The sequence below is a fragment of the Brachycentrus maculatus genome, unplaced genomic scaffold, assembly GCF_059751285.1.
Source record: "Brachycentrus maculatus isolate JH-2025_06_01 unplaced genomic scaffold, ASM5975128v1 h1tg000364l, whole genome shotgun sequence".
Classification (NCBI taxonomy): Eukaryota; Metazoa; Arthropoda; class Insecta; order Trichoptera; family Brachycentridae; genus Brachycentrus; species Brachycentrus maculatus.
Window position 1 is genome coordinate 218,729 of NW_028281113.1, and position 72,089 is coordinate 290,817.

At 30.9% G+C, this 72,089-nt stretch overlaps 1 protein-coding gene across 1 annotated transcript; it reads right to left on the reverse strand.

Annotated features, from left to right (window-relative positions):
• Nucleotides 1-14,143: 14,143 nt before the first annotated feature.
• rk (G-protein coupled receptor rickets) lies at nucleotides 14,144-44,432 on the reverse strand. Its single transcript, XM_088269816.1, has 13 exons — nucleotides 44,367-44,432; nucleotides 39,043-39,114; nucleotides 34,663-34,731; nucleotides 33,552-33,695; nucleotides 32,755-32,895; nucleotides 30,683-30,748; nucleotides 29,778-29,921; nucleotides 27,638-27,709; nucleotides 26,042-26,168; nucleotides 24,788-24,968; nucleotides 19,480-19,653; nucleotides 17,002-17,196; nucleotides 14,144-15,887 (listed from the first exon to the last, which is right to left on the reverse strand). Exons 1-13 carry the CDS (start codon nucleotides 44,414-44,416, stop codon nucleotides 14,254-14,256), a joined length of 3,069 nt encoding a protein of 1,022 aa, XP_088125942.1. The 5' UTR covers nucleotides 44,417-44,432; the 3' UTR covers nucleotides 14,144-14,253.
• Nucleotides 44,433-72,089: the final 27,657 nt, after the last annotated feature.

Sequence of the window (72,089 nt, forward strand, 5' to 3'; positions counted from 1 at the left end):
TTATAAAGGGGTAAAATAATGAAACTTAAGTCATCTCTCTTTATAGGGGTTCCTCTTATATCCACGTTTGACTGTACTTTTAATGCTGAATACAAATTGAGATTTTTTTGCAAATATTTATAAAATTATTACATTTAAGTTTTATGTTCTTATTTCTATGTAATCTATATTGTTTAGTACTTATATTATCTAACCGCCGCCTCTGTAGTGTAATGGTCAGCACGCTCGGCTACCGTACTGGAGGTCCCGGGTTCGATTCCCAGGAGGGTCAAATAAATATAAACGATTTTTTTCACTCTAATATTTATTCAATATTACTCTAGACTGGTACCTGAAGCGGGGGGCTAATCACCTTTCCTTCATGTGTTGATGTTTAAGATTGCGTCACTGCGTTTATATGATGCAGTGCCGTATGCACCATTAAGGTGCGGATAAGGGTTTGAGGCGAAGTGAAGTGAAGTATGTTATCTAATAAAATTTAAAATCAGGGAATGCTTTTATACCTTGAAAAAAAAAAAAACCCCTTATCCGCACCCCAATGGTGCATAGGGCACTGCGTCATATAAACGCAGTGTTATCTTGATCGTTTACACATGAAGGAAAGGTGATCAGCCCTCCGCTTCAGGTACCAGTCCAGAGTAATATTGAATAAATATGACAGTGATTAAATCACTTATATTTATTTTACCCCCCCTGGGAATCGAACCCGGGACCTCCAGAACGGTAGCCCAGCGTGCTGACCATTACACTACGGAGGCGGACAAAACCTATACCTTTCCTAAGCAATATTTTTAATAACCAAGAGTAAAACGTACAACACTGACTTAGATTGCAAAGCTGCTTAAACCGAGTCTATAAGGAATTCTAAGGATGTAGCAGTTTTGTACCTTAGCCATAAATATGTATTATACGCATATGTTATTTTAACCAGATCAATATTTTCTTTATCATGGTATTTAATTGTATGTAAACCAAAAAAATATTAAAGTTAATATGTTTTAAGAAAAGAAGAAATGCTTTGTTATTTCCAAATGTGTTTGCAGGTGGATCAATTAATTTTAGCTCCAACACCGAAAGAAGAGGAAGAAACGTGTTTCACCAAATATTTTGACCTGAATCCTTAAATTAAGGCTCAGCATTCGTTACAGTGGCAACTTAATTTTTTTTAAATCCAGGTAACATTTTACGTAATTGATTTTTTTCTTAAATACCATTTTTGTATTGAAAAAAATTGTTTTTCTTCAAAATAATTATATGTTTTGAAAAGAAAAGAGTTATGGAAAAGTTAGGAGTTAAATAAAAATTTAAAAAAATTCTATGTATATTCTATAAATTTAAAAATATCCAATATACATTCTTTAAAAAAATCAAGCGTGAAGGGACATGTGACCACTCCGGTGGAATTAATGTGACTTAACGAATGCTGGGCCTTAAAGAATCCTTAAAAAAAGGAAAAGAAAAGAATAAACATAGTAAGACAACAATATTCCATTTATTTAAAATACATCCATCGGTTCAAACGCTCGTCATCAAAGTATAAATATTACCTTTTCCCGTGTATCATTTTTGGTCTATGTGGTGGCTTATATGATCTCGGCTACCACTGTGACCAAAAATGTCACATGGGTTATCGTTGCATAATAATAAAAATGATAAATAATAATAAATTTTACTGTTAAATATTAAAATTAAAATCTAATTATCACACTTTATAAATTGCTTAGCCTAATCCAAAATTACTATTTACAGACAAATCATTCATTTAAAATAATTTACAATTAATGAACACTTATGAATATTTTTAAATATTATTATATAATAAACATTAATATTATTTTACATTCCGGCAGAATCTCCAAAAAATTGAGTCTTGCAAAATTGTATACTTTTGTATTTAAACAGATTTTTTTAACAAGCAAATATTCTGTATTTTAAAATTGCAATAAATTCAATAATTATTCTTTTAATATAGTCATAGGCCATATGCAGGCACGATACTAAAACAAAGCCGTGAGTTATCAAATACTTTAATATGTCATTATGTTCCTGTATCAAGTTTTGTAATATTGCTAAATAATTTGTTTGTAGTTCTTTGTAAAACTAATTTTATGATAGGAATTAGTCAAATTGTATTTTAACTAACACAAATACAATTTCTTTTTTAATAAATGCCAAAAACACAAAGGAAAGATGCAGTAATACTTTGCTCAGCACGAGGGAAGCATTCCAATGAGAATGAATGAGATCATCTTTACGCATTCTTTTATCATATTAAACATACTACAATATTTCATGAGATTATCAAATTTATTAGTATTCTTTTAGATTGTATGCAGTTTTAAATAATACCGATAAACTGCATCCAATTTCAGGAAATTCCTATACTATCTTATCGTGTAATACTGAATGAATATGGAGGGGAAGATCTTACTGTGCATCATTCAAACAATGTTATATATTGACAGCATGATAATAATTGGCTACAAAAGATGGCTGCAATATGTATATATTTATGTTTACAAATGTCTAGTAAATGTGTTTCATACATAATTAACATATTAAAGTATTTGATATTATTCGACCGATGTGTCTGCAGCACCTTAGGACAAATATTGTGTAAACTATAGGATTTGAGGTTATTTGAGAATATACATTTTCAAAACCAAGGGGTGAGGAATATTGCCATCTGTGGGCTAGTTTGGAAAGCTAAAAATGTTTATATGCTGCAGTATGTGTTTTCTTTTAACAGATTACTGCGAGTAGAAAATTTCCTTTCTTTGAACATATTTTAATTATATTTATGAAATTAAGACCATTTTAGGCATTTTTAAACAGGGATTTAATAAGAAAATATCACTTTTCACTCCCTGAATGATAAAAACAAGTCAAAAAGATTTTAAAAATAGATCGCCGTCGATCTGTCGGGGCCGTCCCCTACGTAAAGTACTCTATCTGAAAATCTGTTACTTTACAGGAGAGAGCTAAGAAGATTTATTCAACGTATTTTTTTTTATTAATTACCGGTTTTATCTGAAATTCTTAACTAGTATTATACATTCAAAAACACGATAAAATAATGTATAAAATCGTTTAAAAACTTTATCCTATGTCAAAATTAAGTAGTTAGCGTTTTAGGAATTCAGTTCATTTTGAAAATGCAATGTAGATAGAGTCTTATACGCCTGAAAACTAGACGTAATTTATTTTACATATTTGTTTTGTTTGTTTGTATTTGTAGATAATGGTCAGTTGACATACACCAAATATCTCGAAATTGACAAAAATGTAGTTAGAGCACTTTACGTAGGGCACGTCAAGATGTTGTAGTGAAAACTAGACTATGGCTAAGAGGATTAGACAGACATTAAAAACGTTTGAATTGCGATGTGCGGGAAGGATTGAAAGAGTGACAAAAGAAGAGGTTTTATAAAAAGGGTGAAATAAAAAAAGAACCTAATTAGAAATAAGAACCTAATTAGAAGATGATAGGATATATCTTGCGGCGTGGGGATCTTACCACTGCCAACACTCTCAATGAGGAAATAAAAGGAAGGAAGATGATTACAAAGAAGGAATTATATGAAACAGTTAAAAGAGAAAGCAGACATCCTGGACAACCTAACCTGAACTAAGAGCGGTGAAAGGTGCTGCACAGACAAGAGCCTAACTTTCGTAATACATATTATGATAAAATATTTATGAAGAAGCATAATGGTGGAGACTGACCACCATTTAGTCGTAACGTAACACGTAACGATGCCAGCATTCAGGCAGTCAGTACAGCGAGCCGAGCGCTCCAACCATAGTTTCGGATGCTTGCTGATGCTCACTGCGAGCGATGTTACGACGAAATGCCGACTGACCGGAGTCAGTCTCCACCTTAAGTAGATCGATTGTTCTAGATTTTCAATTAATAACAATTTTATAATATTTTGCAAGAAAATGTATGTTTTTTTAATAGCGACTTTCAATAAAATAAAATAATAAACATTAAACTTTAGTAAGAAATTTTCGAAAGCGTTTTAAAATGAAATTTTCCAACCGTTTTATTGGATAATTTATTGTCATGACACTGACACTATGAAATGTCGTAAGTGAATAATTTTTTCACAAAATATCTACATACATATTTACAACAGCAAAATTGGCCAGCACAAAACAATATTTTTGATAATATAACCGATAAGATAATATAATTTGTGATGCTGCTGCTGGTCACAAGTCTAATTGGGCCATATTCATTTTTATTACGTTTAAAAGATTCATATTTGAGATGACAGTTTTGTAAGTATGGCTAGATGGACATTTTAGTTTTAATTTTTCTTATATTTAATTGCACTCTACCTAAAAGGTAGATATAGAATATAATGGATTTACAAGTTACAGATATATATATAATTAATATTTTTATTTTATGTAATAACAATAAAAATAATAAATACAGAAAAACTCTTAATTTTAAATAAAGGGGACCAAAATTTTAAGATATTTCAAATATAAATAAGCAAATTCTGAAGACTGAAAACTGTTTCCTACATAATTAGTATTTTTTATTAACAAAATAATAAAAAAGGGAATGAATTTATCATTTTAAACAATACAAAAAACTTTTTACTCTTTTTTAAATTGTCTTCAAATTTTGATCCATTTGCTTTATTTTTTTCAAATTAATGATTTTTTCAAGGGTTTTCTGAGAAAATATGTGGGGGTGACCAGTATCACAAAATACAAATTATGGCAAAATTTGAAGTAGAATTGATTAAATGCATAAGTTTTTACTGTAATATGTCTTTGTAAATACAATAGGCGGTTCAATAAATAAGTTTCTCTTGAGATAGTGATAGATACCTTATGCGGCTGTGAAACATGGCACCTTACAAGGGCTCAGAGCAGCCGTGTACTAAGCTTTGAGAATAGGTGTTTGCGGAGAATTTTAGGCGTGCGGTGGTTTGACTTTGTGAGGAATGAAGAGATAAGGCGTAGGACGCAGCAAATCTTGGTCACAACTGTCGTCAAGCAAAGGCGATTCAGTTGGCTTGGCCATATACTCCGCACGTCTCCCGAGAGCCTTAATCAAGCTTGCCTCTTTTACAAGGCATCAGGATCGCGCCGCCCAGGACGACCACTGCTGACAATTCGTCGGCAGTTCTCGTCAGAACTTCGGGACGCGGATCTGACTTGGGAGGATGCAAGGGAGCTGGCAGCCGACAGAAAAGCCTGGAGACAGTTTGTGGACTCCATATGCTCCACCTAGGAAGCGGATATGGTTTATTAGAGATAGTGAAATCGTTTTATAAAAAAAGGGGCTCATACAAAAATAGTCATAACTGAAAAAATCAAAACAATTTTTATAAAAAAAATCGCTTTACATATTTGTGTGGTGATAACGAAAGGTGTAAATATCTCAGATGCTATACACAATCATGGAAAATATTAAATGTCCATATCTTGTGATAGCTTTGAGAGTTAGCTAAAAATAGTTGAGCCAGAAATCACGGGAAAAAGGCTGCTAAAATTTATAATGTCAAGGGCTGACACCAATTTTCAAACAAACAAAAAATCTGGTTTTCAATAAAGACATACATATTTTATACTTATAATAATTATAAAATACTTATCCAAGATTTGATTTTAATGTAGAGAAGAGAGTAACACTGGAAATGTGAAAATCCTAATTTTAATAATGAATTATTTTGTTTACGAGATTCTTACACATTCTGATACAAAATATTTACAAAAATATCTCATAATATGAATATATAAAAGTATTAACAAAGCTACAATAAAGACACATTGAAATACATACTTTGCTTTTGTAAAACAAATAACCGCACATTAAAAATGGGTAAAAAAATCATGTAAGCAGTGTAACCACTGCTTACTTGATTTTTGCATATTATCAGCTTGCATGTTAAGCTGCCATACTGGAGTTCCAAAGAGGGATCAAAATAAAAATTAGTTATTTTTCAGTTTAATATTTGTTTCATAAGATCATACGGGACTAGTACCTGAACACAGAAGTGATCACCTCACTCCCAAGCAGTTAGTTATCAAGATGATACCGCGTCGATATAATGCACTCTTGGATGCAGGTAAGGGTTAGAAGAAAAAATAGTGTTTTTAGTAGGATACTAAAATTTTAACTTTTTGAAACTGAGTATGACTTGAATATGAAAAACTGCTTAGCAAGCGTGTTTCAATATTGATTTATCTTTGTGAAAATTTTTCAGATGATAATAAAATATTTAATATTCAGATTAATAACACATAATAAATATGAAAAAGTGTGTGCATGAAAGTTAAATATAGTTTTCCATGAACAAGAAAGACTGTTTTTTTTTTGGGTTATCTGTTTTACAAAAGTAAAAATTGTAATATTTTGTATGCTGTAAATTGATTTAATTGGACTTGAAAAATATTATTTTAGATTTGTATGAAAATAATACAAATGAAGGCAATGATGACAAACATAGTCTTGTCCAAACTTCGCATATTTCAATATCATGGTATTTGGAATTTAAAACAATTCAAACCTCAAACAATATATAAGCTGCATGATATAACCATAGATATCAACATAATTTAGATGTGGAATAGATATCATTCCATATTGTCAATCTTCTATGTATGTAATGGTCAATTCTATGGATTTTGTTGATACACAAGTCCTCATCAATATAAAAACGATTCTGGGGTGGTAGGCAGATGTTAGATGTCAGTGATGCATTCCATATAAAACATGAAACTACAAATATTTTCATTTTAAAGTATGCTACAACTGAAGCATTTGTATAAAGTATTCAGGTGTTGAATGTACCAGTTAGCATTGAATTTTCGATTTCCTTTGATCTCCAGGGTAGTCAAAATATATGAATGTGATTTCTCACTTCAATTCTTATTAAATATTACCGTGGACAAATATCTGAGGCGCAGAACTGATACCTTGCCTTCATGTACTTAACGATCAATATGATGCTACGTCAATACGATGCAGTGCCCTATGTAATGGTACGGATAAATGTTAGAAGTTACATGTGGAATGATAGAAGATGTGAAGTTTGAACATTTTTATATTTGTCTACGTCCTCATTTGTTTTAAGACACATTTTAAATGACTTTGTGATAATCTAGCAGTTGCAATCTATTTTTTATATATATAAAATATTAAATATAAAATGAGTATAAATATTTTGTATGTAAAATTTGTAGCTGTACAGGAACATCACTTTGAATGCTTTATTTTATCAGCTTTGAGGTAAAACACAGAAAGTAATGTAGTTTTTGACTTATAAGTCAATACTGAGATCATACAAATATATATTTCACTCCATACAACAAAATCTCAGACATTCACACACAATGATGCGTGGTATTGTCATTGTTAAGACAATAAGGAATGAAGTTTACTTATTATAAATGTGGAGAAACATTTATATAAGTACCTACTTCAGTAGAGAAAAACAAACTGACAGTCATAAATGCAGTATTTTATCACTAAGCGCCGTTTCTTTTACTATAGTATTGGTTTACGCCACATACAATTTTTTAGACTTTTTTTCTAAATATAAAACAATTGTTAATTTTTCTTCATTCTATTGTATTTTTGATTTAATAATAAAAAAAATCATTGAAACAAACCTCTAAAAATGTATTTTTGTGCCATATCGAACAAAAGATATCAATATGTATGTCACTTTAATTTGATCCATATTACTATATGGACCAAAACAGAATTTGCAATTTTATAAAATATGTCATGCACGATTTCTTCCACATACTTTTAGAATAATGTTCTTAAGCCCTTTGACTGGAATATCGTAGATATGAAACAAACCAATATATAATTTTTGGAACAGTTCCAAATGGGGTGGACGTCATGTTTAAAAGTGTTTACCTTCAACCAGAAAAAAATCTCGTTCTTAAAAATATTAACAGTATAAACTTGGTGTGTTTTACCTCAAGCACTCAATATATAATGGTTATATAAAAATTTATACAAATATGTATTTATAAATTTACTTTTTTAGTATATGTAGACCTCTTATGCACTCGTAAATTTTATGGTGAGCAATCAAACAGTTAAAAATAATGTGATAATGTTTATTAATACATTCAATGCACATTAATAATTAAATTGCTTCAAATAAGATACCAGTGCGAAGGAGGCCGTATAAATTGTGTATAATATATAATATTTCTACTATTAATGACATATTTTTTCTTAAATTCAGGGTTGATTGAATGCCTTGATGTTTCAATCTCTATTCAGGGAGTATGAAAAAGTATACAGCTTGCAAAAATATTGTGTTTCTGTCACGTACCACATCACAGTTGTGTGATTTACTTTGAGTTTTTGTAATTTATTTTTGTGCTCGATGAAGTAATGTTTTACAATTATTCATGATTTTTTAGGTGCATAAGTATGGTAGTATAGTGAAAGAGTAAGCCTCTAAAATTTTGAGTAGTACTCCCTGTCTTACAATTAACATTTAATGCCCATATTAAATTAATTATTCAGTATAATGGCTTTATACATATCGCTCACTCCTTTCAAGAACGTCATAAATCAAAAAACTTGATTTTTCAGGAGAACGATTTTTAAGTTTAAAAATATAATGCAATGTATTAAAAATAAATATCAAGCCACTTATTAAACTTTTTACTGTGCAACAGATCTTTTGAGATGAAACCTGAAGGTTTTTTCTCCATTTGAAAAATATTTATTTTATTTTAAAAAAATAATTAAACAATACATTTTCTTCAAAATGCAAAAACAACACTTTCTGTCCTGTAGCGGGTAAATATTATGTTTAAAATATACCGCTTTTGCTGGGATATAGTACATTTTCTGAGTATTCCGAAAACATGCACAACTAAAATTGACAAATTTTGATTTATGACGTTCTTGAAAGGAGTGAGCGATATGCCTGTTCATGTGCGTATGTAGCACCGTCTGACTCCAACATGGTATAAAGAATAAACTAAAAAAATGCATTATTTTCTGAGTATTACAAAATAAAGATCCTGAAAGATATATATTGCATAATAACACCTCATTGCACATTCACAAATTCATCTCAAAGATGACCTCCATAATGAAGTCAAAATATCAGATATAAGGAAGGTCTTTGATGTGTGGCATGTGGCACTGTCTGGCTCACATAACTGCAAGAAGAACTAATGTTCTATATGTAAGAGAGGCTTTTGTAAATATATTTCTTTAGTACTTTGAATATGCTGTTGGAAGAGAAGGAGTCAACTGGGAGAAATGAATAATTTGTATTAAAAGTTAGGTCGGGGTCCAATAAGTAAGGACCAAGTCTGAAATGTTACTAGAGTCTTCATGCTGCACTTAACAATGCCCAAAAGGGTTTATGCTTTGACTAAGGCAGAGGAATTTAAAAAAAAAACAAGTCATTAATAGTACCTAAATATAGACCATGAAAATCTACAACCATTACCATTCTCCTACAATAAATATTTTCAAAATTCCATTCCTTTATACGACACAACACAACTTATCCGTTTCAGACTTAATTGACAAATCATTCCCTAATTTTTTCATATAAATCTATAGATATTACATATATGTTATATAGCAATATAAAAAGACTATAAATAGCAATATAAAAATAAGTAGGTACTTTTAACATATTTATAAAGTACCTACTTATTGTTCATTATTTCTGTATTAGTTGATGAAAGTTACTTTAAACATACGGTACATAGTAAGACTTACTAATAATTTTGTATTTTAACAATACTTTTACAAAATTATTTTTAAGAAATGCAATTTTGACATAATTAAAGAGGAATGTTTTTAAATAAAAACTATTTCTTAAGCTATTACAGAATTCATAATATTTTGAGTGTGTCCATATTTTTGGTCACAAATGCTGGATTTCCTCCAATTAGGAGTTATTTATATCAAGATTTTTGTGACAAAGATTTCTACTGTGATGTCACTGACCTTATGATTAACAATATTATTAAGGAAACTTGTATTGTATGTCACCTATGAAGTTCATTCTGGAATAAAAAGTTGAGTGTTGCCATTTGTGACATACTCCTTCATTCCAAGCTTCCAAAATTTGAAAAATGTGGTTGTCTATCATGGGTATGGTGACTAAAGTTACACAGTGTATAAAGTGACCATTTGAACCAGCCAATGATCGTAAGCTCTATAAATATTTAGTTCTTTATCTTACGGAGATACATCAACAAAAATCTTGATATAATCGAATTCATTATTTATTTTAATATAATAAATTAGCAGGACATATTGTAGAAAGTGTAACAAATGTATAGTTTTGGCAATTTAAACATAAAAAAGTGAGGAACAGAAAATGATATACCTGCATTGATACATCAGGTATATAGTAATGGATACATCAAAAGTTGATTCCATATTAACAACGTAGTGTAGATAACTTCAACATTACTTCTGGACTTTTATATTATGTTTTGATAACTTTTTTTTCTTTTTTCATTCACCCAGACCTTCCCCAGTTACGTCATCTTCATCTGTATCCCTTCAAATATCCAAGAATATGTTGTTTATCTCTGTAGTGTAGTTGCTAGCGCGTTTGGCTATCGTATTTGACCTCTCTGATTTGATTCCCAGAGATAAAAAAGATATTTGTGATTTTTCACGCAGAACTCAGTTAATATACTCACCGTTTATAGAATTAGCCAATTAATTAACGCACTTTTCTAGAATCCTTTTTTTTTACAATTATTTGAGAATATTGACATGAAATTAAAAGGTAACATTTACTGGTAGGTATATAGAAAAGAAACTTTAAAAAAAACCTTCAATAACTTCTGTAAAAATGTATAAAACATAATAAAAATAATGCATAGTATAATTTCATACACTTTTGATTTAAAATGTGAAAATATTTATTATTTATATTACAATTTATAGGAATATATTATAATACTAACTATTAATCATTGATCAATAAAATACAATTTACCTTCTTTGTAATTTTTCCTTATTTTTATACATTTCATATTCACTATTCAATAAAAAAGATTTGATTCCGTATAGATGAATTGAAATGTTTAATTGGTTGAACACTTAATTTGCATAAATGATGATATTGGCAACAAGCAATACCCATATCTGATTTTGATAGCTCTTTGACAAAGACTTCCATAGAATTAGTCATAACGTAGAAGGGGAATATGTTGTCTGTCAATATTCTATATTGCAAAGATTTCTATGGATTTTGCTACAAGTTAATTTTTATATTGTTTGATGATAAGGTTAGGTTAGGTTAGGCTTCCAAAATCACTAGCATCAAGTAGCTACAATATCTGACCAACTGTATTTGCTTTTATTGCATTTCAATATCCAAAATTTTCAGCGTCTTCATTTAAAAATGGCTTCCTCAACTGTGTGAAATTTCAGCAAAATTTATACAAATGCTATTTTTGTGTCTTCATATTTTTACAGCTGTTGTTTTTTCTCTAAAACGGTAATAATTTATCCTGTTTTAATTATTTTTGAAGCGATAATTATGTCAATTTAATCCAAATCCTTAAGCCCTCATCAGAACCCAAATGGTGCATGGAGCAACAAATTAATCAATGTGTTGTCAATTAGATCAGTATTATATAAAAGCAAGGTTATCAATGCTTTGCCATGTTTTTGATGGGATACTAATAATTTGTAAAGTAAATTACTGCTTGGATAAGTAAATGGGAGAGGAATAGAAAGTAATATAGGAAAGGAAAATGAGGATAGCAGCAATGTCTAAAGGACTCGGAGTTGCATACCCACATCCGTGCCAGCATGTGTAAGTTGTACACTGCTACATGTGCTAATCTTTAAGCACACAATAAATAATCTTGCCTTCATGTAATTATTGATAATGTTAATTTTTAGTATGTTCAATGCAATACCCTATGCATCATTATTATAATAGTGAGTATGGAGAAAGATAAGAAGAAGAAGATTTTTATGTAACGCAGGGCATTTTAAGAACATTCAAGAACATTTTTTTCAAAAAAATGACAGTTTTTCTTACATTCCTTGATTGCTGTGAAAAAAAAACAAATGAAAAAAACTGCATTACAATGTGAACTAAGAATTTTATCGCACCAAATTATTCTACTTAAAATATTAATCCTTTTATTGTCTTACAATGGACGGAAAATTAGACATCTTAAAAACGAAATAATACGGTACATAATGATGGCATCAACTAGGAAAAAGGAAATAATATTTATTTACGATTTGACAGACCAGCTGTATTCTTTTAAACACTAAACATTTCTTAATTTACTCCATATGTTAGGTGTTAGGCATGAATTTAAACATCTATCAATAATGTTGAATCTTCAGGAATGAAATTTAAAGAATGATTTTGATTTTTCTATTTGATACAAAGTAATATGTTACAAGATAGAGTGGAAGGTAAACACAGTATATGAAGGAGTATATCTTGTATTAAAAACTTGCAAGAGTGGTTCCACTATAGTTCATACTAAGTCACCTTTGAAAGCTGCTGCAAACTAAGTAAAAATTTCCATAAACTTTATAAAATAAAAAAAAACTTTGTTTAAAACACTTTTTATTGTTTTCAATCTCAACCAGTTTCGTCAAGAACCTTGTCATCCTCAGGGTTTATGTACTGATTCTAAAATATTGAAATACTCATAGTTAGGTTATAGTGAGGATGACAAGGTTCTTGTCGAAACCGGTTGGAAAAAGTATACCAATAAAAAGTGGTTAAAACAAAGTTGTTTTATTTTATAAAGTTTATAAAATGTGCCACAAAGTATCTGCGAAAAACATTCAAGAAAAAAATTCCATGTTTACCAACCTAATGAAAGGACAGGCACAATAATAAAAATATATCATCATAAAATTCTCTTTTATAAAAGAAAATTCATTATGACAATATGAAATATGCTGAGAAAATAACTGTCTGCTTCGGGATTTGACATTGGGATCGTTGGTGTTATCAGATACACTCAGACCTCGCTTTGCGTCATTACTGAATTAAGACTCATTTTCATTTGTCGTTGCTTTTTCGAATTTTGTTTTTTTTTAATGATTATTCCGAGAATCATTTTTAAATTTTCTAAATGGTAATTTCCCGTTTTGTAAATAAAATTTTTGTTTCAATTTCGAGGAATCTTTTGGAACCTATCAACGACGCAAAGTGAGGTCTTAGTGTACTCTATTCACTAAACTAAATAGGTCTCCATCTATTTGTGAGATGTATTTAGGATCTTTAGCACCCTCTATGATTGCCCGTACAAACCTTTTAAATACAAATATTATAGTTAAAATACAGAAATTTGACACAATGAATTTACTTTCAACAATATTTTTTGAGTAAATGTAGATATTTTGGACAAATTAAATATTTAAAAAATAGTTCGTCTGAACTAAAATAATTCTGCATAATATTTAGAGTGTGCCAAAATCTTTGTTCACAAATCTAGGTTTGTCTACTTAGGAGTAATTGTCATATTGATTTCTCGAAAATGATGAAGAGGAATATGGAAGTCTGGATATTTACAGGGTTTATGATCTGTCATGAATGACCCCTTCATTAAATCGAAGGATAAATGCATATTCTGAAATTAAAAATTAAACAGAAGAAATGATTCGCGTAATTATCTACAAGCATCAGATGGTAACTGGCGAGTTCAGTATTTATCTTTTGTAATGCAAATCAGTGGAAACATGCGAGCAGTGTTTGGGTTGGCGCGATATGACATATGCGCCGTTCATCAATACTGCTTGTTCAAAAGCAAAAAGTTATTTATAATTGTGTAATTTCAATAACTCCTTTTAGCATTTTCCCGAGGTTCAACATTATTCTTTAGATGTTTAAATTTAACATTTAACATACTGATTCCTTATAAACTAATAATTAAATATTGATAGTAACAAGCAAAATTAATGTGCAACCACTACTCATTGCAATTTGATGTAATTCATGATGGACTAACTACATATTTTTACAATTTTGTGTAACAAAAAGCAATTTGACACAGCGTCATTAATCTCCCAAAAAAATTTTCAGACATTGAAATTATGGGAATCGATATATAAAATGTTTGTGGTACATTGAGCGCTGGATTTTAACATTAAAGATACAGCTATATTAATTTTAAAATACATTATTGTTAGAGTATTATCAGATGTCCTTAAAGTATACATGACAAATTTGACACAAATATCATTTTGAATAATGAACACTATTTTTTTTTGTATCTTTTGATTAGTTTTCAAGTAGGATCACGATCCAGGCTTCGAGATTTTTCCGCATCTAATGGCAGTTCCCTTACTGGGTGTAGCGTTGTTAATGGAGAACCGGAATTCGCGTGTAGAACTGCGTATAACGTTTCGCTGCCCTTGTTATCTTTCGGGTCTTCTGATTTGGTTTCTTGAGGGTCAGGTTCACCCTGAGGACGTGACGGACTCGGCGGCTCTTCGTCAAGCTGCATGGAGGTTTCCGCTGCCGAAGGAATGGTGGTAAGAAACCGGACCGTTAGTCTACCCGGAGATCCAGGAGGCTCCCCGGTTTCATCTCTGATCGCGTGTTGTCTCGTCAGACGTGGCTTGGTGCGAGCCCTCGAAGGCTCGCTCGATCCGCTAGACCGAGACATCCTCCACGTGCTAGTGCTGGCCGTCGTGGCCGATCCGGAAGAGTCATTTCTGGAGCTGGACAGGTTCGAATCTTGCGAGGTCTTCCTCGTTACCAACCAAGAGGAAGTCCGGCGTTTTGGATCCAAGAGGCGTAAAGGTATCCCGCAGTGGTGGTTGTGTCTCCAAGAATCCGAGCGCGATGAGCTGAAGTTCTCGCTTGACGAAACCGAACTCGCTCTTTTATGTTGTTTCTGTTGTATTTCTGCAATTTGGTACGCATATTGATCTGATCGCGTGCGGTGATGCGGGTCGGGATTGCGATGCAGGCAGTTGAAGAAATTCCTAGCTTGGCCGATGAACCAGTTCTTAGATGGATTACTTCTGGCGTTTCTGTTTGCAGCTCCCGGTACCGCTCCTCCGCTTTCGCTCAGGAGCTTGGCGCTGCAGCTGCAAGCTGTAGGATGGTGTGGTTGATTTTCTCTCGAAGATCTGTCCACCAGGCTGTTAGTATTGGCCGGAGTTTGCCTGTTGCTGAAGTTAGAACTGTGCCTGCACCTACCGATGCCGCGGGTGACTCTGGACTCTTCGATCGCTTTGCAAATGAGAACACAATCTTTCTTAAACTGCTTTGTTAGGATGGCGTACAGAAAAGGGTTGCAGCAAGAATTTAACGGAAGGATAAATACCGTGAAAACTTTAGCTTGTTCTAAGGAAATCAACTGCAATCCAAAAGCAGCTGTGAGAGAAAAGAATGCGATCGGTGACCAGCATATAAAATCAGTAAATACCAAAAGAGCCATTCGTTTAGCGATTCTCGAATCGTTTGAATTCCAAGCTTGCGAGCCTCTTATGGCGCAATACATTTTTAAGTAGCACCCCATTAGGATGAGGAAAGCTACCCCGTTGATAAACATGAGAAAGACTACGTAGGCCAGACTGGCAGGGCCGTTGGTGGTTTCGAAAGGAAGGCAGACTGCAAATTTCCTGTAGTCTGAGATGCCAAAGAGGGGTAATACAGCCATGGAAAGAGAGAATGTCCAGCCTATGAGCATGATGTACCCAGCATGCTTGAGGGAGAGTCTCTTGTTCAGGTGCATGGCGTGTGTGATGGCGTAGTTCCTCTCCAAGGTGATGACGGCGAGTGTGAATACAGAAAGCTCCGAGCTCAGTACTCCGAGAAATCCAGCAAGTTGACATCCAGCCGACATCTGCCAGGGGATAGCGTACATTCTGAATTCTCCAAGCGTTGATGCATCGACTACAGCTAAAAAACCTGAAAAACATACATTTTAATAAAATATTCAAAATCTGTGCTTTGAGAAAAAGGAGTTTAGAAAAAAGATTCCTTTATTTCACATGTATAAATGCATGCAAGGCTGAGATAAGGATTATCGATAAAATTATGAAAGGTATGTTCAGATAGATGGTTTAGGCATGTGAATTGGCTGAATGAAAAAGGAACATTGAAGCTCAACCAATCACATACAGAAGCATCTAGGCTTTCTGACAGACGGTCTCTTGCAAAGCAATTTTATTTTATGAACTAAGTTGCGAAAATTATTTGAAAATGTGAATCAAATTTACTGAAGAAATAACAGTAAACAAATTTTGAAACGTTGGAAAAAGAGAATGAATAAGAGAGTATATATATGGGAAATGTGAATTCTAAAACAGAAGTTAAGAAAAAAGGACAGTTAAGAAAGAGTTAGTATGACCAATTAAATCAGTTTTTAAAATCTGCTTTTGTCATAAGTCTATGTGATAGTGTGACGATAGATGCAGATCATAAGTGGCCAACCTTTTCAGCAGCCAGGCAAGATTTTAGAAATGACATTTTACTTTATTTTTACATTTTTTTTTTTTTTTTTTTTATTTGTATTTTATTTATTTTATTTTATTTTATTATTTATTATTTATTATTTTTTTGCAGATACAACGAAAATGAGAATCAATGATTTTTATTAAATTAGAGCTGCCTAGCTCTTTTGTATTGCCTAATACAAAAATTATCAGAAAACTTCTCAGTTCTTCTGTTACTCTTCTCTTTTTGGTCCGACATCTTAACTACTTGACGCCATTATATGGGTCTTGAAATTGTTACGATAGTGAAATACTTCCATTTATGGGATATGATACGAACTACACACGGTGAAATTTACTTTTGATGGTTTAGTGTAAACTTAAAGAAAAAATATGTGAAATGCTCCGCGGGCTGCAAGTAGACACCCGGGGGGCCGCATGCGGCCTGCGGGCCGCGAGTTGGCCACCCTTGATGTAGATGAAGCTAGGAATTTACGTTAGGACAGACGAGTGTTGCATTCCAACCTCTCCTCCTAACCCTTGAATCAGCTTGACGGTTTTAGTAGAAGTTGGATATATAGCCTTACCAAGATAAACTCCCATGAAGAAGTCAGCAGCTGCCAGGTTGCATACGAGGAATCGAGGGACGTCCATCTTACTTCGACTGAAGATGAGGACAAAGACAACAGTCCCATTGCCAAGCATAGCAAGCAGGAACACCACCCACACTCCACAACGAAGGGTCCACCAGTCGAATAGATCTTCGCAAGGAAGAAATGGACCTGGAAAATGTAAGGAGTTTTAACAAAACTATGTCATGAGGTAAAATCAACATGTGTCTAACAAGTGTTTACTGAAAACTTAGATGAAGTCTTTATGTTTTATTGAAGCACAACAAGCAGTGCTCTAATTATTTACTTACTATTTATTCATTTATTGAACGGCTAATGCCTTTAACATAATACATATCGCTCACTCCTTTCAAGAACGTCATAAATCAAAAATTGACAATTTTCAGTTTTGCATGTTTTCGGAATGCCCAGAAAATGTACTATATCCTAGCAAAAGAGGCATATTTTTAATTTAATATTTACCCACTACAGGGCAGAAAGTGTTGTTTTTGCATTTTGAAAAAAAGGTATTGTTTTATTATTTTTATAAATATACTACATATTTTTCAAATGTCGAAAAAACCTTCTGGTTTTACCTAAAAAGATCTGTTACACAGTAAAAAGTTCAATAAGTGGCTTGATATTTATTTTTAATACATCGTACTATATTTTTAACTTTAAAAACGTTCTCCTGAAAAATCTTATATATACAGTATCTAATATCAAAATATACTAATAGAGAAACAAAAAGTCTTAAACATAAAATAATAATAAAATAACAAATAGAAAGCACTGGTAAATACATGTCACCTTCACACACTATCAGCGAGTAGCGAGAGAGAGTGAAACACAACGCTTAAATTTACTATCCATATTATTATAATATGGCGATGAAATGCCGAGAAAATACAGACTTCAAGGTGGATAACTATATATTAAATAAATCTATACTTTCAAAAGCATTGGCTAACATGTGAAGCCGCAGAATCACACCGCTTCTTGGCAGGGGTAGGCAGAGAGGCGCCACGCTACTCTATCTTTGCAAACTTTCTTTGCCTCATCCACATTCATGCATTTCCTCATACATACCAACCGATTATTTAGACTCCTGACTTGGCCACTTTCAAGTAATTTGAATACTTGATCATCCCAAGTTTTCCTGGGTCTTTCCTCTGCTTCAATTTTTCTTGAGAGTTAAATTTGATTGCAATTCTAGTACACCATAATTATAATTTAAGACCTTTATTAAATTACAGGTACACCTAATAAACATTGATTTATCACTTAATAAGGATTTTATTGATTGTTAAAAATCTTAGTTATAATACAATAAAAATACTACTTATTGTGAATAATGTCATTTGAAAGTTTGATCAAGTCAGGTTTGTATGTTGTTATTTTTTGCATGTTTCCAGGTTCTCATCAATTGCTCTTAATAAGGTTCATGCTTGAAAAAGATTGTTCACATGAATACGTAAAGTTTCTACTTTACGTATTCATGTGAATACGTAAAGTAGAAACCTTCCCACGGATATTTGTCGACCTATGATCTAAATAATACTTTATCATGTATGCAGCGCATTGTATAAAGGTTAGAATAATATCACAGGGCTTGTTTATGTATTGTCCAAGGTATAATATTGTCAATTTACAATGTACTTGTACAGTGGAACCTCTCATAACGAGTAATTTGCATAGCAAGCAAAAATAAATCTGATTAAGTTACTCCCTTAACGAGTGATATTTCGCATAAAGAGTTACATAGAAAGGGCAAGCGCCTTTTTACAACATTCTCTTGTGAGCCAGGACATCCGTGCCGTGACTAGAGGTGGATAACTACGATATTGAAGAGATTGTGAAAGTGCTTTGTCAAAAGCTGACCACCGAAGAGCTTATGGAGTTGCATCGTGTTCCACAACAAGAAATTATAGAGGAGAGCTTGTTAATAGAGGAGGAGGAAGTAGCAGAGCAACAATCTTTTAGCTTAATGAAGAAAGAGAAATGCTGAGAAAGCATGGGAAACTGAAAAATGGGTCATACATTAAGAAGCATCACCCATAAATGGAGGTGGCTATTCGTGCTACAAATTTATTCAATGGTAATGCTGTGACACATTTTCACCAAATTTTGAAGCGTCAGCAAAAAGAAATGTATTTAGACGGTTGTCTAGTTAAAAAGGATTGATTATTTGTCATAAATTCATATTTTTATGTAGGTTTTTTTTTTCAAATCTAACTTTTATTCCAAGTTTTTACACTCCTTAACAATTTATAAGTAATTATATTTTAATATACGTTAAAAAAATATATAAATATTGAGTATTCTTTCGGGGTGGAACGCATTATTGTATTTTACATTGATTTGTATGGGAAAAAATGTTTAGCTTAACGAGTAAGATGCTGAAACGAATTATACTCATTATAAGAGGTTCCACTGTATCTCTAATAATCTGACCTGGTAAAGGTAGACACTGAGCCTTGCGCTGTTGCTCTCCCGACTGCTGTCGCAGAACATCTTCCTCGAAGTATTCATCTGCATACGCCGGAAGGTTCCCCGGATATGTGAAATCTGATCCAAAGGATTCCCATAGTTCTCGCATTTGTGTACCAAACTTCTTGCTCAGGTTCTCTGGAAAATACATGAAATATTTTTTAAGATAACGTTCTTCATCTTCTTTGTATGTAGTATTTATTATGGAGGTCCTCACCAAAACGTTACGTTTCCATTTTAAATGATTTTAAGTAATCAGGAATTCTAGCTTGTAAAATTGTTACGTTTTGGTGCGATTTAATTATTTCATGTTGGTTTAACACAGGACTGATCACGTTTTGTCGCAACTTTAATTAAGATTTTGATAGAATTCATATAATGCATATAAAGGATTTTTTTGTGCAATATTAAAAATGTAACTTTTTGGTGACAACCTCCATAATTTATTTTTGTTATTATCAATGCTCCAGAACTGCATTTCACAGATGTTGAAATAAAGGGTTATAAAACTATCAATAATTTATACCTACATTTAAAAAAATCACAAGGCCAAAATACCAATATTTCTTAAAATATATAGTGACATGTGTTTTGGTGCATTCCACATTATTTTTAAATACCAAATACGCAACATTTTCAAACGGTATTTTGAAATAATGCGGAATGGATCAATCACGATGGATTTTAAGAGAAAAAGTGGTACCTATTCGGCTGTCCAAACTCAAAACACAGTAAGGGACATTTTTTGTAGTACCTACGTTTTTTTGCATTTTTGGACTAAGTAGATTCTACCTAGTCGAAAAATGCAAAAAAAACGTACTACAAAAAATTTCCCTTACTGTGTTTTAAGTTTGGACAGCCGTATTTATCAAGTTAACTTTTAATTTAAAATAGATAAATGGATAAAATAAGCCCTCCCATGTATAAAAATATATTTTCTCTATTAATACACAATAAAGTATTCTTACATGTAGAATTATTCAGTTGAATTTAGTTATTTATTATTATTAACATTTTGAGTGCGTCCAAATACTAGATTATCTCCAATTATAGTAGTAATTTACTTTTTTTTGACATCACATCATAGATGAAGAAGAATACGGAAGTCTGGGCATTTACGGAGCTTACGACCGTCATAGTGGTTGTCAATCAAGGGTGGAATTGGTGAATGTTACACGCGTGTAAAGTGATCACTTTACACTTGTCCGCCTCCGTAGTGTAATTTGTCCGTCTCCGTAGTGTAATGGTCAGCACGCTCGGCTACCGTTCTGGAGGTCCCGGGTTCGATTCCCAGGGGGGGTAAAATAAATAAGTGATTTTTTCACTGTCATATTTATTCAATATTACCCTGGACTGGTACCTGAAGCGGAGGGCTGATCACCTTTCCTTCATATGTAAACGATCAAGATAACACTGCGTTTATATGACGCAGTGCCCTATGCACCATTGGGGTGCGGATAAGGGTTTTATTATTATTTATTATAAAAGTGATCACTTAAACCAGCCTATGGCGGTCGTAAGCCTCGAAAATGCCCAGATTTCCATATTCTTCTTCATCTTTGATGAAATGTCAAAAAAATACTTTTGTTATTGTTAATTCTAACTATTAAAAAAATATACGTACATATAAGCTGTATGATACCCTAATAAAAAAATAACATATTACCACAAAGTGGCTGCTGAATCAATAATTTTTTTTTTTTTAATAGACGCTTGAATAATTTTGTATTCGTGTGATAGATAAATATCTAGAACAGCTGACACGGTATTGCAGTGTACTGAGGTCAAGAAAATAGGGGTGATTTCTGATTCAAACCCTTGACATTTTAGTTTTCCACAATTGAGCAGGAATAGACTGAGCTATAATTAGAAAAAGTACCCCTGCGTGTCCAGCTTACTGCATAGCTGATAAGCGAAATTTCAAAGTCGAATAATTATACTGGGGTTGCTGTTTGTCTAATGCATTGGTAGGTAGGTGCATGTTGATGACTTCACGAATGCATATGATCATGGATATGGCGAGAACTCCCAACCATTCTTCATATTACATTATATATAATATATAAAACCCTTATCCGCACCCAAATGGTGCATAGGGCACTGTCATATAAACGCAGTGTTATCTTGATCGTTTATACAAGAAGGAAAGGTGATCAGCCTTCCGCTTCAGGTACCAGTCCATGGTAATTTTGAATAAATATAACAGTGAAAAAAAATCACTAATATTTATTTTACCCCCCCTGTGAATCGAAACCGGAACCTCCAGAACGTTAGCCGAGCGTGCTGACCATTACACTATGGAGGCGGACAATATTACATTACACAAAGATAATTATAGACCTAGAGCCGCAATAATTAATTATAAACGAAAATACGCGACGACATGACATGAGAAAGATAGATTAATTTTCATTTATTTTACCTGGAAGTAAGAAAAAAAATAGTTGCGATTTATCGTAACATATTACGGCTGTCCAAATTTAAAACACAGTAAGGGACATTTTTTTTGTAGTGGTTTTTTTTTACATTTATGGACTAAGTAGACTCTACTTAGTCCAAAAATGCAAAAAAAAACTACTACATAAAATGTCCCTTACTGTGTTTTAAATTTGGACAGCCGATTAGGCCTTAAAGAACTTAAGAAATTATTAAAGAAATTTAATTGAAAATGATTTTCATATTATTTTTTGACATCACATCAAAGATGAAGAAGAATATGGAAATCTGGGCATTTACGGGGCTGACGACCGTCATAGGCTGGTTTAAGTGATCACTTTACACACGTGTAACATTCACCAATTCTACCCATTATTGACAAACACACTACTCAAATTCTTGGAAGTTCTATGTATATGAACCAATTTAGAAACCTTGTTCTTGAATCACTAGAACTTCACTAAAGACATCTATTGGTGAGATGTAAAGAAGCTTTTTACTAAGCAGAAACTCTTATTTTAGTATGTGAGGTCCGAATCCTGGATTATAATCACACACATGAGATACGCCAGAAAATAACATTTTCATTTTTATTATTTAACCTTATAATTCGGTTGTCAGCCCCGTAAATGCCCAGACTTCCATATTCTTCTTCATCTTTGATGAGATGTCAAAAAATAATATGAAAATAACTCCTGTAATTGGAGATAATCCAGATTTTGTGAACAAGTATTCGGACACACTCAAAATGTTGAAAATGATTTTCGCCACTAAGCAAGACTAATCATTTTTGGTTTTGGTTACACGGATAGCCGTATTTTAGTCCCAATTATCATAGTTCGTTTTATGAATGCTAATTAAAAGGATCTGAGAAAGAAGCTTACTAAAAAAATTGGAAGAGTATTTATTCCAGTCAATTGAAATACACTATTCCTAAATTTCTGAGTGCATTTTCCAAGATGACTGCACCGTGTCACTGAGCAAAAACTAAAAGTATTGTTATTTTCTGATACTGTAATTTATAATGTTTAAAAAAATATATATTACAAAAAATATTATCTTTTGACGTCTCATCAAAGATGAAGAAGAATATGGAAGTCTGGGCATTTACGGGGCTGACGACCGTCATAGGCTGGTTTAAGTGATCACTTTACACACGTGTAACATTCACCAATTCTACCCATTATTGACGACCACACTACTCAAATTCTTGGAAGTTCCGTAAATGCCCAGACTTCCATATTCTTCTTCATCTTTGATGAGATGTCAAAAGACAATATGAAAATAACTCCTTTAATTGGAGATAATCCAGATTTTGTGAACAAGTATTTGGACACACTCAAAATGTTGTACAAAAAATATATCACTATTACAGTAACTTTTTGGTCAAAAAATATATGAAAATTCATAGAATTTCAACACTGGATTGGCCCGAAAACAGTCCTCACCTGAAGCCTATCGAGAATTTGTGGCATAAAATGGCAATCGAAATAAATAAAATAAAGCCTTAGTCAAAGGAAAACATTAAAAACATCATCGGAAAAGTGTGATTTGAACATTTTTCCCAAGACTACATACAAAATTTGGTGAAATCCATGTCAAAACGTATTTAAGCAGTAATAAAAAAAGGAGGAACAACAAAGTAGGTACTGATATTGGTGGTTTTTGATAATTGTTAGTGTTATTTACCTATGTAATTTCATTTGAAATAAATATGTGGTTTTTTAAATTATATGATTTTGTCCGCCTCCGTAGTGTAATGGTCAGCACGCTCGGCTACCTTTCTGGAGGTCCCGGGTTCGATTACCAAGGGGGGTAAAATAAATATAAGTGATTTTTTCACTGTAATATTTATTTAATATTACCATGGACTGGTACCTGAAGCGGAGGGCTGATCACCTTTCCTTCATGTGTAAAAACGATCAAGATAACACTGCGTTTATATGATGCAGTGCCCTATGCACCATTCGGGAGCGGATAAGGGTTTTATTATTATTATTATTAATATATTTCAACTGTTACTCCATAATTATCAATATTTTTTTTTGAATCCTTTAGACCTTAGACTAAAACATGTCAAAATACAAATCACTATTGCGGTTTCAACGTATGGGGTCCATACAAACAATAATATGACTGTAACATCAAAACTTGACGTGGTACAAGCTTGTCACCATAAAGAATTTGAATAAGAACGATTAACTTAGTCCAAATCAGGCATGAAATTTTCAGTTACAAAATCATTGTTTGCCAGTGTTATCAAATAAAAAAGCACGTATATAAGAGTAATATCTAGTTACTTCAATATCGATGAAACAGCTCGCTTTAGACGTCGCAAGTAATTGGACGGGTAGTCTAACAAACATCAAAACATTACAAAGCAGTTTTCATAGGAGTACAATTTTGAAGCTGTTTTTAGTAGCAATTATTATTATTTTTAATTTTGTGCGAAAAAATAGAAAAAACAACCAATTAACTATAAAATTATAAAAATGTTACAGTTAATTTGTAAACTATAAAAAGACAAAAAAATTATGGTCACTAAATTATGATTTATGTATGTATTAATTTTAAATCAAACACAGATTTTTTGAGTCTACTAAGTTGTATTTTACTAACAAAAACACATAAAAAAAATATTGTGACAACTGTATCGCCTTGTTAGGGCATTATCATTCGTTTGATAATGCTTTAGATAAAATGGAGTTCTACAAATTAAACGCCAAATCAATAAATAAACTAAATCATGACCCTCGTATAGAGGCTCATTTTTTTAATTTACCCTCTTACTAAATTAAAAACTAATATCGACCATAAAGCTGATTTTTAAAATTACCATATTGCGGCCACATGTCAGTCAGGTTGCCAGTCCAGAGGCTGGTGTCGAAGTCTGTATCGGAAGGGAAGATGACCTCTTCCCTGAGGGGCGGAGTCGGGATGCCATTTCCGGTTCCGGTAGACCCCTCCACAAGCGGCATGAACGCGCAGCAATGGTAGGCGTAAGAGAGAACTAGAGTCTGGAAACGGAAGAAAATTAACTTGAAGAAACTATTTTTTTAAATTTTAATTTATTTTTATTTTTTATTTGTTTACATTTATTTAAATCACAATTTATACATATGTAGAACTTCTTTTTGTTTGCAGAGACCCATTGCCAAGTGTCTTGTCGGTGGAGTTCTTTTTTAATATATTTTTTATTGTTTTTAACGATTTTAACCTAATATAGACACAAAAAAGAGAAAAAATTATGAATGTAAACATTTTACAATTTTCATAAAATCAACTCTTGATCATTTACCCATTCCTTTATTTTGCCTTTAGGAAATTAAATCAGCAAAAAAAAATATTGATCAGCTAAGCAAATTAAGAGCATTCGCATAAATATGCCACCATCTACATCCGCTCTTCCACCAATAGTTAGATGATCTTTGATAATAGAAACAGTGAGAGATGATCTCTATAAAAAACTAAAAACGCATTTAATTAATAAATCATTTTTACAATTTCCCTTTCCCCAATGAAATCACCCTTGATGTAGTTTTTTTTTACAAAAATGGCCCTTATTTATTAACAGGTAGCTCTTTAAAACTTGGCAAATAAATAAATAAAGTTCATTATTATTATTATTATTCAACTTTTAGTGCATGTTGGTCTTCAGGTCGAAAAAAAAAGTGTTTTATTCTTCTTCAGAAATTCATTAAAATATAACACACACACACATCACTCTGTTCACATATTTTTATATATTTTACCTCTATTTTTTTATTGATACTTTGATTATTAAAAAAAATAGAGGTAAAATAACTGTGAACAGAGATACAAGTATTCGTATATACATCTTTTGTGTCTTGTCGGTAGAGTTTTTTTTTACATCAATGCTCGAAATTATGAACTGAAGAATTATGCTTTCATATTTTTTGTTCACTCTTGGGCCCATCAACCCTTGATTGTGGTTGAATTGGGTATCGTAGTCGTGCACTAGAGGATTTTTATACTTTTTACTAGTATAGTACTTTAAATAGAGATCTAAATCAAAACGTTCTTGTTTTTGAGTGATGATTTTTTGTGATTAATTATAACAACTGCATACCTGAACTCTTGGAAAGATCTCCGGTTGGTGAAACTCTTTGAGGAACGGGTTGTTGAAGGTCTTCAGATGAAGAAGGCGCTGGAGACCACTCGGTGGAAGATGAGGGAAAACATTGTTTCCCAAATTTCTTAAATGAACGTAGTTTTAGTTTTAGTAGAATTATTACAATAATTTATTGAATTTTTTCCGCAGATACTTTGTGGCACATTTTATAAACTTTATAAAATTAATTAACTTTGTTTTCACCACTTTTTTATTAATATAACTTAACCTACCGGTTTCCACAAGAACCTTGTCATCATCAGGGTTTATCTTAATTCAAAAACATTAAAACACTCTCACCAAAAACTTCCACATACTCCTAAATTATTAAATTTAGGATTTACGGAGTGTGTGGAAGTTTTTGGTGAGAGTATTTTAATGTTTTTGAATTAAAATAAACCTTGATGATAACAAGGCTCTTGTCGAAACCGGTAGGTTAAATTGTTCTAACGAAAAAAAATGGTGAAAACAAATTTAATTAATTTTGTAAAGTTTATTACAATAATTTTTAAACTATCCCTGATGTTTTTTGGTCATAAATTGTGTCACAGTTTAAAACCTAAAAAACTAAATAAACCACCGCGCTGCTTCTCTGAATGGGAACGCAGAGAGAATAGAACGCCACACCAATCTATCTTCGGAAACAATCTTTGCCTCTTCCAAATTCATGCATCACCTCATACGTACCCGTCGATTATTGCAACTTCTTATCTGACCACTATCAAGTAATTCTTCGGTCTTACTCTGTTTCTATTTGTAATTAAATTCGCCACTTAAATTTGTTAAACTATTATTTTTTCACTTATATTTATTTTATTCAACATGATTAAACCATCTCAAAACACCTTTCTCAATTTTATTGATAATACTTATGTCACAACATACTTCGCAAATTTCTAAGTATCAAACATCTCAAATTTCTCCTCAATTTTCTCAATTTTATTGATAATGCTTATGTCACAACATACTTCGCAAATTTCTAAGTATCAAACATCTCAAATTTCTCCTCAATTTTATTGATAATGCTTATGTCACAACATACTTCGCAAATTTCTAAGTATCAAACATCTCAAATTTCTCCTCAATTTTCTCAATTTTATTGATAATGCTTATGTCACAACATACTTCGCAAATTTCTAAGTATCAAACATCTCAAATTTCTTCTCAATTTTCTCAATTTTATTGATAATGCTTATGTCACAACATACTTCGCAAATTTCTAAGTATCAAACATCTCAAATTTCTTCTCAATTTTCTCAATTTTATTGATAATGCTTATGTCACAACATACTTCGCAAATTTCTAAGTATCAAACATCTCAAATTTCTTCTCAATTTTCTCAATTTTATTGATAATGCTTATGTCACAACATACTTCGCAAATTTCTAAGTATCAAACATCTCAAATTTCTCCTCAATTTTCTCAATTTTATTGATAATGCTAATGTCACAACATACTTCCCAAATTTCTTAGTATTGAACATCTCGAATTTCTCAACTGCTGACGCCATAGTTCCAAATCTATGAAATAAATCTATAAATGATAATAACTTACAAATCCTCTATTTTTGATATTGGCAGAAATGCGTCCGGATGGATTATTGCTATCTTGTTGTCTTCCATATTCCTGTAAAAATATACATCAGTAAAATTAAAATACATTTAAATACTAGTAATTACTCGTAAGTTACAATAGGCTGCAGCTGTTCTTGCATTTAGTAAGTAAGCAAGATGAGCAAGAAGGCTACCATTCTGGAGGTTTCGGGTTCAATTCCCAAGAGGGTCAAAATAAATATAAGTGATTTTTCAGTCTAATATTTATTTAATATGACCCTGGACTGGTACCTGAAGCGGAAGGCTAATCACCTTTCCGTCGTGTATTTAACGATCAAGATAACACTGCTTCTATACGATGCAGTGCCCTATGCACCATTGGGGTGCGGATAAGGGTTAGAAGAAGCTCTTGATATCTGTGACGTATTTTTCATACCTTACCTAGGTAATAAGCAGGTATAAAGAAGGTACTTCATAAGTACCTTCTTTATGCTACTACCCTACCTGCAAATAAACTTCTTAAAAGAGAGGTTTGAGAGTTATTCTGTGTTTTTTTTATATACACACTCAATAATCACTTCCATTCCATTAATTTCGAAGCAAACAGCTTCTTCATTAAAATAAAGTATTAATTTGTCTTGAGGAAGAAGCCGTTTGCTTCGAAACCAGCCGAAATTATAACTGAGTTGTTCGTGGCGGACAGAATGCTTCTTGACAGCTGCTCTCAGTTAGCATTTTCGATACATTGCAATGCATTGTCATTTCATAGATTTTTAATATTTGTATTAATATTTATTTAATTTTGTAAGATTCATATTATTTCATGTACCTACTAGAAATGCCAGCTATCTTATTTTTTTTCTTTTCCATTTCATTAGACTGAGATCAACGCGTGGCCGGGTACAGTTCGTAAATAAATAAATAAAATGTTTAAGAATAGGTTACATCCTCCTAAATATTATTTGATGAATTTTAATTTTTTTTATGATTTAGTCTAAAAATGCAGTTCGTGTCCAAGTCATATATGAATTTCGTCCGTACGAAATGAACGGAATAAATACGTTCTCTATTACTGAATCGGATATACGGACGTGATGTATCGTTCCGGTAACCGAGGACCGGATATGGAACCGGAAGGGACCAAGATGGCCTTATTGTGAGCATAACACTTCGGGTGTGACGTTTAGCGTAATATGAAGGAGGCAATATGCTAGGACAAAGATTTATAGAGTCGAACGCAAGTGGATATATTCTTAGTATACATATAAATATATATATATATATATACATATATATATATATATATATATATATATATATATATATATATATATATATATATATATATATATATATATATATATATATATATATATATATATATATATATATATATATATATATATATATATATATATATATATATATATATATATATATATATATATATATATATATATATATATATATATATATATAACAACATATTTATAAAAAATATAAATTATCACTTCACGACGAGTGTCTTAAGACGATAAATACAATTTTGTATTGTTTATTTATTTATTTAAATATTTAAACTTCATGTACAGAAAATAAATAAGCACATTGGCGGGCTTATTGATCAAAAAGTTTGATACCATATAAAGCTCCTTGCAATCAGAGGGTAGATAGTAGTTATATGAACATTTAAAAAAATCTTAAATTTTAAATAACATTTCAAAAAACATAAATTACAAAGATGATAATAAGGAGGGCAAAAGAAAAAGGGAGTTTAGGGAAAAACTAAGGGAGGAGGTTTGATGGACAGTTAGGATTCTAATGATAAATATTAATGTCTAAAACGTTTCTTAAAAGTTATTTGAGAAGGTGCATTTTTTACAAGGAGAGGTAATTCATTCCATAGTCTGGCCGCTTGGAATTACTGAAGAATGATGTGTTATGGCGAGGAATGGAAAGCGTTCTTTCTTAGGAAAAACTAAGTGATAGACCATGATCTGAGAGGCATATAAAATTTTACATCTAAACACGGTGTCTTAAAAAAAATATTTACTTTAAACCCATTTTTATTTAACGGACTTTCGGCTTTAATGGATTCTCCCTCCCCCTAATTTGTATTCTAATTAGATGAGAGTACTTACAAGACTTGCAATCTGTGGAGACCTTGGAACGCTTCCCTCGGGATAGCCTGTATGGAGTTATGAGGAAGCAGCAAGTCGTGAAGTTGGCCCAGAGACTTGAACGGTTGACCGTCAATCGAGCTTATACTGTTTGAAGTCAAATCCCTGAAAATCGTAGTAAAATATTATAATCAATTTTTTTATTATTTGATTTGGCATTAACTTTGTAGAATTACATGTTGACTTTAAAAAAATAAACACTTGTATTATATACCACTAATTGCGTTTTATTTCACACAACATGTTTTCATCGACAGGTGATCACGAAGACTTGTTTTTGAGGTCAGCTGTCCTTGAAAACATCTATAGTTATCGAAACTAGTCGTTTGTAATAAAATTCAATAAGAGGTGTTTAATTTTTGATGATAATTAATTTTTGAAAAACGTTAATTTTTTTCTGAAATAAAATGCAAACAAAGTCATTGTTGAAATTCTTTAAATATATTATTTTGGATAAGTTTAAATATAAAATACAAAAAAAAAATCAAAATGCTATGTTTCTATATTCTTTATCAAAATGCTATGTTTCTATATAATAACTTTATCGACATTGCTGCAGATGAAAAGTCCAAAAATTTCCTTTTTAATATTTAATATAAAAAAAACAATAATATGACGTAGATTGCTTAGTTAAAAAGTCAGATTTTTAATATGATGAAGAAAATTAATTAAAATATGCATATTACTCAAAACAATCATATTTTAAATGAAGGATGAATAAAATATCATAAAAACACATGTGTACTAAAAGTAATAAGGAAAATACTCGTATGACAAATTAACTACTTCGTGGTTGAGTTTAATATCAAGCATTACAAATTTAAGAATATGTACCAAAAGTTATTTAACGGTATGTTTCTACTTACAATACACGAAGGTCTCTGCAGTGGGTGAGTTCGGGTATTTTTGTTAGTCGGTTGGATTTCAAATCTCTGAAAAAAAAACACGAATTGACATATGTACTTAAATAAAAAAAATACATAAAAAAAATACGACAACTAAATTTTTTTTCAGAACTTACTTAAATTAAATTACTTACAAATGGAAATAGTAAAATTAGTAATATGCACTTTCACCTCCCCTGGGAATCGAACCCGGGACTTCCAGCATTGAAATCGTTTTTTATTTCTTATTTTACTATCTCTTCTTACATGTCTTTTCAAAATAATTACAAAAGAATAATATTTCAATAAAAAAATATATAGGAAAATAATAACGAAGTATTTTGTTTATTAGAGACAAAGTCATTCGCAAACGACTGAGGCTTATAAAAAAAATATATATATGTCACATTAATAATCAACGTCGATTTTCCCTCTACAAAGAAACGTGCATAATTTGTTCCATTTTTTTAACAGACGCCTTTCTCACCCCCATTTCCGCGAGAATTTTCCTCTTAATTTACCCTGTAATTAATTTGTCTGTCGGTCCGATGTTTCCAGCGCTAGCGCATAGTTCCGAGATACAATCCACCCTCAGTGCACTCCATTTGTCTGGCCGGGGATTGAACCCATATCCCGCTTGACAGATTGCGAAGGGCCGCGTCGGCTGATAACTCCTTGACCGTGTCGAGGATTTAAGGCAATGCGTTTTTTTATTAATTTATTTTCCTAGTCTTACATACTTGTAAACGGTGCACTGTGTTTAAAAAAATAACGGTAATATTTAGACATTTTCCAACTGAAAAATTCTTGTGAAATTTACTGAATAATAATTTACACTTTTTTATTTTTTATTTAAATAATGTATATAATTGTATATTTTTTAAATAACGCAGTGAGAGGATGTTTCTGCCAGTGTCAAGTCTTATTTATATTAACAACCAAAAAAAATAAAATAAAAATAACAGTTACAATTTTTTTATTGTTTAAATCGTTTTATCATTTTTGAAATCATGACCGCAATTCTAAAATTAGGTTCAGAAAGAAGGGTGGATAGTTATAACATTTTGACAAATACTTGTTCACAAAATCTGGGTTTTCTACAATTTTCATCTCACCAATGGATGTCTCTAGTGAAGTTCTAGTGATTCAAGAACAATGTTTGAAAATTGGTTCATATATATAGAACTTCCAAGAATTTGAGTAGTATGGTTGTCAATAATGGGTAGAATTGGTAAATGTTACATGTCGCGCACTCCTTTCAAGAACGTCATAAATCAAAAATCGTCAATTTTCAGTTGTGCATGTTTTCGTAATGCCCAGAAAATGTACTATATCCCAGCAAAAGCGGCATATTTTAAACTTAATATTTACCCGCTATAGGGCAGAAAGTGTTGTTTTTGCATTTTGAAAAAAAGGTATTGTTTTATTATTTTTATAAATATACTACATATTTTTCAAATGTCGAAAAAACCTTCTGGTTTTACCTAAAAAGATCTGTTTCACAGTAAAAAGTTCAATAAGTGGCTTGATATTTATTTTTAATACAATGTATTATATTTTTAAACATTAAAAACGTTCTCCTGAATTTTTTTTTTGATTTATGACGTTCTTGAAAGGAGTGAGCGATATATATACAGTATCTAATATCAAAATACACTAATAGAGAAACAAAAAGTCTTAAACATTAAATAACAAATAGTAAGGACTGCTAAATTTTGAAGAAAAGGTTTTTTTTGTTGATATTATAAATATTTTTCAAATGTAGAAAAAACCTTCAAGTTTTACCTAAAAAGATATTTTGCATAGTAAAAAGTTCAATAAGTGGCTTGATATCTATTTTTAATACATTATATTATATTTTCAAACTTTTAAAACGTTCTCCTGAAAAATCGAGTTTTTTGGTTTATGACGTTCTTGAAAGGAGTGAGCGATGTATGTAAAGTGATCACTTAAACCAGCCTATAACGGTCATCAGCCCCGTAATGCCCAGACTTCCATATTCTTCTTCATCTTTGATGAGATGTCAAAAATTATATGAATAATATAACACTCACAATGTTTTCAGCTTTGGACAGGTTTTACAGAGGGTCTGAGGAACTGCTTCTAAAGATGCCCTGTCCAGTCGCAAGGTTTCCAGGGCTCCTGTGCCATTGAGACTCGGGAAGATAGTCAAATCCCGGGCATCCGATAACGTCCTGGAAAAAGTATTCAATGAAACAGTAAAAAAAAGACATGAAGTCGACCGATTATATAAAATCATGGTTTAAAACCCCTGCATTGTTGTCTATATAACATTTTGTTTAGCCTACCACCAGATAATGTCGGTAACAACGATACCCAGTCATTGGCCAAATAAAATAAACATGAAAGAAACTAAACAGTCGTTGTTTTATTTATCAAAAATTATATAAAATCATGGTTTTCAACCTATGTACATTTTTATTATTTTTGTTATTTACATAAATTGTATACATTTATTGAAAAGAAAAATTATAAAACATACTAAAAATATTTTTTTGCAGAGACACACCAAACCACCTTGTGTGTCTTGTCGGTGGAGTTCTTTTTACATACGGTTTTTGTTTGTTTTTATCTATTTTAACTTAATATACACACAAAAAGAGAGAAAAAAATCAAAATATAAACTATTTTACATTTTTCATGGAATTAACTCTTGATCATTTATCCATTCCTTTATTTTGCCTTTGCTCCATATTTTATTTTGACCTCTAACCTCCGTAACATATCAAACAATTAATGAAATAAAATAAAAGTATAATAGATATTACCACAAAATGATTGCCGAATCGATTAATTAAAGTAGGATTTTTAGACTGCAAAAAATACTTACAATTTCCTAAGCTTTGGTAAGAAGCTGAAGGCGTGAGGGTCCACTCCAACTAAAGGATTCCCTTTCAGTTCCAGAAGTGCCAATTTAGGGGATTTCTGCAGGAGACCATAGCCAATATACTTGATACGATTTCCAGATACAGACCTGCAATGATTTAAAATCATGTAATACATGTTATCAATCCGCAAGGTCTGTGAAATTAAGGCCTTACTCGCAATAATTTTTTAAAACCCTTACCGCACCCCAATGGTGCATAGGGCACTGCTTCATATAAACGCAGTGTTATCTCGATCGATCACACATGAAGGAAAGGTGATCAGCCCTCGACATCAGGTACCAGTCCAGCGTAATATTGAATAAATATTAGAGTGAAAAAATCACTCATATTTATTAAACCCCCTGGGAATCGAACCCGGGACCTCCAGAACGGTAGACGAGCATGCTGACCATAACACTACGGAGGTGGACAAAAATAGAATAATAGACTCGCAATAATGATATACATTAACCTTTCGCTGTATCGTGTATCAAAATTGTTTGTATTTTGTTTTTAAAAAGTTTTTCAATATTTTTTATTTGCTTTTCCTCTAATGTTTAGAGTTAGATACTACAGATTTTAAAATTATTATTTAAAATGGAAAAAATAATGCAATGAAGGGTTAAGTAACCGACTGTGCTTAGAGTTAGTCGTCACTTCACTTCCGATTTTTTTAGAATAAGACATTTTTCAAAGAATCTTACACACATTTTACAAACGATTATGTTGAGTTTCGACACACAAAACATTGAACATATATACAATAACTGGTCAGAATAAGTACTCGCCATAAAAAATCATAAAAATAATGTATTTAATAATATATAAGTTTTCTATCATTAAGTTTTTTTACCTGTTACCTAAAGCGGAGGGCTGATCACCTTTCCTTCGCGTGTTAACGGTCAAGATAACACTGCGTTTAAATGATGCAGTGCCCTATGCACCATTGGGGTGCGGATAAGGGTTCGAATGAATTAATGAAGTTTTTCATAATTTTGAAATCTTCTTTAAGTGTTTAGAATTTAAAAATGATTTTATTCATTAGAAGTTATGAAAAGGTTAAAAATAACTTACAGTTCTTGGAGATTTGGAAGTTGGTGTATGGCAGAAGGAATATCTCCCAACAGGTTGTCATCGAGTTCACTGAAATCAAATATAAAACTTAATTAAATCATGGAACATAACATATCGCTCACTCCTTTCAAGAACGTTATAAATAAAAAATCGTCAATTGTCAGTTGTGCATGTTTTCTGAATGCCCAGAAAATGTGCTATATCCCAGCAAAAGCGGAATATTTTTAACTTAGTATTTATCCAGAAAGTGTTGTTTTTGTATTTTGAAGAAAGGGAATTGTTGAATTGTTTTTTTAAATATTCTAAATATTTTTCAAATGGAGAAAAAATCTTCAGGTTTTACCTAAAAAAATCTGTTACAAAGTAAAATGTTCAATAAGTGGTTTGTTATTTATTTTTAATATATTGTACTATATTTTTAAACGTTCTCCTAAAAAATTAAATTTTTTATTTATGACGTTCTTGAAAGGAGTGAGCGATATGACATTGTTAGTCTATTAGAGTCTTATAGACAAATAATTAGACCATTGTTCCACCGCGTGTGTGCCGCGGCACACTGGTGTACCGTGGTGATTATCTATATTTTATCGATTGTTGCGCGGTAATCCTGAAATTATCCAGAGCATTGGTCTGTATGTTCCCGATAGTTACCTAAGACAGCGTCGGCATAGATTGTTTCACATTCCTATACACAGCACCAACCTGCCGATGGTTATGCCTGTAGGAAGAGCTACCGCTATATTGAACAATATCACATTGGATATTGATCTGTTCCATGTGTCCGAAGGAGTTTTCCGAAGCGAGATTGTTTTACACATTTAACAAGAGTCTTCTTGCGTAATTTTTTATTTGTTTTTTAATGTATACGCCTTAAATGTTTGTTTGTAATGTATATATTAATTAGTGAATAAATTGAATTGAATTGAATTGAATTAAATAGTTGGTGTGCCGCGGAAAAAAGTCTGGTTTTGTGAAAATAACACAACTGCTCCAAATTTTGATTACCTGTGCTCAGTTAAGTAGGCTCACGTTTCGCATTACACATAACATGTTATCATAACATGTTATCATAATATGTTATCATAATATGGTAAATATGCACCTCTGAAATTTCTTAATTTAGTAGGTGTACCTTAGTAGAAAAAGTTTGCGGAATACTGCATTAGACTGTATATAAATTTATGTATTTCTGTCAAATCCAATCAAATCAATTGTCAAATCTACTGTATCATTACAAACTGTCAATTTGACAGTTTACAGTTGATTTGAAGTAGGTACGTTTTGTCATTTCACAATGAGTAGACTGAATGACTATTATGCGCGTCGTAGATGCGGAGAATGGGCCAAAAATAATATTCAAATTTATCCTCTTTTTCAACGCAAAATTTTTATCACACATGCCATGAGGCATATTTTTGGTTAAATGACTGTCAATAAGCAGAATTGACGAATTTGGAAGGGAGAAAATCCAGAAGCTTTTGTCAAAAAAACGTCACTGTTTGGTGTGCTTTATGGGCAGGTGAAATCATTGGCCCTATTTAAAAAAAAAAAGATGTCGGCCAGAATGTTAAGGTCAATGAAGAGCTCTACAGAACCGTGATGACTGACTTCTACGTATATTAGTTTAATGGCACTGATGTGATAAAGCTGTGGTTTCAGCAAAATACCACACGGCGGATGCCACCATCAATTTATTGAGGCTTATGCTATTTTTTTATACCTCAAAAAAACATCATATAAATCGCAAATCTCTTAGTCCGCCTCCGTAGTGTAATGATCAGCATGCTCGCCTACCGTTCTGGAGGTCCCGGTTTCGATTCCCAGCGGGGGTTAAATAAATATAAGTGATTTTTACACTCTGATATTTATTGAACTACCCTGGACTGGTACCTGAAGCGGAGAGCTGATCACCTTTCCTTCATGTTTTAACGATCAAGATAACACTGAGTTTATATGATGCAGTGCCCTATGCACCATTGGGGTACGGATAAGGGTTTGATGATAAATCTCAAAATGTATTGTGACAATGATGCGGAATGCATGGAATCACGTGTCACAATACATTGTCAAAAATAGTGGTATTTATAAAGGAAAACTTATATTTTGTATTGATTCGGCATCAACTTTGTGAAATGACACGTTGATAAAAAATCTTGTATTTTACCATTAATTGCGTTTTATTTCATTACACACAACTAGTACCTCTAAAAAAATTCTATACAAACGTATGTAGGTAACGATGAACATATCATAAACGGAAAGATACTTATTATTTTTTATTAAAATAACTCCTGTAATTGGAGATAATCCAGATTTTGTGAACAAGTATTTGGACACACTCAAAATGTTGGAAAGATACTTTCTCAGAACTAAAAACAAACTTTTAAGAGAAGCATGAAAAGTTTAGTCCGTAAAATTGACGTGAATTCCAGAAAAACTTATCAAGTCGATAGTTTGAAATATTCGTGAGATGTTTTTATTTGTCATACGAAAACTGCATGAAAACTTCGAGAGTCAATTTCCCGCATGGAGAAAATTGAGAAATACATATCAAAGTTTTAAAAAAAAATTGGAAAATCAACACTGAATTTACAAGGTCTTATTTTTCTGTCAATATACACGATTATATTATGACATGTTGATTATTTTTGTAAAAATTAAACACTTGTATACAAACTACTTAATGAGTTTTATTATATTATACACTGTCCGCCTCCGTAGTGTAATGGTCAGCACGCTCGGCTACCGTTCTGGAGGTCCCGGGTTCGATTCCTGATAAATATAACTGATTTTTTCACTCTAATATTTATTCAATATACACTGGACTGGTACCTGAAGTGGAGGGCTGATCACCTTTCCTTCATGTGTAATCGATCGAGATAACACTGCGTTTATATGAAGCAGTGCCCTATGCACCATTGGGGTGCGGTAAGGGATTTATTATTATTATACACTAGTTTTGACAACTTAGAGATGTTTCGACTGATGGCGCCACCATCAGTCGAAATTCCAAATCTATCAAATAACAACTAACATGCGAAAGAAATCCAAATTGAAATATCAATGAAATATTTATGTTCAATAATGGGCAGAATGGTGAACGTTACACAATTGTATAAAGTGATAAAAGTGTATAAAGCCATGCAAATGGCAGGTCGTAAGCTCTGGAATGCTCAGACTCCTATCTTCTTGGTAGCAATGAGGTGAGATTGTATAATGTAGTCAACATTTTGTTTATTAAGGACACAAAATACCGAGTCCTCTTCTAGCGGAACGGAAGATCTGCTGATGAAAGTCAACAGTCCGCCTTCTCCTGAAGAGTTGTACATGGTTTCCCCCCAGTAATGACCGAATTTTATTTTTTTTATTAAATTTATTTAGAAATTTAACAGAACATTTAACATAAATACATTTACAATAATGAATAACAAATAAAACAGGCAATTGTAACATTCCAATTACAAAATTTCACAAATGTTAAATGAGTTAAAAGTAAACAGCAATAATAAAATATAACAAAAGTTAAGAAGATTCTGCCTCCGTAGTGTAATGGTCAGCACGCTTGGCTACCATTCTAGAGGTCCCGTATTCGATTCCCAAGGGGGGTAAAAAAATACAAGTGATTTTTTCACTGTAATATTTATTCAATTTTACCCTGGACTGGTACCTGAAGCGAAGGGCAGATCACCTTTTCTTCACGTGTCAAACGATCTAGATAACACTGCGTTTATATGACGCAGTGCCCTATGCACCATTGGGGTGCGGATAAGGGTTTTATTATTTATTTTATTAAGAATATTAATAGGCAGACTTCATTCAGATACGTAACTATTGATATGTAATTTGCATCAATATATAAATATCTCTTATGTGAACAAACCCAGCCCAGTAAACAAAAATTTGTATTGTTGGGTAATATATCCAAAATAAACAAGGTTTATTGGATTGAATTCTACATTTATTTATGTATATGTTAATACGTGACACTTGTATGTACAAGAGTGTTTGATAATGTCCTAAGAAGACGAAACGCGTCACGTATTAATATATACATAAATAAATGTAGAATTCAATCCAATAAACCTTGTTTATTTTGGATATATTACCCAATAATTTAATATGGAATTCTACCAACTGTCTGCAGTTACAATAAAATAAATTATATTCAAATGCTGACAAGTTCCTGATTGGCCCTCACTAGATTGTCCCTCCTGTTCCCAACATAGATTACTTATTTATATATTATTTAGTTGGAAAAAATCATTTAAATTGTCTATAAACCTTGTACATAATAAACAACGTAAATAATAAACGCAATTCCCATCTTTAAAAAAAAAGTTGACGTAAAAAATGATGTATTATTGGATAAAAGGTACTTACAGGATTTTTAGCGATGTAAGGTTTGCGAATGCTTTCTCGTCTATAGTTGAAATTCGATTTCTCTTCAGTAACCTGTAAAAAAATATAAAATTATTTTTCTTTGCTGAATACTACATGCTGAAAATTGATATTTTCCAACCTTTTTCTCATTCATACAAGCTTGGAATGCCTAGAAAAAGTACTTTGATTGAATATATATATTTTTTTTAAATATTTGAGTATTATATCGTTACGACTAGTTTCGGAAAAAGCTATAGATGCTTTCATCTATGGGTTTAAATAGAAACTGATTATATTTAAACCTGCTTCCGATACTAGTCGTTACAATATATGTAATAGTCAAGTGGTAAAAAACAAGTGTTTTTTTATAAAATTTAAAAATGTCTTACCACAAAGTGAATGCCGAAACAATAAAAATATAAAATAATTTCAATATATTGAATGTGAAATAACATTTTGAAACATATTTACAATATTTTGAGTGTGTCCAAATTCTTGTTATCAAATCTGGACGATCTCCAATAACGAGTCACAAAGTCACAAAAAATATTTAGGTATTTACAGGGTTTATGACCTGTCATAGGCTGGTTAAGCGATCACTCTACACACGTGCAACATTCACTAATCTACCCACAATTTGTTTAGGGTGGTTGTTACCACCCTACTCTAACTACTGGAACTCCTGGATATATTGATTAATCTCATGACACAGTACGTTGGCACAGCTTATTAACGTATAAGTTACATGTTTGATGACAACTATGGTTGAAATCAGTAAGTTTTTGCTAGCAGAAACCTTCGTGAAACGTATGTAAGAGTCTTCTCAAATTATTTTACATACTAGAATATATATCTTGTTATATATTTTACTAAGCACTGGACGACAACGTAAACTGATATTGACCAAAGAAGGGCCAAAGAAAAGAGAGTACAAATAAATGGAAGCCATGGGGTAAACAAGGTTTATTTGTAATCAAACAACTTTATTCGGAGCGACGTTAAAAGGATTACGTATTTCAAAGCTTCGGGATATGTCAACATCACAAAGGGGAAATTAATTTAGCGGACCAGACAAGAAAAGCTTTTACTTAAACACCCCGATCTTTAAGACGAATGAAATCATGTTTAGATTATTCTGTTGCGGTTTTTTTTAGTTGGGGTTTTTTCAGTCAAACGTCGACACGAACAAGAAATACTTCGGATCTACGGGAATACTGTAAAAAAGCGATTTAAGTTTTTAACTAAATATATTTTGGTGATATTTTGTGGCACTGTTTAAAAACTTTTAAAATACATAAGTATGTATAAAACACAAACTTTTTGTTTTTTGATTTGAATAACAATTTTTTGAATATCATAAGTATAAACTCAAAGAGAAAATATGAAATTGATATATAACTATATTAAGGCACTTCCAGCATCTGGAAAATTGTGGATGGATATCATGATTAAGGAATAAACTAGTAAAAAAAGGATAAAACTCTACTAGTACCCAACTGTGATACCTGTTTTACCCACAACGAAGGTTTACTCCAAAACACATATCGCTTACTCCTTTCAACAACGTCATATATAAAAAAAACTAGATGTCTCAGGAGATCGTTTTTAAAGTTTTGAAATATAATAAAATGTATTAAAAATAAATTACTAGCCACTTATTGAACTTTTTACTGTGCAACAGATTTTTTCAGGTAAACCCGGAATTATTTTTCTCCATTTGAATAATATTTTGTAAATTTAAAAAAATAATTAAACAGTACATATTCTTCAAAATTCAAAAACAACACTTTCTGCCCTGTAGCGGGTAAATATTAAGTTAGAAATATGCCGCTTTTGCTGGGATATAGTACATTTTTTGGGCATCCCGAAAACATGCATAACTGAAAATTAACGATTTTCAATTTATGTGACGTTGTTGAAAGGAGTGAGCGATATGTGAGTTGAATAAGATTTTTTTATATCAAGCAGAGACCTTCACAAAATATACATATGTAAGATTCTTACTGAATTATTTTACATACAATGAGACGCCTGAAAGTAAGTTTGATAGGCCGAAGGCCCTGTTAATACCCAGACTTTTTAATCTCCATATTGTTGAGATATAAAAAATTCAAAATTAAAACTATTAAGTGGATAAACCCATAGTTGTGGCTAAACATTTGGATACTCAAAATAAAGTGGGTACGAAATAGCAATATTTTTCTAATTCAGCTTCAATTTTCCCTTTGGGTCCTTGCAAAATATTTAAAATTCGTTCTCACTTTACATAATTGCACCTTCATACATTCATACATAGATGAAAACGAAGATGTACGAAATCAGCACAAAATGAACAAAAAATATGGAAGTAGAAAACTTAATTTTTCATCATATTGACAACTACACCAACAAGACACATAAGGTGGCTTGATGGGTGTACATAAATAAATATGAAGACGTATGTATGAGTGTATGTATATATAAATATGTATTTTTAAGAAATAAAAGAAAGTCTGTAAAAAGGAATTTTTATTTCAAAAGATACAGCGAGTGTAATTCTACGCCCAAAGATGTGATGAAATAGAACGTTTTTATATACGAGCAAAATAATTTTCAAAGAAACTCTTCATAAACTTAATTACTCCGACTTACCGCTGTAGATAAATTCAAATTAGTTTCATTAAATGTGCTGTGTGATGTTTTCCGAAAAATACGAGTAATAGGGGTGAAGAAAATTAGAGGGTGTTGCGTTTACCAACACGCTGAATTATTTTTGGCGAAATAATAATACAATGCGAGTACATTAACACGGTGACACGAAACTTGTGGGTACTATGAAAACTTGGTGAAAAAACGAAAATTTTTATTTGTTCCAAAAAAAAATCCAATTAACTTACTTAAAACTAGCTCTAACCATCACCGTTTTTTCCGGCAGAGGTATGCAGAGTGAATGCAAATAACTTTATAAGATAAAAATAAAATACAGACTTCCAAATTCTTCTTCGTCTATTTTAAGATATCAAAATGTAATATTTATATCATGGCACCTTACTAGAGCCCAGAGAAGCCGTGTACTTAGCTTTGTTAACATGTTAGCGGTGGTTTGCTTTGTGAGGAATGAAGAGATAAGGCATAGGACGCAGCAAATCTTGTTCACAACTGTCGTCTTGACAATTGTGAACAAGATTTGCTGCGTCTTCGATTAGGAAAGAAAAGGCGATTCAGTTGGCTTGGCCATGTACTCCGCACGTCTCCCAAGATCCATAATCAAGCTTGCCTCACTTAAGCAAGCTTGCAGGGTGCATAAACGCAGTGTTATCTTGATCGTCAACACATGAAGGAAAGGTGATCAGCCCTCTGCTTCAGGTACCTTAGGCTACTTTCTGCCTTCTACTTAGGTTTAGTTGAGTATAAGAAAATTGTATCTTTTATCTTTTTTTTATATCTTTTTTTTTGGAAAAAAATAAACTTAATGTAATCTATCCGTCGAGTTTTCCGTAAAAATGTCTTAACACATGATTCTTCAAAAAAACCTTATCCGCACCCCAAGGTGCATAGGGCACTGCATAATATAAACGCAGTGTTATCTTGATCGTTAACACATGAAGGAAAGGTGATCAGTCCAGGGTAATATTGTATAAATATTACAGTGAAAAAAATCACTAATATTTATTTAACCCCCCCCTGGGATTCGAACCCGGAACCTCCAGAACGATAACCGAGCGTGCTGACTATTACACGGAGGCGGACAATATATAAATATAATATAAATGAATAATACTTATATCTTTACTCACATGTTTGGTGACACCGTGTACATTATTTCGTTAATAACGTAATTCAGTAAGTGGCTTAAATGGGTGCTAATTGTGTTTATAAGATTTTACGGCGTATGTACTTAGGATGAAAGTAAGTATGTACTTCGATGTTTTAATAACGCAATTATGTTGCAAATTATAATAATTGCCTTCTTTTCATGTTACTTAAAAAAAACATGATTATTTTCACCAAAATAACATTGTAATACCTCCCCTTAATATTTTGAATCAGCATACTTTAAAGAAATATGTACGTATCTTTATAGAATTCTCCTTAATCAATTTTTGGAATGCTACTAAATAAAACATTAGACTTAATATTTTACTCTTTCACCCAAATTATGTATTGATTTATTATTTATACATCAGTAGACAGAATTTTAATTTATGTATTAATTGTTAAATTAAATCAAACACATATTTTTACAGTATACTCATAAAAGCTGTGTTTGATTAAATAATTTATAAATAAATTAAAATGGAGTTCTACAAATTAAACGCCAAATCAACAAAAATACCCTATTGTATATGTTTCCACTGATAAGAAATAAGAAATAAAAATATAAAATAAAAATAAAATAAATAAATAAATAAATAAAAATAGCTCCTACCCCCTCTTCAACCTTCAACGTCCCAAGGACCCAACTCTAAAATATAGAATTAGCTTCACATACGGTGTTTGAAAATGATGCGGAATGCATCGAAACACGTCGGCTGTCCAAACTCAAAACACAGTAATGGACAATTTTTTTGTAGTATGTTTTTTTTGCATTTTTGGACTAAGTAGATTCTACTTAGTCCAAAAATGCAAAAAAAAACGTACTACAAAAAATGTCCCTTACTGTGTTTTAAAATTGGATAGCCGACATGTCATAGTAGATTTTGAAAAAAGTGGTATTTACTAAGTAAAATTGTTTACAACATTTTGAGTGTGTCCAAATACTTGTTCACAAAATCTGGATTATCTCCAATTACAGGAGTTATTTTTCTTTTTTTTTTTGTCAAAAAATAATAAGTAAAATTGTAATTAAAAAAGACAGAGTTTTACATAAAATGAGACAAATAGTGATTTGATCACTCCATTAAGTTATAAATATGAAATATTAACTATAAATTATAATTAGTATTCAAAATATTTTTAAGTGTATCCAAATCCTGGTTCACAAAATATTTTTGAACATACTCAAAAATGTTGTGAATAAAGAACTGGTTTGGTCTGGTAAAAGTTGAATGAAAATTTAAAATCATGTTTTCAGGAGTCTCCTAGTATGTCAAATAATCCGGTTAGGATCTTCCATACATCTAAACAAAAGGGTCTTCGCTAAATAAAAGCTTTCTCAAACCAACCATAGACGGCTCCCGTGCACATAAAAATGAGATTTATAATATATGTATGAGTTTCAAAAATTTGAGGAGTGTAGTTGTAAATAATGGGTCCAGTCTATAACAGGCCATAACCCCTGTTAAAACACAGACATAATCTTCTTCGTCTTTGTTGAGATGTCAAAATATTATTAGTATACTTACAAAATAACCAAGTGCTGCATGGATGAAAGGGAGCCAATTGGAACGTCCATAATCCTGTTGTACGCCAGATTTCTACAACAAAATTAATCAAATGTATTTTTGTTTTCTAGGGATGGAAAGATTGATTGTTACAGAAGTTCAAAAATGCCATAACAAGGTGAAACCATTGTCACAAATTTTATTTTTATGTGTTTATAAAAATCACATGACTCTTAAAATCAGTGTGTGATTTTCATATTTAATAAATAAATCAAATGGAATTCCACACGTTAAACGCGAAATCTATTAACATTTTTCTTAAAACAATACTAACACAATAATAATAATAAAAGCCTTACCACACCCCAATGGTGCATAGGGCACTGCTTCATATAAACACAGTGTTATCTCGATCGATTACACATGAAGGAAAGGTGATCAGCCCTCCACTTCAGGTACCAGTCCAGTGTAATATTGAGGGAAAAAATCACTTATATTTACTAAACCCCCCTGGGAATCGAACCCGGGACCTCCAGAACGGTAGACGAGCATGCTGACCATTACACCACGGAGGCGGACAACTAACACAAGGAAAATGTAAAATATAAAACAATAAATGGGTCTAGTAAATAGGTATTTAAAAAAATAAAAAGTGAGAAGCAGGTTAAAGGAAACAAATGAGAAAATATAACTACTTAATCACTAACACAAATATCTGCCCATGAAGTATTTTTACAGTTCATTCATTTTGGATCCCTGACTGGGTTCTATTTTATATATGTCAGGCAGCTGGTTAATTTGGGTATAGGCAATAAACAATTATAAAAAAAATGGACGTGGATAATCGAAGAACATATGGTCCATCAACGACTCTTCGACTTCTTTACGAAGACACACTATCAAATAAGGATTCTAGGACTACGAGCTGAGATGTTATCAGATTAAAAATAATTTGATAACATGGTTTCTTAACATCGATAACAAAATAATGTAAAAATCAACAAATAATACTTATTACACTGGCCCACAATTCACAACTTTTATTTTGTAACTGGCATGAAAATACCTGATTTTTGTGCACTTTGCATAGCTGAATTCAAAAACGAAAGCAAAAAATAAAGCACGTCAGATTTTATGGATATTTTTGATTCTGATATTGACTGAAGTTTATCTTATTATTTATGTAAAAATATGTAAAAACATATAATGCTATCGTATTCAATATTAATAAGTAAATATATATAAACTGTTACTCCATAATTATCAATATATTTTTTTAATCCTTTAGACCTTAGACTAAAACATGTCTAGATACCAATCACTATTGCGGTTTCAACGTATGGGGTCTATACAAACAATAATATGACTGTAACATCAAAACTTGACGTGATAAAAGCTTGTCACACTATACACTTTGAATAAGAACGATTAATTTAGTTCAAATCAGTCAAAAAATTTATTTCTTGAATGTTTTTCGCAGATACTTAGTGGCACATTTTATAAACTTTATAAAATTAAAAGACTTTGTTTTAACCACTTTTATTATTATTAGTACACGTTGACCTACCGGTTTTCACAAGAACCTTGTCATCATCAGAGTTTATTAAATTCTAAAATTTTAAAAAACATTAAAATATTTATAATTAATTACGTACGTAATTTACGTAGTGTGTGGAAGTTTTTGGTAAGGTAATTAATTATGAGTATTTAAACGTTTTTAATATTTTGGAATTTAAAAAACCCTGTTTCGACAAGTTCTGGTCAAAACCGGTAGGTTAAAGTGTACTAATAATAAAAAAGTGGTTAAAACAAAGTTGTTTAATTTTGTAAAGTTTATTAAAAATTCAGTTACAAAATCATTGTTGGCCAGTGTTATCAAATAAAAAATCACGTTTAAACAAGTATTATCTAGTATTATCTACTTCAATATCGATGAAACAGCTCGCTTTAGACGTTGCAAGTAATAAGACGGGTAGTCTAACAAACATCGAAACATTACAAAGCAGTTTTCATAGGAGAACAATTTTGAAACTGTTTTTAGTAGCAATGTCAAAGCAAGTTAAAAGCACAACGAGACAGAGAAGCACATTTACAGCCAATAGGCATCACACACATTTAACACTGTACAGAAGAAAAGTTCAGAAAAATCGAAGCCTTAAATTTAAGAAGGTTCCAATATAAATATCGTATTTTATTTTTTGACTCATCATATCCTATCTTTCAAGAATCATCAACGATAGTATGATTTTTAACCCTTACTGGTCCAATGTCGAATCTCATTCGGCATCGATTTTTTTCCTTTTAGGTCCCATGTTGGATGTTATTCGACATTTTATTCATCATTTTGGATGTAAACGAGTATATATGTATATATATTTTGAGACACAGCATCATTTATTCCACTGAGAGAATAAGGTACCTTAATATTAGCACCCCTAAAAATATAAAATTAATGTTTCATAAAAGGTATTTTATCAGTTTAAAAATAAATTGAAAAGATTAATCTATTTTTAATTTCGAAAAATCATAATTACCATTCTCTCTTAGGCAGAGGACGAATTTCACGGTAAATTGACTCCAAATGGAAAACCAAAGAATTTTTAATTCGGACGAGGTTTCGGAGCGGATGATTTATTAATAATAAGAGAGAAAAAGTAAATGAAATAGAAGTAATGTGGGGATGAAAGAAATATCTACGGGAATAATTGGAAGAGGAATCGTAGAAAAGGATGGAAGAAACTGGAATAAACTCATTACAATGGGAATGACGTAATAGGAGATTCGAGAAAGATTGATAAATTGATTTAATGAAATTTATTACGGGGAAAATCTTAGTAGCTCTTATTAATAAAAAAAACATTTGAAGCAAAATTATATATTTGTAAATGGATAAGCATTTATCCGCACCTCAATGGTGCATAGGACACTGCATCATATAAATACAGTGTTATCTCGATCGTTAACATATGTAGGAAAGGTGATCAGCCCTCCGGTTCAGGTACCAGTCCAGGGTAAAATTGAATAAATATGAAAGTGAAATAATCACTTTTATTTATTTGATCCCCTGGGGATCGAACCCGGGCCCATTTTCCCAGAGGGGGTTAAAATAAATATTTGTGATTTTTTACTGTTATATTTATTTAATACTACCTTGGACTGATACCTGAAGCGCAGGATCGATCATCTCGCCGTCATGTATGATGAAACTATCAAGAAATCAATGTGTAGCGCTCTATGCACCACTGGGGGCAGATAAGGGTTAGAAGTATAATTAATTGGTATGTCTGTGCAATTTTTAAAATGATGCCACGTCCTGTTGAAAAACGTTGATTTTTATTTTTATACGAGTTGTGAACATACTATTTTATAATAATATATTGGTTGCAAATCAGAAATGTTAATTTTCAAGATTTTTTTTTTATGATTCTGAAAAAAAAAGATTTCTCGTCTGAAAGTTACATTCCTACGCAGATAAGTTTAAAGAGGCTGAAATATGTCCCTTGAATCCTGAAATACTGAAAATAAAATTTAACGAGGCAACGATATGTTTGGGTCGTCAGCATAAAGTATGTTGGATCGTTAAGTAAAAAAAAATTGTCTGAAAAATATGCTCAAAACAATCTTGAAGAAATGAAACCTTACACTCTCCTTATCATTCATCGTTCACTTTGTGTAATACCACTTTAAAACAATATTAATTATTCATCTTTCACTTTGTAATACACAAAGTAAACGATGAATGATAAGGAGAGTGTTATATTAACAAAATGTTAACAACGATTTTAATGTACAAAATATGGAACCTTCTTAAATTGGCTTGGGAAAATTTCATTCGAAAACTTGGACAAGTGCTTTTGCTTCTCATACTCACAGGACTTCAAGTTGCTTGACATGCCTAAGAGCTTTCGATGGAAACTCGGTGATTGCATTCCTCTCCAACCAAAGACTCCTTAGGGACGATGGAAGGTGGAAGTCCAGGTCTTCGACAAGACTGAAGGAGTTCCGAGCCAAGTTTCTGACATTTCAAATAAACTTATCAATTTAAACATCTAATTAACACTAAAAAGCACAATACCATAGAAACAGTACATGTTTTTATAAACCATATACACATATATATATATATATATATATATATATATATATATATATATATATATATATATATATATATATATATATATATATATATATATATATATATATATATATATATATATATATATATATATATATATATATATATATATATATATATATATATATATATATATATATATATATATATATATATATATATATATATATATATATATATATATATATATATATATATATATATATATATATATATATATATATATATATATATATATATATATATATATATATATATATATATATATATATATATATATATATATATATATATATATATATATAAATGACACATCCACAGCAAATGGTGCATCGGGCACTGCATCCAATTGATGCAACGACGTAATATTAACTTGATCGTTTGTTATAAGAAGGCAAGGTGATCAGTCCTGCGCTTCGGGTACCAGATCCGTTCAATATTAAATAAACATTAAAGTAGAAAAAAAACTTATGTATGAGGAATTCAGTTATGAATAAATAGAGAATAACGTCAATTTAAATAAAAATATATTTAAATATATTTGTATATGTATATATATATATAAATATATTTATTTATATATACTTATATATTTATATATATATATATATATATATATAAATATATATATATATATATATATATATATATATATATATATATATATATATATATATATATATATATATATATATATATATATATATATATATATATACATATACATATATATATATATATATATATATATATATATATATATATATATATATATATATATATATATATATATATATATATATATATATATATATATATATATATATATAATATATATATATATATATTTATATTTATATCTATATACATATATACTCGTTTATTATTTGACGTAGTAAATCCTAGATTGCTATTTTTATTAAATAATAATTTTATTTTCCTACTTTTGTTATAACTTTTATTCCTAATACTAACTACTGTTTCTATGTTATACCTTTTGTGAAATGTTTATTTATTTATTATTTTTAATTAATTTTTTTTACAAAATACATATTTAAATAATACAAAACAGTTGGTAAAATACAAAACGTTTCAAATATAACGTTTTTACCTCTCTAATAAAGTAGATACTTGTGTTTAGAGAGGGAGTTCGTTTTACATTTTTTTTTTATAAACAAAGTAAATCAAAATTAAACAAAATATTCTTTAGTATGGAGTCTTAGTAGGGGTGAGTCTTATAGGGTTTTTAAATTTAGTTTTGAAGGTTTGATAATTAAATAATTCCATATTTCATATTTTTAAATGCAGTATAATAAAACGTCTTATTGGTTTTATAAAACGTCCAAATTCATTTGTAAAACGTCCTATTTGATTTATGAGGCTTTCAATTTGGTTTGTAAAAGTCCCGATTTGAAAGTATGCCAAATACTTGAAAGTGGTCAGGTTAGGAGTCGTAACAATCGGCGGGTATGTATGAGGAGATGCATGAACGTGGAAGAGGCGAAGAATGTTTGCAAGGACAGAGTGGTGTGGCGCTCTATTCTCTCTGCCTACCCCTGCGGGGAAGTGGCGTGATGGTTAGTTAGTTAGTTTTTTAGTTCCGATTTGAAATGAAAAACCCAACCGATTTATGGTATGAGGCTTAGTTCGATAATCACCCACCCATTCAACTCTTCCTAATATTTATTTTTCCTTTGAATTTCACGTCCATGGAAATGGTTTTAAGGAAACGCGAGCGTACTTACTTGGTCTTTAAGTAAATAATTTTATTTCCTTTTTATCGGTCTATTGAACGTACATAAATATTACACGAAACTCTGAAACTGAAAGGCCTGGGCTATAAAAATTTATTCGCCCTTCAAATCATAGGCCAAATGGGCCCAGAGAAGTGTAATGTGGACATTCTTACAATTTATGATTGACTTGTAATTTATCGATCCTTAACAATCAACTACCGGAAAAAAACAGAATTAAGCAGGCCGATATTGTACCTATTTGATATTAAAAATTATATCGTGCTATGAAAGGGCGTATAAAATACCTTGTAATGACATCTATAAAGCTTTTACATATAAAAATAAACTGAACTCCGTTTAAATACGTTTTTAGCACGATTTTAAAGTGTGTGTGTATTAAAAAAAAAATATTTATAGCATTATTATTTTATAATATTTTTCTTATCTTATACAAGTGTTATTTTTATATTCAAATCATCATGTTATTCCACAAAATTAATGTCAAATCAATAAATAATACGGACATAATTTATTTTAACAATAAATAAATACAACATGCATATCTTTGATATTAAAATAAAATGAAAAAAATATATTCTAAAAGCTTTTCCTAAGCGATCTTTGAGTACACGATTCGAGAAGTTTGTAGATGCTGTGGATTTTCTAAGAAAAACTGGATAGAATTTCCCGAAATTTCTTCACCACTTCCAGTTTTCAAGAGATTAAAACTTAAACTTGTTAATGAGAGCTACCCCTTTGTTGGAAGATAGTTTATCAACAGCCTCCGAGTGAATTAAAGATTTTTTTTCGACGATATTTTCCGAAAATAAGCAAATTGTCGGCAATACAAGGAAAAACTTTTGACCTGTCTTAGACTTCATTTTCTATTTAAAACTTTTTACTGAAAATATTATTCGGACTTATGAAATTACAACGCGTTATCTTTGATACTCTGTTATAACTAATCTACCATCACCCCATTTTCTGCAAGGGTAGGCAGAGAGGATAGAATACCTCAATATTGTCTTTGGAAAAATTTATTTGCCGCTCCCATATTTAAACATCTCCTCATACATACCAGCTAACTATTACCTATCACTCACTATCACTCAGCTCACGTACGAGTGTTTGATGTAATTAATAAGGCCAAGTTTTTCTCGGTCTACCTCTTTTTTTTGGAATATCCGTATAATTAAAAAAAACGTTCCCATTCTTATAACTTAAATTGACTTTTTATGGTATTTCTTATTTGGTAACTATATTTAAAATAAAACTCTCATGGTTTTATTAATTTGGCAAATACTTATATTATATTATTTAAATTCACATACATCCCCTTTTAACATATAATTAAATCAAATCATGCCTTAACCATAACTTACATGTAATTATCATTATCATTAAATACTTAAACTCATTCAATTTAAGTTAAATTTATCAGAAAATTACATAAAATCATGGTCTTTAACTCTTGCCTTGTTGTATATATAACAAACAATTTTGTCTAGCCTCACACCAGTCTGATGATGTCGGTTACGACGAAATCTGGTTGCTGGTCAAATAAAATTCATGTGGGATAAATTACATAGTTGTTATTTTATTATAATACATAACTTTATTTTACTAAAAACTGATAGGGTCATACTACTGTTGTAACTTTGTTATAAAGAAAACTTTCACGTCTTTTATTTTCTTACAACATTTTGAGTGTGTCCAAATACTTGTTCAAAAAATCTGGATTATCTCCAATTACAGGAGTCATTTTCATATTATTTTTTGACATCTCATCAAAGATGAAGAAGAATATGGAAGTCTGGGCATTTACGGGGCTGACGACCGTCATCGGCTGGTTTAAGTGATCACTTTACACAGTGTAACATTCACCAATTCTACCCATTATTGACAACCACACCACTCAAATTCTTGGAAGTTCTTTATATATGAACCAATTTAGAAACCTTGTTCTTGAATCGCTAGAACTTCACTAGAGACATCTATTGGTGAGATGTAAAGAAGCTTTTTACTAAGCAGAAACTCTTATATTAGTATGTGAGGTCCAAATCCTGGATTATAATCACACACATGAGAAAAGCCATAAAATACCATTTTCATTTTTATTATTTAAGCTTATAATTTGACCACATAATTTATTTACAACATTTTGAGTGTGTCCAAATACTTGTTCAAAAAATTATTATTAATCTTTTATTTTTAATCGTCCTAGGCCGTAATGCAAATATAAAAAAAATAGCAAGATCAATTCAAACACAGAGGACATTAAGAATACACAAGTCAATGTTTTAGCGGATCGTAATGGTAATAGGAGGTATATGTTATACGCGCTTCCAAATGTTTAGACCCAAGACTTAAATCAACAAATCTGAATATATATCAAATATGAAATTATGTAAGTTATCTCTACTCGGTTTGGATCGACTATTATATCTTTATGTGTATGTTGTTTTCCAGAACCCAGTGGAGTAGAAAGAAACTAATTTTAAACACATATTATAACTTACTAGATGCAGCCGCCAAATTATAAAGGAACGAATTAGAAAATATTAAATATTAGTAGTACATAATTTGATGATTATAGTTCATAATACAAAAAATAAAATTTGCATTTTTTTGTACTGAAAATACATAACTTGAAGTACTAAAACATAATAATAGTATAACTAACTAGCTAACTAACATCACGCCACTTCTCCGAAGGGGTAGAGAGAGGGAATAGAACGCCACGCCACTCTTAGCAAACCACAATTATTTTACATACTAGGATACCCCTAAAACTATAATAATAATAAGAAATCCCTTACCGCACCCCAATGGTGCTTAGGGCACTGCTTCATATAAACGCATTTTTACCTCGATCGATTACACATGAAGGAAAGGTGATCAGCCCTCCACTTCAGGTACCAATCCAGTGTAATATTGAATATATATTAGAGTGACAAAATCACTTGTATTTATTAAACCCCCCTGGGAATCGAACCCGGGACCTCCAGAACGGTAGCCGAGCATGCTGACCATTACACTACGGAGGAGGACTATAATATTAAATTTTTATTTTACTTCAGTTATTTAAACTCTTAAGTTTACAAACCTAAGATTATTTAACAAAGCTTGAGACGCAGTCAAAATATTTTATTTGTATAAAATATTTAAAAATCCCTATACAGGTGTCTAGGAAATAATGGTGGGGAAAGGAAAGAGACATAGGCAAAAAAATGAAAGAAGAAGAATTCTCCCCTACCTACCTCACATGGAAGCGGCGTGATGGTTAATTACTTAAAAAAAAAATTAAAAAAAATTGTTTCGAAATGTTGCAGTTTATGACTTTTTTTATAAAAATTAAACTTAAAAAATATATATTTAAAAAAATTTTTTCGAAATGTTGCAGTTTATGACTTTTTTATAAAAATTGAATAAATATTACCACAAAGTGACTACCGAATTAAAAGTGAAATGGAAAATATCATTTATTGATTCGGCAATCACTCTGTAGTGATATATATATCCGTTTATAATTAAGTTTAACTTGGTAAATACCACTTTTTCCTAAAATCTAAAATGACACGTGTTTCGATGCATTCCATATCAAAACACATGCTACAATGGATTTAAAGTAATCTATCCATTTTTAATTTCAGTTTTACTTGGTTCATACTACTATTTCTTAAAATATATTTTGAAACGTTTTTCGAAGCATTCCGCATCAAAATACGTTTCATGGTATTAGGATGTATTTAAGAAATAACGGTATTTACTGAGTAAAACTTAAATAAAAATGTTATTCATACAACAAGTTATTTAAAGAAGAATTGTACTCGTATAAATTTGTAACCTTATTTTACTTGGTTAATACTACTATTTAGAAATAGTGGAACATAAATTGTAAAAAAAATGTCTACTTGGTTTTGGAAATTTGTACAAGGCGTACAGTTATACGGACGCGATAAGTTGCTCGATTTCCGTTTTTCAACTGCCGATCGTAAATTAATAAGTGTCTTCATGTCGCGCCGTTAGATGGCGCGTCGCTTCCTTTACGGGACTAACTTGGGGACATTAAATCGTCCAGGATGACGCTGGTTGCAGGATGGCGCAATAAAGGATAAACCACCCGGAGAACACTAAAATCAGGATGTAAATTTTCATGTTTTCAGAACGCGAATATACGCCACGCTTTGTATTTGTGGGATTTTTCTGGAAATTTATGAAATTTCAATTTTATTGAAAGATATAAATCTTTCACAAATATCGTGAATTTGGATAATTTGAAAGCAATAACACGCGAGGTATCTTTAATACTTATTTTTAAAATTTTCGCATTTTTTTGGCTTTTTTATTTTTTCCCCCAAGATATAATATAAATCCAATTTTTCCCAATGAATATTTTGTTGATTTTGAGTTACCAAGGATTATCTTAGTTTTCTATCTACTGTATATATCAAGGTTATCTTAGTTATCTATAGCTTCCAAAACTAGTCGTAACAATATAATACTCAAGTAGATTTATTTATATTTTTAATTTAAGTTTTACTTGGTAAATCTCTTAAAATCTATTGTGAGATGTATTTCGATGCATTATGCATAATTTTCAAACAGCAACTTCAAACAAAATTTGATGCGAATTGTCGTGTGGAAAATTTCATAACAAGGTTTGAAATTTAAATTAATATATATTTTTTCAAATCAATTTGTTTTCTGATTAAAATTTTAATTTAAGTTTAACTTGGTAAATACCAGTATTTCTTAAATACATTCTAATACCATGAAACGTTTTGATGCGGAATACATGGAAATACGTTTCATAATAGATTTTAAGAAATAGTGGTATGTACCAAGTAAAACTAAAATTAAAAACGGATAGATTACTACAAAGTGACTGCCGAATCAATTAATGTTTTATTTAAGCAATAATTAATATACAGAAGTTTGAGTGTGTCTAAATACTTGTTCACAAATTTGGATTATTTCCGATTCGGAGTTTTTTTTTTAGACATTATTAAATTGACATCACAATATGGATGTCTGGGCATTTACATTTCCCTGTAAATACCCTGACTTCCATATTCTTCTTCATATATGTCGAGATGTGGAAAAAAAAATAATCAAACAAGTCATTCAATAACTAATTAAGTGTTTGAACAGTGATTATCCTGACACATTTTTTAATATCACCAAACAAAAAATACGATTTGTCGATTTTCCACACATTCTGCCTCCACGGATTACAGAATAAGAATTGAAGCAATATGATGGATCGGTTTGTTTGTTCGGCTGTTATTTGATATTACATATTGTAGAATCCTCTACACCAAATCGAGGAAAGAAATATAAAATAAGGTACATTAAGCATGAATGCTGATTCTTTTTCCCGATTGAATTTGTCTTGCAATTTATTATTATGGTCTTTGTATTGAATTTCTCAAGACGGTATGATACTTTTTTTTAGAATATGTGAAGATAAAAAATATATATACGCAGAAAACATGTGCTGTTGAGACAAAAAGATAAAGGCACAATTGCCAATGATAAATTAATATGTTTATGCCTGTAATTTTGAAACACTGGTTTTTAATAGTAATTTCACATATGAGAATATTAGGGCCACAGCAGGATGGATGGAGTCCCGGATATATAAGGGTGTGTTGAGATGGTTTGGGCATGAATCGAATGTGTGAAGAATGAAAAGTAAAACATTTTAGTAGGGAAACTTGGCCAGATCAAGTATTTCAAATGTGTTGGTAGGAATTAACTTAACCTGTATACTATATCTAGTCAAACACGCCCTCCGATTACTTAAACTTTTGCCACCACCAGATTTTGATAATGAGGTTCTGATTCATCTCGTCGTCACAAGTCTTTTTCGGCCGTCCTCGTTCTATCCTCCAAATATACTATCTTAGTCAGTATAACGTTATCCATTCAAAATGGAATGGATAACGTTATACTGACTAAGTAGTAAAACTTACACGTTTAAATATGTGTATATATATATATATATATATATATATATATATATATATATATATATATATATATATATATATATATATATATATATATATATATATATATATATATATATATATATATATATATATATATATATATATATATATATTTATATATATACATATTAAAACGTGTAGGTTTTACTAAATGATTTTTCAGTTATATATTTATATTTGAAGCACCAACTTTGTGATTTTCCATTTTATAATTAAAATGCAACTTTGTTTTGAAATCACTATAATATGATTTTAAAACAAATTATCTTTTAGTTATTGAGCGCAGGACTGATAACCCTTTATACAATATAATCGACGATCAAGTTTTTCAGGTATTTGTTCTATGGACAAATGGGGTGCGGATAAGGGCTGAAAGAAATACTCACAGGTAGGTTAGTTTGTTGAGGGGTTTCAGGGCTTCGACAGGGACAACCTTCAGGCCGCAGTTGTGAAGCAGAAGCCTTCTCAAATGTGGCACGGTATCGAAAGTTCCAGGTAGAATGTCTCCTAGCTTGTTGTCTGACAGAACTCTGTAACAGAAATTTGATACAAAACTGTCATTGAGTGGAAAATTTAACAATTAGGTAACAAATTGTAGTCGATCTATTTTTTAAATATTTTTTTCTATTAAAAAAAAATCAATTCAAGTTTTACTTGGTATTTATATATTTATTGTTTAAAATCAATTGTGTCACGTGTTTTCATGTGAGATGCAAAGAAATACATACCTGTCACAATAGATTTTAAGAAAAAATGGTATTTACCATGTAAAACTTAAAATAAAAATGAATAAATATTACCACGAAGTGACTTCCTAATCCAAAAATGAAATTAATGTAAAAAGTAACAGTATTATAAAATTAACAAAATACAAATTATGTTTTTAAGTCATTTATTTTTGATACTTTCATTCCAACTAGTTTTGACAACTACCTTGTCCTCTGTAGAAATGGATGAAGATAAGGTTTTTATCAAAACCGAAAACAAAAATAATGTTTTATATACGTTTTACATAGTTTATAAAATGTGCAGTGTGCAGTTCATAAGGTTTAAAATGTATTTTTTTTTGAGGCTGAATTGATCAAAACACGGGTCACCATAAATTTTGACAAATAGCGATATTTACGAATTTGAATTAAAATTGCACTTAGTTTGCACTATTATTTCTTGTGATACGTTATTTGATGCATTTCGCATCATTTTCAAATACCGAAATGCATCTTAACATGTATCACCATATCTGAAAGAATAGTGGTATTTAAGTTACGAAGTAAAATTTAAATTAGAAATGGACACATATTACCGTAAAGTGAATGCTGAATCAATTAATGATATTTTATTTGAAATAGACGCTTCAGTAATATTTTTTTCGTGTGAAAGATAAATATCTAAGACAGCTGACACGGTATTGTAGTGAACTGAGGTTAAGAAAAAAGGTGTAATTTCTGATTCGAACCATCGACAAACCCTACCATAAAGTGACTTCTGATCAATTTATCAAATTGAAATTATCTTTGAAATCGATTTGAAAATTTGGCACCCATTTTTACTTAAAGCCATACTCGCGATAGCAAAATTCATTTAGTTTCAATGCATAAAGCCGGACGTCAGGTAACGCCCAATTTTTCAGAATACAAAATTCATTTTGTTTTTTTAGAAATTCCATTGAATAATTTTTTTTATATAAAAAAAACTCATTTTTCTAACCTTTATCCGCACCAAATGGTGCATAAGGCACTGTATCGTACTGACGCAGTATTTATTATTTTGATCGTTAACAGATGAAGGCGAAGTGATCACTCCTGCGCTTCCGGGACCAGTCCAGAGTAATAGTAAATAAATATTGGAGTGCAAAATCAAAATCACATGAGAATCGAGTCCGAGACCTCAAGCAAGGTAGCTTAACACGCTAACCATCACACGAGGGAGGCGGACAAACTCCTACCTAAACCTCCTTACCTTTCAATAAACTCTACCATTAAACTCCTTACCTTTCATTTTTAATTAATGTTTTACTTAGTAAATACCACTTTTTCTTAAAATCTACTGTGACACGTGTTTCGATGCATTCCGCATCATTTTCAAACACCGTATGTAAATCGTATACGGTGTTTAAAAATGATGCGGAATGCATCGAAACACGTATCACAGTAGATTTTAAGATAAAGTGGTATTTATTAAGTAATACATTAATTTAAAATGGATAGATATTTACCAGAAAATGACCGCCGAATCAATTAATAAAATCTTTACCTTTCAATAACTCTTTTCTTTCAAAACAATATAATTATTTCAAATAAAAACTTATCTCTTCAATACAAAATCGGTATTTAAAAAAAACAATTACGTAAAACGTTACCTGGTTTTAAAAAAATAAAGTCGCAATTTATCAAATAAGGCCTTAATACGCGAATGCCAAAAGACACAAATTTCACGAATATTTTCGGATTACCTGATTAGACGCGTGACGTCGAAAATTCGATTATTTCATACGAATAATTCGAAAAATACATCATGTGTTTTCTTTCATCCTTCGTATTAAGATAAATTTGCCGACTTAAAAGATTCAGCTAATTTTCCACGTCGGTGTTTTCTTTTAACAAGGCGGAATGTTTCAGAATATGTTTGCCTTTATCAACCCCTGGTGAACTACCCTTAGGAAAAACTCGTTAGCTAGTAATTTATTTACTTACTAGCAAGAAGGGAAGAATTTGATTAAAAAGAGTGGGTATGTCCATGTATCAATTCTGATTTTTTTGTTGTTAAGTTTACAGGTACTAATCAAATACTTATTTTTGACATATCAACAAAGATGAAGACAAATTTGGTATTCTGTATATTTTCAGGGATTACGACGTATCATGGGCTGGTTTAAGTGATCACTTTATTTACTTATATTATTTACCATTCAACCCACGAACCCACAACAATATTTCATTATTACTGAAGTTGTTAAAACTGTTACTTAAGTACCTAGAATTGTATGGCTATTATATATTATTTAAGGACCGTCAGTCCATTTTATCTTCACATTCGTTAGAAAATGCCATAACTAGGCGAAAAAATTGTCACAATATTAATTTTAATGAGTTTTTTAACAATAAAATACAACTTAGTAGACTCAAAAAATCTGTAAATTTAAATGGAGTTCAAAAAAATTAAACGCCAAATCAATAAAAAAATAAACTTTATAGACATTAAATTGTTGTATTTCGAAAATTATTCCATCATCAGGTCATTAAAATAAAATTATTACGATTTGGTTTCTTATAATTTACCAAAAAACATTCGTCCAGCTTTTTATACAAACAATAATAAAGAGTTACCCATAATTAAAACCTTTTTTGAAAATATTCCTGTTGTGATTTATTTGTCGTCTTCACCTCTTTCAAAAATGTTATTTTTTACACAAATGTCAAATCGTAATAATTTTATTTTAATGACCTGATGATGGAATTATTTTCCGAAACCAGTAGTCACAAATAAGTGTTTATAAAAGTGGTATTACAGAATGTAAACAATGGGTGATGAAGAGAGTGTTTTAAATTGTTTAGCAATATCGCTTTTCGCTAAGCGTTTTCTATAATATTATAAGTCTTTGAACTTTGACATCGTCACCAGGGCTTTCTTGAACTCTCCTTTATCATTAGTAATCGTTAATCAATATCGACTCAACCTTTGCGAAATGGAAGAAATACTTTTGAAAACATCAGAAGCGATATTCGCTCATATATTTCGATACAATACGTTTATTATTACATTCTCCATAGGAACTTCCAACTTTTCCGAAAAAATATTCTGTTTAGTGCCAAAAAGCAAGAAAAAATAGATAAATATTCATTGTTATTGTAATATTTGGTGAATTATTGATGTAATTTCTGCTTCCCTTACAATATAATACAATAGAGTGGGGTGAGAACCACAATGGTACAAGTACGATTTGTAAATAAAAGTATGTTTTTGAAAATTATTATTAACCAGCAATAACTCCACCTCGTGTTGTTGTGGCTCAGCGTAGTTCAATGGAAAAGAAATTTCTAGAGATTCAAACATTTCTTATATTTTAAATTTTCTATTATTTTCAAGATAAACAATATTATAGCAGCTGTCAAGATATACCTTGTCCTTATGAGCAATGTTTAGTATTGCGTGAATTGCTGTTACGTTTAATAGATGGCGATGCCATTGTCATAGCCATTCAAGCTATTTAAAAAAACATGTTTATACTTGTCACGAGTATATTATAATAATAAAAAAAGCATATATTCGAAAGCAACGTTGTGTCAAAAATTCAATGAAATGGTTTTACATTTGAAATTTAAAATAAACGAACAGTTACATTTTTATTTACATTTCTAGGAGTCCTTGAATTATTTGTTTTTAAGACAGCTGTTTCGCCTTTGATGGCATTGTCAATCCGTGTCAAAAAAATATCACGTATTTAAATAGGAAATTTGTTTTAAGTAGTTAATAAACATTTTTGATTAGTTTAAATAAACAGATATAAATCTTGTTTAGTATTTTTTACAAGATAAAAGAATTTTAAATTCATGATAATATTTATAATTGTTTATTGTTTATATGTACCTATAAATGGTATAAAAAATGTAACATTTATTTGTGTGTGTATTTTTATGACCATGGACCATTTTCGATGATCATGTATAAAAGGTATTTAATTTATTTGTAACAATTTAAATTTAATTAAAAATATTAGAATACATATCTAACAGTATTTTTAAAATATTTATTACATGCACCCGTTTGGATTTCACCCCGAAACGATACAAAGTTATCGATAACAAATGATAATATCCGTACATAATGTATTGTAAAGTGTAATAATTCAATATACAAACAGCAATAAAGTTTTGAGAATATCGGCTGTAGGCTACAAATACGAATAAAAACTAAATTTATATCTCTATTACAAGCAAAATTCAATACACGATCATATTTTTATTTAACATAATATTTTGATTAAATTACATCATGTACTTTAAGTAATAAATATATTTTTCCAAAATAAAAAAACTGGATTTAACCTCAGAGAGAAATATGAGTGTGTATCGTGGTGTATTATGTTTACAACATTTTGAGTGTGTCCAAATACTTGTTCACAAAATCTGGATTATCTCCAATTACAGGAGTTATTTTCATATTACTTTTTGACATCTCATCAAAGATGAAGAAGAATATGGAAGTCTGGGCATTTACGGGGCTTACGACCGTCATAGGCTGGTTTAAGTGATCACTTTACACACGTGTAACATTCACCAATTCTACCCATTATTGACAACCACACTACTCAAATTCTTGGAAGTTCTATATATATGAACCAATTTAGAAACCTTGTTCACGAATCTCTAGAACTTCACTAGAGACATCTATTGGTGAGATGTAAAGAAGCTTTTTACTAAGCAGAAACTCTTATTAAACTCTTAATTATCTGGTCAAATTATAAGCTTAATAATAAAAATGAAAATGGTATTTTCTGGCGTTTCTCATGTGTGTGATTATAATCCAGGATTCGGATCTCACATACTAATATAAGAGTTTCTGCTTAATAAAAAGCTTCTTCATCTTTGATGAGATGTCAAAAAATAATATGTGTATTATGTTTATTAAAAAATAAATACTTGTATTATACCACTTCTTTTGTCCGCCTCCGTAGTGTAATGGTCAGCACGCTCGGCTACCGTTCTGGAGGTCCCGGGTTCGATTCCCAAGGGGGGTAAAATAAATATAAGTGATTTTTTTCACTGTAATATTTATTCAATATTACCATGGACTGGTACCTGAAGCGGAGGGCTGATCACCTTTCCTTCATGTGCATACGATCAAGATAACACTGCGTTTATATGACACAGTGCCCTATGCACCATTGGGGTGCGGATAAGGGTTTTATTATTATTATTATTATTATTATACCACTTCTCGAGTTTTACTTTATTTTACACTAGTTTCGAAAACTAGAGACGTCGATAGGTGATTACAAAAACCAATGAACAAAGCATAATTCAGGTATTGGTAGAGGTGGTTGTGGTGATAACTAGAGGAGGGGGGGGTAAGGGGGCGGGTTTTTGGAACAAAGACATTAATGGTGATGAATTTTGGAAAAACCTATCATGAATTTATGTTTTATCAGTATTTAAATTTTATTGTATTTCAAAATTTGTGCGTGTTTATTTTTTCCTTTACTTAGCATGTATAAAAGGCATTCAGCTAATTTTTTTAAATTTTTAAATCTTCTATTTTTAATACTTTACGGAGGCTAGTAATGTTCTTGGTTTGCAAATATTTGAAGTTCTGTTGGAATTATTTATTATTTATTATTTAGTATTGCATTTGCTATTGTCAAGTCATTTTGGTATCTCGAAGATGAACATTTCTTTAGATTCAAATATTCACCCTTTAAAATGTGTATATTTACACATATATTTTTTCGACCAAATTTCTACAATCTTTAAATATTTAACCTGTGCTTTTAATCGTTTCTGTAAGTTTGTTGAAATCTTATCTAATTGATGAAAAACATTTAAAACCATTTGTTTTGCACTGTATTTCATGTTATGTGTTTTTATATTATTTTTTGACATCTCATCAAAGAAGAAGAATATAGAAGTCTGGGCATGTACGGGGCTGACGACCGTCATAGGCTGGTTTAAGTGATCACTATACACAGTGTAACATTCACCAATTTTTCCCATTTTTGACAACCATTTTACTCAAATCTTGGAAGTTCTATATATATATATAAACCAATTTTGAAACATTGTTCAACTAGAGACATCTATTGGTGAGATGAAAAGAAGCTTTTTATTGAGCAAAAACTCTTTTGTTAGTATGTAAGGTCCGAATCCTGAATTATAATCACACACATGAGAAACGCCAGAAAATATCATTTTTATTTTTTAAGCTTAAAATTTGACCAGATAATTTATTCACCACATTTTGAGTGTGTCCAAATACTTGTTCACAAAATCTGGATTATCTCTAATTACAGGATTTAATTTTATATTATTTTTTGACATCTCATCAAAGATGAAGAAGAATATCGAAGTCTGGACTTTTACGGGGCTGACGACCGTCATAAGCCGTGTTTTTCATTTTTTGTATACCAAAAATAAATAAATTCTTAATCTCGAAGTAAATTGTGTAAGCCTTAAAAGTTCGTTTTATCATATTGCTATATTAAGTTAAGATGTCATGATTTTGCAAACAATTTATGTGTTAGTCGCGAATATATTGATATTTTGAATTTAAATAAATACAAAGGGAATCTTTAAAATCCTTTTAGACGTCGAGTGTCTGAAATCCAATGTCTGAAATTTTCCCTAAGAATAAAAATAGCCCGTTCAACGCTAACGCTGGAATGAATTCAATTTCAAATCCAATTTATTTATTCAATAACTTCCATGACATGTTTACAAATAGGGTGGTCAGAGCTGTCAAAGAAGCTGGATAACAGTGTGTTGACAGGTATTGTATAATATGCAAGAATGACATACGAGATGACAAAAGAGAGAGAAAACAAAAGTGCAAAACTGTTCGCAGGGAATTCAAATGTATAAAGCAGTGCCAGATGTCATATAAAGAGAGAAAAATACCACTTTATATTACTTTTATAAAAGTATACAGTGAAACCTCTATCTGTCGTTTTTAAATGGACCTATTGAAATAAACTGTGAATGCGGGAAAACAATGAATGCGGAATTAAGAGATCAATACACAAGGAGATACAATCGAGTAAAGATACCGTCCTCCTAATCAAAAACAGTAAGTCAATAATGACAATAAGTCAAAAGTATATATTTGGCTTTGCAAATATATTTGCAATTTATATACAAAATTAAACAAGGTTATTGGATTGAATTGTACTATTTTGTTTTTACATATTTATGATAATAATACATACTCATATGACAAGTTTTGTCTTAGTAAGACATTATCAAACACTCAGTGTTTGATAGTGTCTTAAGAGGACAAAACGCGTCACATATTATCAATATGTAAATAAAATTAGAATTCAATCCAACAACCTTGTTTAATTTTGGATACATTACCCAAAAACTGAGAGTTGGCAAAAGTGGAATGAATACAGTTGAATTTCGAAATGGTGTATGAGTAAGAAAAGAAAAATAAAACGAATTTATTAGGTAAATCATTTGATTCACATGCCCAAACCATCTCAACACAAGTTTTTTAAGTTTATCGAAGATAATTTTCTTCTTACGTTTATTGCTTATGTATGTATATCGCCATTCGAACATCGATCATATCGCTCACTCCTTTCAAGAACGTCATAAATCAAAAAACTTGATTTTTCAGGAGAACGTTTTTAAAGTTTCAAAATATAATACAATGTATTAAAAATAAATATCAAGACACTTACTGAACTTTTTACCATGCAACAGATCTTTTTAGGTAAAACCTGAAAGTTTTTTCTCCATTTGAAAAATATTTAGTATTTTTAAAAAAATAATTCAACAATACATTTTATTCAAAATGCTAAAATAACACTTTCTGCCATATAGCGGGTGAATATTAAGTTAAAAATATGCCTCTTTTGCTGGGATTTAGTACATTTTCTCAGCATTCTGAAAACATGCATAACTGAAATTGACGATTTGATTTATGACGTTCTACAAAGGATATATCGCTTTGCGTAAATTCGTCTAAGGGATCGCATTTTCACTGCATTTACTCTTCTTTCATCCTTTTTTGATTATAAAATTTAATATGACAATGCCGTTTTTATTTTTATAGAAATTTGTTAGAATGCAGAAACGCTCAGCGTTTTCACAATGATAAAAATACATTTTCAGCGCTAAAGAGCGAACAATCTTGGAATTGCATTTTTTCCAAACTACCCTTTCGCATTATGAAGTAAATTGAGGCGCAAAATAAGGGATGAGGCGGAAATAGGGGCCAGGATAAAATCTTTCATTTTTGAAGGATGTAAGTATTTGCATAAAATTACCGTACAGAAAATGTCGCTTCTTCGAGTGATAGAGTCGATGAGGGTTGCAAAAATAAGTATATATTTTATTTTTTTAAATTTTATTTATTTTAATTTTATTTGTATACATTTATTTAAATCACAATTTATACATATTTAGAACTTTTTTTTTGTAGAGACCCACCAAACCACCTCATGAGTCTTGTCAGTGGAGCTCTTTTTAATTACGTTTTTTATTGTTTTTAACGATTTTAACCTAATATATACACTAAAAAGAGAAATAAATTAAGAATATAAACATTTTACAATTTTTATAAAATTAACACTTCGCCATTTACCCATTCCTTTATTTTGCCTTTGTTCCATATTTTATTTTGACCTCTAACATCCGTCGGCAACAAATTAAAAATGTTTGGAACGATATATTCTAGTGTTCGACTCCCATATTTATTGTTAATTCTTGGGACTATCAAACCTTCGTTGTGTGTAAATCGTGTATCATGGTTGTGTACTAAAGGGTTTTGATATTTTTGTCCAGTTTGTTATTCGACGATGATATTCATCTACAATTTTCCACGTACCGGCAGTAATTTTAAATGTTTTTATCTCAAGATTGAATTGATCCATATCTTAATATGGATTCTACTAAAGAAAAGTAAATAATCTTTAAGGTCTGTTTAGGCAGGATAAAGTACAACTTATAATATAACTAACAAAACGTAAAATCCTCAGGAGGGCCATTTAAGTCATTTTTGCTTGGCAAGAAAATAAACATCAATGCAGTTAGTCATTTCAACAAGTCAATATATTAAACTTCTAAGTTAAAATCCTGTGGGATTTTTTCAGGGCAATATTAAGCTAGTAAGATATCAAATAGTCAATGGTCACGTTTTTGTAAACAAATCGCTCACTCCTTTCAAGAACGTCATAAATAAAAAATCGACAATTTTCAGTTGTGCATGTTTTCAGAATGTCCAGAAAATGTACTATATCCCAGCAAAAGCGGCATATTTTTAACTTAATATTTACCCGCTAAAGGGCAGAAAGTGTTGTTTTTGCATTTTGAAGAAAAGGTATTGTTTAATTATTTTTTTAAAATATACTAAATATTTTTCAAATGGAGAAAAAACCTTCAGGTTTTACCTACAAAGATCTGCTGCGCAGTAAAAGTTCAATAAGTGGCTTGATACTTATTTTTAATACATAGTATTATATTCTTAAACTTTATATTCTTCAAGTATTTTGATTTATGACGTTCTTGAAAGGAGTGAGCGAAATGCACTTGGTCACTTTCTCCTGTATGACTACGATATACAAGTGTTTAATATTTAAAAAAGAATAAGTTAATTTTGCATGTTATTTTTATTTTATCAACCCTGATTTTCCAAGGCAGTTCGTTGCGCGATGTGGTATTTTAAGTAGAGAGGCGGTTGTGGGGTCATCCCCGAGAAAATGGGTCAATTCTGTTTGCGGCAAGGACCCGATCTTATTTTCGCAGCAAGGAAAAAATACTTTCTCTGCCTGAAAACACTCCCTTATTGTCAAATCTTTCACGGGAACAGTATTCAAAGAAAAATAAACATAAATTCGTGTTTCACCAACAAAGCATTTACATAAATTACATCTTCCAAATAATACGTTAATCACTGGACTCATTCGATATCAGGTACAAATCGACATTACTTGATGCTTAAAATACGACGTTGGATATGTTGTATTGTTTATAAAATGAAACAACTTTGTTTTAACCACTTTTTTATTATTAGTACTCTTTAACCTACCGGTTTACTGTTTTTGAGAAATTCCATTGGTTTTTTCCATAAGAAAGTGGTTTAAACAAAGTTGTTTAATTTTATAAATTTTATAAAATATGCAACAAAGTATACAACATTTTGAATGTGTCCAAATACTTGTTCACAAAATCTGGATTATCTCCAATTACAGGAGTTACTTTCATATTATTTCTAGTGAAGTTCTAGTGATTCAAGAACAAGGTTTCTAAATTGGTTCATATATATATATAGAACTTCCAAGAATTTGAGTAGTGTGGTTGTCAATAATGGGTAGAATTGGTGAATGTTACACGTGTTTAAAGTGATCACTTAAACCAGCCTATGACGGTCGTCAGCCCCGCAAATGCCCAGACTGCCATATTCTTCTTCATCTTTGATGAGATGTCAAAAAATAATATAAATAAACGTATTAAAAACTATATTCGTATAATATTTTGTGGAAAAATTAATATACCTATGTTGAGTAACGCAAAACCATTGGATATGTGAAAAAATCTCATTATCAGATTTGGCATTCACATTGGATATTATTAATCCATTTTAAATTTGACTTTTATCTGTAAATCCTTCTTCATCCTTTAACCTCCCAAAGACACAACTTTTAAAATTAGACATATCTTCACACACGACGTTTGAAAATGACGCAAAATGCATCAAAACACGTGTCACAATAGATTTGAAGAAAAAACGATACTAACCAAGTGAAACTTACATTAATTTTTTTTATTACAAACCTTAAATATTGTTGTTCTCATGGGTTTCAGGTGAGGTTTATTAACCCCTAATTAATGGCAAGATAAGAACATAACAGAAACAGGAAACTCGTAGTAACAACATTTCCCCGAGCGGTTTAAAGTTTGTCTAAGGGTTGATAGACTTCAACCCCGTTGAAGGTGTTAATTGCAAAACTTTATTTTAAGGTTGTTTAATTAGGTTCAGGCGGTATACTGTCAGAAAAAAACAAAATAACTTAATTCTTCCTATTACTACTACCATCACGCCGTTTCTCTGCAGGGGTAAGCAGAGAGGATAGAACGCCACATTCTCTCCTAGCGTCTTTCACATCCATTAATCTAGTCATGTTTATGGATGTGAAGGATGTTTTAAAAAACGTTTCGAAACATTTGTTGATAATGCCATAACTAGGCGAAACAATTGTCACAATATAAATTTTGATGTGTTTTTCAATAAAATACAACTTAGTAGACTCAAAAAAATTGTGTTTGATTTAAAACTTAATACATAAATTAAAATGGAGTTCTACAAATTAAACGCCAAATCAATAAATAAAGAAATACATACATCTGTGTATACTATTTCGTCGGCACCACAGATGGTGTCGGAGAAATAGTATGTGCAAGAAAGTGTCAATTATAGCATATACAACTTCTGAAATTTGAGAAATCGTCAATCATGGGTAAAATAGCGAACGTTACACGTATATAAAGCGATTAATTAATCCAGCCTTTAACAGTCATAGTCCCTATAAATACCCAGATTTCTTAAGTCTTCTTCATACACTAAAATGTAGAGATATTTGAGTGTGTCTAAAAACCTGTTCACAAATGCTGATTTTCTCCACTTAGGTGTTATTTTTACATTTTGATACCTCTAGATAAATGTAGAAGAATATATAATAGAAGTATTAGTATGTCCGCCTCCGTAGTGCAGCACTCTCGGCTACCGATCTGGAGGTCCCGGGTTCGATTCCCAAGGGGGGTAAAATAAATATAAGTGATTTTTTCACTGTAATATTTATTCAATATTATTACCCTGGATTGGTACCTGAAGCGGAGGGCTGATCACCTTTCCTTCATGTGTAAACGATCAAGATAACACTGCGTTTATATGACGCAGTGCCCTATGCATCATTGGGGTGCGGATAAGGGTTTTATTTTATTTTTATTTATATTAGTATTAACAGGGCTAACGATCTGACGTAGGTTGATTTAAGTGATCTACATACGTGTTACAATCACTATTCTTACCAAGATTGTTAACTACACTGCCAATTTGCATAAACCATACAATTCACACGTCGCTTCATGTATGAATTTTGCAGCAGTATCATTGAGTAAAATTGATTTTCAATTTATGATGATGTAATTTATACTCACAGTTCTTCTAGATCTGGTACAAGTTCAAAAGATGTTGGCTTCAGGTTTGTTATGTTGTTCCCTTGTAAATCTCTGAAAAATAAAACAAGAAATTATATGAATTGATAGTCCAGTCAAAGGAATTAAATAAATAAATTTTAAAATATGATGTTTTGAATATTGAAAGCATTAACTTTGTGGATCATTTTGATATATTATTTCGAGAAATAAAAATACTTTGTGTTTTGATCCACTCACGTTTTTATTAACCAACTAGTTGGTTCGTAAAAATGTGAGTGGATCAGAACACAAAGTATTTTTATTTCTCGAAATAATATTTAAAATATGAAAATATTTGTCACAGGTTTTGAGAGTAATTGGTGAATGAATAAAACATATTTGAAACTTTGGGCAAAACCAATATTAACGTTTTTATTCAAATTGATTTAGATGAGATTTTTTAATATAAATGAAAATAAAAACGCATTTAAATGCAAGGTTTTGTCGAAGTTTCAAATCAATTAGAAAAAATACTTAAAGAGATTTTTGACAAACTAACATAATTTTTTTTTTAATGTAATAAATACGTTATAAAACATATTATTTATTGATTCGGCATTAACTTTGTGGAATGACATGATTATTTTATTAAAATTAAACACTTGAATAATCCACTTTATCGAGTTTTATTTTTATTTACGACTAGTTTCGAAAACGACAATTGTTTTCATCTTCTGGTACAAATTAAAACAATTGTCGTTTTCGAAACTAGTCGTAAATAAAAATAAAACTCGATAAAGTGGATTATTGAAGTGTTTAATTTTATTAAAACGTTATAAAACATTATTACCATGCTCTTAACAGTTGCTAAAATATTGCATATCTACAAGCATTGTGAAATTAAACACATTCGAAATAAGTGCCATATATTTTCCTTCTTTCCCATTAAACCTGTAAAAGCCTCAGCATCGGCCGGACACTATCTGTTTCATTTTCTTCTTCATCTTTATTGAGATGTCAAAAATGGGTATATTTCCATTCAATTGACAATTTGTCTGTATTTTTTTACCATTGTATAAACCTTTGATTGATATAAACCCCATTCCAATTCACTTCACACACAAAGATCTCACATACAAACTCTCGAGTTTATTTTGTATATCGAAATAAATACAATTGTGTTTTTCTTTGTATATATTTCTATCGAACTGTCTATAAATTTCCAGTAGAAAATAAGTGAGCGAGAAAACTCAATGATAAATGGGCAGCCATTGAAAATCCTTTCAAAAGATTTATAAGCCATTTATCTCCTGAAGGATGTATTTGGGAAACATAATCTCATTCGAGTGTTTGTTTATTCAGTAAAAAGCGAAAAATAATAAAATGAGGTTGTTCAAAAATACATATATATTTTTGCAAAGAGAAATAAGATAGATCTACGAGTATGTCCTTTTTATTAAAGAATAAAAAAGACAACAAGTGTGTCCAGTTCATACAAAACACATCGGAGATATTTCAGAAAATATCAACTGACTAAACAAAGAAGTAAAAAATAATAAAATCACTTATCATCTACAACATTTTGAGTGTGTTCAAATACTTATTCACAAATCTGTATCATCTCCAATTATAGGAGTTATTTTTCATGTTATTTTTTGACATCTCATCAATGTTTTTGACATGTTTCAAAAATGGTTCATATACATAGAACTTCCGAGAATTTAAGTAGTGTGGTTGTCAATAATGGGTAGAATTGGTGAATGTTACACGTGTGTAAAGTAAACCAGCCTATGACTGTCGTCAGCCCTGTAAATGCCCAGACTTCAAAAAATAATATGAAAATAGCTCCTGTAAATGGGAGATAATCCAGATTTTGTGAACAAGTATTTGGACACACTCAAAATGTTGTAAATATTGTTGTTATATTTGGGTTCCTTCATTATCTGCCGTAAATCTCTAGTCTGGAGCATACTGCTTTATGAAACCTGGGTATTTACAGGGCTTACAGCCTGTCAAAGGCTGGTTAAGTGCCACATAACACACGTGTAATATTCACTTTTCTACCCATGATTGACAACCACACTATTTAAATTTCAAAAGCCATACGTACATATATACATTCCATGATTGAGTTCACCCGTTTATGATTGAACACTCTCCTTATCAATCATCGTTCAACGATGAATGATAAGGAGAGTGTTCAAACATAAACGATGAATGATAAGGGGAGTATTATATTATCGTACCATAAAGTAAACAATGCTTTTAATATACAAAATATACTTATTTATTTTTTTACAACAATGCTAATAATATTAGTATATAACCACTCACCGAGATTTTTATGTCTACCGGTTTTGAGACATACCCGTCTCTTCGTCAGGACAATCACTACTACCGGGAGATATAAAATCTCGGTGAGAGAACATTTTTATAAAAAAATAAATAAGGAAAAATAACTAACCACCAAGTTAATGCTTTAAATATTCATAACACTGAGAATACAAAATATAGTTTATGATTGAATTAAGAAAAACTTTTGCTTTTAAGAACGCGTAAAATTAAATAATATAACTTTGACGTTAAATGCCATGAATCTCAATAGTCCCAGACGCCGAATCTTTCAAACATAACTCGCCCGCTTTGATTACTTTCGAATTGTTTTCGCTGCCTTGAATAACTCAGATTTCGCCGAAACATCCGAATGATTTCGTGAGTTTTCCCCTTGCCGATTTCAAAAATTTCCAATAGTTTTCACAAGGCCCGGACGCGGGGTGATATTTATTGAATTATAACCCACCCCCGAGTTGTATGAAGTTCCCGAACACTTCATTTCTTTGGAAATATTATTTGCAGAAAATCATTTCTGAAAGGAGACACATCGCCTTAAACTCAAATAAATCAAACCGAGAGAAGTTTATGACACAAATAATATATTTTGTAAAATCCACATATTATTTTACTGATTTTTTATTATTTTTTTTTCGCTCTATATTTTATTT

Excerpts from the sequence above, each read along its gene's own strand:
- rk (XM_088269816.1), bottom strand. The coding sequence starts at position 44,416 with ATGGACGTTCCAATTGGCTCCCTTTCATCCATGCAGCACTTGGTTATT. Across the intron at positions 34,732-39,042 it reads CTTACATCGCTAAAAATCCT|TGAACTCGATGACAACCTGT; the intron begins GTAAGTACCTTT and ends ATTTGATTTCAG. Across the intron at positions 29,922-30,682 it reads TGCAGAGACCTTCGTGTATT|GGATTTGACTTCAAACAGTA; the intron begins GTAAGTAGAAAC and ends TACGATTTTCAG.